The sequence below is a fragment of the Papilio polytes genome, unplaced genomic scaffold (genome assembly GCF_000836215.1).
Source record: "Papilio polytes unplaced genomic scaffold, Ppol_1.0 DF824102.1, whole genome shotgun sequence".
Lineage (NCBI taxonomy): Eukaryota > Metazoa > Arthropoda > Insecta > Lepidoptera > Papilionidae > Papilio > Papilio polytes.
In genome coordinates, this window is record NW_013525102.1 from 3,715,562 (window position 1) to 3,787,650 (window position 72,089).

The 72,089-nt window shown below is 32.3% G+C and overlaps 1 protein-coding gene and 1 long non-coding RNA gene across 2 annotated transcripts; both read right to left on the reverse strand.

Annotated features, from left to right (window-relative positions):
* Positions 1–25,450: 25,450 nt before the first annotated feature.
* LOC106099459 (neuroligin-1) lies at positions 25,451–35,074 on the reverse strand. Its single transcript, XM_013278018.1, is given in 14 exon segments — positions 25,451–27,373; positions 27,452–27,604; positions 27,694–27,821; positions 28,192–28,334; positions 28,456–28,578; positions 29,175–29,371; positions 29,698–29,818; positions 30,013–30,180; positions 30,567–30,652; positions 31,498–31,581; positions 31,584–31,673; positions 32,917–33,075; positions 34,338–34,555; positions 34,884–35,074. Coding segments are annotated over 14 exon segments (2,766 nt in total). The 3' UTR covers positions 25,451–26,468.
* Positions 35,075–35,135: 61 nt separating this feature from the next.
* LOC106099572 lies at positions 35,136–53,083 on the reverse strand. Its single transcript, XR_001225390.1, has 3 exons — positions 52,636–53,083; positions 35,375–35,431; positions 35,136–35,269 (listed from the first exon to the last, which is right to left on the reverse strand). It is a non-coding gene; the product is annotated as an uncharacterized LOC106099572 (long non-coding RNA).
* Between the last annotated feature and the right edge of the window lie 19,006 nt (positions 53,084–72,089).

Consider the following 72,089-nt stretch of genomic DNA (forward strand, 5'->3'; position numbering starts at 1 on the left):
TTCTATTCAGCCGGTGGTAAACGTGGGGTAGGAAATATTGTAATATAGGTATCTTGTCTATTTCATCCTTTTGTATTGGTGTAATCGAATCGAAATAGAATTCGTACATTAAAATGTGAATGAATTAAAATCAGTTTCCTCTTGTTTTATAATAAACTGAAGAAAACGAAATATTAAGAGCATAATCAAGTAGATTTGCATTTTGTTTAGCCCCACCTGGCGCCAGCGGCGTGCCCCAAAACGATAAACATAAACGTTATGTTTTATGCAAACACTTATTTGATTAAAATCCGAAGCCTCATTTACATTTAATAAGAAAAATACATAAATGACCGAAAACACTTTATTTTACTATACTATTATAGACAACAATTTAGACGATCCTTTATTAAAAAAGGGTAAATGGCATTGTAACGGTTATTGGATAATATTCGGATATTATTTTTATGAGTACAGGGCAAACGAGCAACCCCGTGAGAACACTAAGTTGCTGGATGACGCCCATTGACAAAGGCAATTCTAGACGATCTGCAGATGCGTTGCTGGTCTTTGGAGACAAATATTTTCTGTTTATTGACCCATATAGACAAACGTGAAATGATAAAAACGATTTTAAAAAATTTAATTCTTTATGAACGACATGATGGTCCAATAAATTCTAATTTATAAATTGAAGTTAAATTTTTAATGAATACATAATTTTACGCTCCAGAAATTATTATTAAGTGTTTTCATTGAAGTGATAATTCATACTCGTAATAGGCGTAATTTTAATAAAACGAGGCCAGCGTGTTTTGTACCAATATATTCAGATTCACGGCTTTAAATATCATTTATTTACATCTTTTAAATAAAAACAAAAAATGTGTATACCCCTATAATCAGGGCTACAGAATGTAACGAATGTCTAATGTTCAAGCTCGACTTTTTAGCTTTCAAAAGGCAAGCAAATGTCTTTTTCAAAGACCACGAAACGTCACGGCAACGCTTCTGCAGTTCCTCTGTTGTTCCAGATGTCTAAAGGCGTTGGTGAACTTATAACACGAATTTCTACTATCGCTAAATCTTTTTTTTTAGTTATATGAATTAATATCGCAGTGCAATTAAGGTTATTTCCATTATCGTTAGTCTTTAAATTCAATGTTAAAGTGTCAAGGTGTGAAAAGACGTTATTAAAGATTTCAATGCTTTCACTGCACTCGGCTCCTGAATAGGGAATCCACTTCAGGCTCACATCCGTATGTATCGGAATTTGCTGTTCACGTGCATTTTATTACGTAGCTTTGAAAGAAATTGTTCCATTCAATTGGAATACTGGAAATATACAAATTTTAATGTCTGCTCCGACACTTGTCAGTTCTCGTTTGTTCCATTTTAAAAACAGTTAAAATACAACTGGCGCGGACATATCGCTTTGTAACTATTTTTAGATATTCATGAATTGAAATCTGGTTTTATTCAATGCGATTTTATGTTAAAATAAATGAAATTTGTTGTTAAGATTTTCAGAAAACTTCTTCGCCTGCATCAAGAAAGTGCAACACGAGTCTACTAGTAGATATCAGCAAATAAATCAGATGGTACACATCCGAGTTGTGCCCGCAGTCGAGATTCTCTGTAAGATATTGTACATATTGGGCTTATAGCCAGGGACAATATGGTATCGTAAAAGCAACCAAATACGTAAATTTATAAATTCACTTAAATAAAACTGTCGCGTAGGAAAAAACCATTACATTTGCAATAACGTTTCTATAAAGTAGCTAAGTTAAGAATACATGAGTTATAAGAGGATTTTGAAAGAAGATTTTTATACTATTTAGAAATATTTGCGGGCAAATGAGATCTCAAGATAAAAGAAGTAGAATTGCATAATAGGAATTTATAATCAATGGCAGTTTAATTAATTTGCATTCATTCGGCCTCATTCTTTCTTAATAAATTCTTTGCTGCTTAAGAATTTTAATTTACTTTTAATCAATTCTGTTCTACTGGATGATTACGAGCCGGGAGGCGTTAATTATTCTGTTTCAGACCGCCGAGTACATTTTAATTTCATTATTGCGATTCTAATCATTTCTTATGTCATACTCTTTAAAGTTCCATTTTATAATTTTAGACAGCATTTCTCTTTTCATACGGAAATTTTCATGTTATAAGATGAAAATTAATATTTGATTAGAAAAATTAGCTTTGCATGTCAGTTAAATATTATCATTTTAGTCTATAAAGTAACAAAACTAAAAATACAAAGAAAAACATTATTCAGTTTTCTATAGTCATGTTAATTTAAAGAATTGTATTGTGACAATTAGTGTTGTAATTGAAACTTATGTTAAAATGTTTTAAAACCATATTTGGTTTATTTAATTTTAGTTAATACAATTTCTGCAGTTAACGACTTTTAAATGAAAATTTATTTAACCCTGCGAAAATTATACCCATTTAAATCACATTTTAGGCGAAATGAAAATGAAACGAGTGTTGATTTCAATCTACTTTAACGGGCCTGAGATTATACTTTTACATATAAATGGATCGTTTCGTTTTGGTATGCTTAGAATAAATACTTCTTGGAGTATTTAATTTCATAAAATCTATTGATAAATAAATACGTAATATAAACAACTCCATCTTGAATAAAAAGAATCTTTGAAAATTATAAAAAACGAAATGCAAAGGCTAATTTAATTATAACAATTTAAAGATATTTGTTATTGTTGGTAAAATATGCTTTTCAAATATTGTGATGAAATTATAACAGAAAACTAAATTTAAATATATTGTAGAATATTTTAAATGAAAAGGAGAAATAAATTTTAAACAAAAATACCGTGAAAATCCACGTCCGATTCACAGAAGTTTAATCGCATTAAGCAATGTGCTGAACGTAAATGCATGTTTTTCACTTATTTACATAAACCCTATTAACATTTTATGTTGTAGTGGAAGCCGACTTCGGCTGTATTATTTACACGTGGATATCTCCAAATATATTTACTGCTATAAATTATTTGTGTGTACCGTGATCAATATTATTTAGCAATATGTGTAAAACTGTGAATTGAAATGTGGTTATAATATATTTTACGTGCTTACGTTTTCTGTACTAAAGTTTTTAGAGTTTAAAAAAAAGACATTAGTTTCGTGTATCACTCGTCGTAGGAATAACTAGTTAATGCTTTTGTTGATACTGATATCACCAGCCCACTGTAAGTCCCCACTGAAGAGCTCGAAACCTACCCTAAGTTAGCGTGACTAGGCCATAGTCGACCACCCTGGCCCACTGCGGGTTGGTTGACTTCACACACATCTTTGAATTTCTTCGCAGATGTATGCAGGTTTCATCACGTTGTTACCGTAAGAAACTTGGGTATATTATGTACTTATGAAATTCGAAAACCGAAAATCACTTTGATACATGGCGGGGTTTGAACCCGGGACATGTAGATTACATATCAAGTGCTCAAACCCTTGAGCCGCCGACGCTCTCGATACTGATATAATACTTTTATTCTGGGCTACATTGATCGGAGAGTAATATTTTGCTGTGTGTGCATATGCATGTTATAGCAAACACGAGAGATTACATTACATGTTATGTAATGTTTATTATATTTATGTATTGGTAATCTTTCAATATACATTGAGACTGCAATAAATCCTATTCAAGAATGTAATTCTTGGATTTTTCGTGGAAGATATTATAAAAGTACGGCTATTACTAAGAATTCGGTATTCTAAAACCCTTCTACCTTTCTAAATAAATGTTTACAAAAAGTTAGTCGCCCATGTAAAATTTACTAATATGTCTTAAAATAAAATTTATTCCTACTACATTTTTTACTAAAATGTAAAGAACTTTTTACAATACGCGTTAAGTTTTTTTTAAATTAAACATTTTGAATATTCCGCTAGTTTCATCATCACCATCAACCTGCCTTTGATCCTACGGTGTGCACTGCTCTTCCCTAATTCGCGAGTATCATTGCTAAATAAACAGAACAAGATTGTACCTGTTTGTTTTGAATTTTGCATTACTTATAAGTAGTCTGGACAAAATACTGAAATAAAATTCATCAGCATGCATAAAGGTCCTTCCAGCATGCCAGTTTTTATATCCGTAAATTTACGATGGGTCAGAGCAACAACGGTCTGCAACGGTTGCGTGACTTTAGTGAAATACATTTTTTATGTGGGGCCAGCTTTTATGCCGGGGATTTATAGTGCCCATATGTTGCGAAATTCAAGTATTATAACTGTGAAAAGGCTACATTCAAAAGACTGAAATTTCAAGAAGTTAACATCATGTGACATAGAAGGAGAAACATAATTGATATTCAGAAGAACATGATTTTTCTGGCAATTAATTTAATAGAATACTTCCTTAATACCGTATCTGATTAAAATTAATTAAAGATACGCTTTGACCAAAGCTACAAGTTATCTTCGCCAGACATTGTTACTGTAGTTTTAGTTTCAAGAAAGCTACACAACGCTATCGTGTGACTAAAGAGACAGGCGTATCGTATTATTAGGTGCAGACGCTACACTAAAATGATAGCTTAAAGGTTATAGAAATCCAAAGTGAATAAACATGAATTATAGTTAGATTTCTTGTTAGGCTTCTAAAATCTGTTTTAATAATTTACGTCTATTAATTAGGAATTATTTCGAGGAATATGTAATAAATGAAATCTGTCAAAATGTCAATCATCATATCGTTATAATTACGACATTACTGTTTTTTCCTTTTATGATTAAAACAACATTAACTATTAAGATTCATAAAACCGTGACAAGTATCAACTTATTATTACTAGTATAACTAGTATAACTTAGTAGAACTAACAGACAGTAATTCAAACACGTTTGCCAAACAGCGCAACAATAACAACGAATGTCCATCATGTGTCGTAGATTATGCTGAGAGTAAAGCACTTGAAAATATGATGGATGTTTCGAACGACTTCTGTCCTACTTAAACAGCATTCATGTGTTTAAATTTATTGAACTAAAAGGCTTTAAAACAAGTTACCTCGGCAGCTATTATGAAAACAATTATTGTTACTATAGCCTTACATTGACTTCAGTGTAGCCGCGAGAAATATTTAATACCTGATGGATCACTAACATGTACTTCATGTACTTCATGTACTCTCTTATTCATTTCGCTATTACTTCTTCTATAAAATGCTTAGTCAAGTATTATTTATTCATACTTTCGAAATTAATAAATCCCTATCTCAATCATGTTCCTATTAAACAATTAACCATAAAGGTGAAATGTAAAAGAAAATCGTATAACCCACCGGAGGTTAGATAATCTTCCTGAGCGGCTATTGTGTAATTTCATGAGGCTCGTATGAATGAGGGGAGTTATTAAATCGAGTGGAGCGTGTAACAAGTAATGCGGGCAGTTGATTGTATCGGTTATTGCGGATACTTTGATGGCATCCCCGATCCCCGCCTACCGGTGTTGTCGGGCCGGGGTCAATGGTTTGGCAAACTTAATGACCTGCTATAAGTATTACATATTGAACAATAATTTCTTAACTTTACAGGGTGCTAAAATATTTTAAAATCATACACTGAGACAGTCCGTTAGTGTAAATTTAATGTAAATTCCATACGAAATGCCGCTTTTTAAGTGCTTATATGGTTACTAACATAATTTGGGTTTAGTATGATATTCCTATATAAGGGGATGCTAAAGTAACTACAAAACTATAGAGGCCTATTCTTGGTACAACTTCAAGTGAAAGATATAAATTTTTGCTTAATTTATTACTATTATTCTAAATCTAAACATTTTTCTCTAAATATATGAAAGGAAATAGAATATTTCTTGAGTTAGTACACATTTGATATGTAGAATATTTATTACGTTATATAAAAATAAAATTACCGATTTCGTTCCCCTGAGTTAACGGCAGTAGGTTTTTGCAGATCGTGAATACGCGATGGTCACGTATTATCTTTGGCACGGTGCCTAAGTATTATATTATGTGTTGAAAACCTAACTCACATCCGTGTGTATGCTAAAATTGTTTTAAATTAGGTACATGGCAAAACATAATACGTAAAATGTTATGCTTCATAAATCATTCACGTTCAAACACTTAAATATGTAAGCTAAGTAAACACTTTTAACTTAAACATTAATGAATAAGAGTATTCTGACATATTTGTTTTTTCATCAGTTAGGCAGGACCATTACTATTCAAATTTCTCTTAGAAATCCTTGAAAACCTTTAGCAATAGTTGAAAAACCTTTTCAAATTAGATGACAAGTGTTTTCAATCCATCGAACAAAGAGTATATTTATTTTCAAATCATTGCGACGCTGATAAATTGATTCAGAAACAGAATTTCTCCCCTTCCTCAAAGTCAAATTTGAATATCGCATCGACAGCGGACTACGGGAAAATCTATCCAACTTTTATAATATTCTTTAGTTACAAAAAGGATTAAAACGTTTATTGGTAAATTACTTAACAATAATATTTTATGTTTCATTATTATACGAAAACAAAATTAATTAGAAAACTTTAAGTTCATGCAAATTTAAACTTTATCTTTTTTAGCATAGTATTGTAAATTAAACTTAATTTTGAATCTGTCAGATGTCTTGTAATAAGACAGGTGAAAATAGTACTTGAAACTATATACTAAGAAATATACAAATACGAAATCACAAAGGTTTTTCAAAGTCTCAATGACATTCTTTGTACAATCTCTCGACACTACGAAATATCCTCAAGATCAAGTGGGGTTTTTCGATATTTTACAGTAGTACAATAAGCATAGTGTTAGTTATGTTTAGCGTTCATTTGAGGAGCTTTACTTTCCTATTGAAATGTCTCCGACACAATACCTACTAAATGCAGGCTGCACAACTGCACCGCCTGTGCTGGCCCCCATTCTAGCTTTCGTACTTTATCTGGAGCATGACACATATTCTTCTCAATCACTTCTTTTGATACTCGCTTCTTATGTTTTCATGAATTTTTGAATTCTTGAACCAAAAGAAATCACCATAACTATGCCTTATTTGCAAAAAATCATTTGAACATAAAAAATGTAAATTCATAAATAACTTCTTTCGCAAGACTATCTTTTCCACATCTTGAATGAAAAAGAATTTCAATAACCTCCAGAATTCTGCTGGTTATGTTTTACGGTTAAATCTAAAACCGAAAATCTGTTAAACGTAGCATATTCCTGAACTTCAATTATCGTTTTTCAAATAGATTCGTCTCTATCATAGAATCAATTGTTTTTTTTTACATAAAATGTGTAACGTGAGATACGTTGAAATAAAATTTGTTTTCAGTGGGCACAGAATAGAGGCCACTTACAAGTCTACGAGCGAACTTCATCAGGTGTGTTGCATTCTCTGCACGTACTGTTTTGATTGGGCGAAATATTTTAAATTTTATCTCTGATTTTATGTTGCCTTAAATAAAATCGTAGAATTAAATCAGGCTTAATTTAATCATAGCATAATTAATACAATATGTTTCAAAATATTTAATTAATTTAACTAGGGCAAAACGTAGAAAAACTATATGGTGCGATAAATTAATGATACAAGTGGATGACTTTATTTATGACTTCAGTCCTAGATAAAGTCATCTTTAATTCTCTTTTAGAATTCTAATCTAATATATCTAATCTTCTAGATTGTAGATATATTACATTATTTAAACAATGTATATTATAAGAAAAGAAAACATACAAAATTACATCCATAGTTCGTGTCATTGCATACAAGTCGCCCACCTTGCTGTATGGTCGTACATATCTTAGCAGCGTCTCTTAGCGACACTCCACACGGCTACGTGACCGCGCAGACAACTGCGGTAATCCCATTCTCTTTGATATCATATACGTATGAAGAAACGACGTCACTTGCTTTATTTACTCTGTTTGATTATTTAAATTAACAAACATATTTACTATAAATATAATTCACAAATATATGGCTATCTGTTCAATATCATAAAGTTATCAATTATAAATCAATTTAAGAAGTTACTTCGACATAAAAAAGTTCTTTAATCGACGAATAATTTTCTTTATTTATTTTAATTTGTCTTAAGATAAAAAATTGTCTTCACTTATTCTTAAAATAGAAGAGTGAGTGTTAAGATCATGAACATCAATACATCCCACCACAATAATTGCACTCTCAAGTAATCAACAGGTTTCTGAACAATTTTACTTTATAGCGCTCCGTAGGCGTAAGTTTAAGTCAACGAACCATTTTGTAATACAGTCAACTTTATAAAACGTACTATAAATAAACTTATAAAGGCAGGAATATTTTTTCTCAAACATTTTCGTGTAGGCTTCACGTGGGCTGAAAACCCATTTGGTCGTATGAAAACAATCACTCAACATCAAGTTATTTATCCGTCATTGCCACGATAGGGCACGCGTTGTGTCTAAATTGCGGTATAGGCCAATTTCTCATAAAATTTTAGAGGTATTGCGGAACAGCATATATTCATAAATTTTAATATTAATCTTGCGAGCCACCAAAGCCGCTATCGTACTGGTTAATTGCTTTTATTTATAGCACAATTTCAATATTGCAAAATCTTCAAAGGTAAATAGGTAAAGTCAGATTTGACGTTATATAATCAGAAAAGTGGATTATGGAACTAGTGCTAATATTAAAAAAAACGAGTACAATTTCAGAAGTTTCCTATCTTGTTAAATTTTAGATGAAAATTTAGAAGAACCCAAATTTATGTTATAAAAGTTAAAATAGTTATGTTTATGTCATGTTCCGTCACAGTTTAAATAGTTTCAGTGCAAATAACGCAAAGTGTATAACATGATCTCACTGCTCTATACACAAACACTGCCCGTAAACGGAATCGTGTCAGCTGTAAATGTGGGCCACAAGTATGAAGCCGTTTATTTTTATTACATTTGAAGATTCCGTTTGCTTTAGTAGCAATCATAAAATTGCTATTATTTGACGTTAATAGCCTCCAAGTATCTAGAAAAATGAACTTAAACTTGTTCGTTTTAGCTGCAAACAGGACGCCAATTTGATACATACGTACCTGTCATCCCAGAAAATGTTTATAAAACAGGATATAAGACAGAAGGAGGACAACGGATACATCCTCAAAATAAATTATATAGTTTTTATAAATCAATTATGTTATAATGAAGCTTAATTCGCTATGTGTGTACTTAACTTTAGATTTGGATTAGTGCCAACTACTCGGCTTTTATAATTGATAAGTTAAATTCGATTTCTACAAGTTTGCATAATAGAAAATATAATAAAGCAAAAAGAAAAAGTTTATTTACGCATAGCCCGTCTGATTAAAAGTCACAAAATACTCGGTTTGAAATAATTTATGTTAGAATGTAATCAATGTCAACTCAAATCGAATAAGCAGTACAAAGTTCGAATCATTTTGAACACAAAGTTACGCCTCGCATTATTGTTTCAAAGAAATTTAATCTCCTTCAAGAGTCGGCTGACAAGTAGCAGGCACATTGACTTCAATGTCATCTTCACTCGGGGTGAGCCGCTGTACTTTTAGCGAAATTTAAATAAAATAAAACTTTGTTCGATCCTATTTGGGACAATTTCATTGATTTTAAATTACACTTTTGGAGATACCGTTTGTTCACCATAAAATAAATATTTTCAAACATCTTGGAGCTCTATTCAAGCAATAAAATGGTGCAATTAAGAGCTCCTAAGAGAAAACAGTCGATTCATTATTTTTTAAATTGAAAGTTATCCAAAAATTTAAATTCATATTAACTGTGTGCAATTTATTTAGTTAGTAATTTAAGGTGAACTGCAGGACACGCTTCTCCGGCGCTGGCTGACGCCCAGCTGATACGTATATCTCGTGCACAAAATCTACGCTGCGGGTAACTACCGGGTACATACACTACCTGATTTATTTGCTGATACACACTCGCACTCACTCGTGTTGTAAAGAGATTTATAACAACTATCTTCAAGCGAGCAACGAAACTATGAAGTTCATCTGTCAGTACATTCTTCTGTTATTCATTGATTTTTATTCAAACATTTTCCAAATGATCATATTATATGGCTTATACTGTAGTATGTAGCTGTAGCTACCATACCTTTAATATCACTAAAAAGCATGCGTATCGTAGAGAAAAAAAGTCACATTAAGAGAATAAGAGAAATAAAGGAATAGATATCTACATTTAAAATCAGTCTACATGTACAGTTGTAATCTAGATCATTTACTGCCATGATGCTATAGATTATTGGCATCGACGCTTACAAACTATGTCATCCGTCAAATTGTAATACAGACAACGTTTTGAACTATACGTGAATGAAGATTTGACGATACAGTATCGAGCCTCGTGCTCATTTGCAACGATTAAATCGATGTTCGTGCGCCGCGGTGACAGGTAGACGATTACATTTGACTATTTCGAATTTCTATACAATCGCTTTGCTGGAAATTCCTGCGAAATGTAACATCGAGGCACGTATGTCATCTAAATTTGATTAAGCCAGAAATATCTATACGGTTGTGGTTGGTTTATCCAGGCATAGTAATATTTGCTTAGAATTTCCATTAATTAAGGGATGCGGGTAACAAATGTAATGCTTCGTGGATTTTAATTATTGAGAACCCTTTATTTTATTACAATTAAGAACTAAACAGAATTAGTATTACTACATTATAATCCCTAATATTTTCTACAGTAAGCGGTCTCCCCCTTTCGCTTGTAGAGATTTTATATAATTTTCACGAGTCCATATTGTATGAACCTCTAGAAACAAATTCATTCCATAACTGTTTTCACAATTATATTTCAATATTATCTTAACTTATCAAAAGCAAAACAAATCAACAATTTAATAAATTAAAATAAACATGCTTATAAAAATGAAGTAATATTTCCACGAAAACAAATCCTTTCATTTCATAATGTCGAGAGGAAGCGAACATGTTTTGTGATTTGTAATGTAATTTCGTAAAAAAATTTCACATGTCTCAAAATTAGATTAGAGAGATGTCTTCAAAATACTGAGAGAAGTACTCTCACAGTACACATAAAGTAAAAACATAAAATGAGTAGTTTAATTTTGAATTTTTCGATTATTCGAAGTACCGGAAATTATTAATATCATTAATAAATATCACATCGTTAAAATAAAGCTAGATTTCATGAATATTTAATGGTCTAAAGTATGTTTGGACAATCCCTTCAATGTGAATAAATTATAACTATATGAAAGTGTCCTCTAACTTGTTGAGTCTTTACATCTATAGGCCTGGTATTAATCGTAGAGTAAGTATCTAAATAATGTTACAATTTTCACAAAAAAAAAATGTAAAAAAGAAAACCAACTTACCAAAGAATGTTTAGATATTTTATCTAATAAATGTTTTCTAATTATGCAATAAATATGCCATAGCTAAAAAAAATAAACCTACATGCTAAATAACTACGTTTTATGTCAACAAAGTTTAATTAAACAATAGATAATTGTATAATTGTAACACTGCAGAAGCATTCGTTTTTGTTTCTGTAGCACACTTTTGTGTAGAAACAAAAAGTTAAAAGAGATACCTAAACATTTATTCTTCATTCATAACACATTTTCGTTTATAGGTTTGAGGGTTATGTAGTTCCTAGTGTCAAAAAATAGTATCAACTCTCGTGTATGAACATTCACACATAAGAATAAATCTTACTAATCTTTTAAAAGCTAGAAGGTCATTTCAAAACCGCTCAATGGATCTCGAAGAAATTTGCCACAGATATAGTCTGGAAGAACACATGGGCAACTTACTAAGTATTTCTTTAATCCTCATGAACAATGTCGTAGGTAAAAGACACTCTTAACGATAAAAGTAATTTCTAGTTTCTGAAATAAAAAAAATATCTCTAGTTTTGTTAACGTGCTTTAATAAAATGATTTCGCCGATTAATTTAAAAGATCGGAACTTTTCTAACTAGTTACTTTATATTTACGTGTGATACAAGTAGGATGTATAATTTCCCTACATTTCTTCTGTTTGTGTGCAATCTAAATGTTTGTGCAAGTTCATTTAACTTAAGGAGCAATTATACATCTCGGTGCTCGTTGCAATGTACATTTTTATATAAAAAAATCTTTGAACATTTGAACGCAAGGACACTGTAGTGTTCACAAAATGTGTACATATATTTACTATATATGTACAAATGTTATTTTCTCTATATACTCTACGAATGCATTACAATCCAAGGATAGACGGTTAGGTTAAATGCATTGAACCAAACTTCCCAGATGAAAACGGCAGTTGTTTTCGACAGAAATTCAAACTAAATCGTATCGGATTTAGGTTACGAGTTGAGTCCAAGCATTAATTTTCCAAACATTGAACTAATGCAATATGGGTATAAAGTGTTCCCTAAGATGTTGCTATTTAATTTCAAACTAATTAATATTTATTTCTATATATTTTTAATTTAAAAGCATACAATTATACAGTTCGATTGAAGCTTCATACTAATCTCATTTGAAAGTCGTGAATCTATAATGTTATTTTACATTGAATGTAATTTTGAGACTGGAGAGCTGGGAATATGAACTCGTGCATGTTATTTAGGCTCTGCAATTATTGATATAATTTCATAAGCTAGTTTCTGTGCACTCCGGACTAATTATCAAAGTTTGGTAAATTAGTTAAGCATGAATCGAGTTTAACTTGGTTTTATTGTATTACAAAGTTAAATGCGGCATGTATTTGGAGAGAATTTCTACTTAAATATCTTATTTAGATCTTAAGTTGTAGTAGTTAATAAACATAGTAATGTTTCATTTATTTTTATGACATTTGATTATAACAAAGGCAGACATAATTATCACACATAAAAACATTTATTTTTTAGTAAATAAAAGTTTACATAGTATACTTAGCAATATTGCGACTACGTACTATGGATTTGTGTGGAATGTTTTAAAAATATTTTCTAAACCAACAGGCTTTCTAAGTGCCGACGCAAATTCAAATAAAAATTAATGAGGTAAGCCCAAGACGGCGAAATAATAAAAGATTTAAAAATAACAACCCTTCCGCCCGGGAACACGGAAGTGAAAATTGAAATTCCCCTATGAGCGAATTTTCTCGTGTCAAAAAATTTTAAAACCCTTTCATGGTTAAATTACGAGGTTGTTAGTGTCAACACGTCGTGTTACTCTTTTACGATTTTTGTGATAAATAAATATGCATTAATTCACAATTTACTTACTTAAACTTATTAAAATGTTAAATTCATATATATATAATTCATTTTTCAAATTCTTTTCAAATTCTTTTTTTAACAAAAAGCCCTACACTTTCGTCACGCTTTAGGCTATATATTTTCACGCCATTAAACTTAGGGGTAAATATTTTGGATAAAATCCCCTAATGTGGGAAAGAGACCATAAGTTGCTGCCAACAAGCAAGCAAGGTTGCCATGGTTTGTCATCATCTCAATATCTTTTGTGTACAAATAAATTCACTAACTTCCACAGATCACCAGAACAAAATTTTATCACATTAATTTTGTTAAACATCATTGATTAAGGAATGCATATTATGAGGACAAACAACTTCATTTAAATATTCTACTTATCTATACTATTATAATAAAGCGTAAACACACACTTCTTTGTTGCCTAAGATGTCCGCAATTACTGCATATTTTTGAATAATTCTTTTTTTAACAAAAAGCCCTACACTTTGGTCACGCTTTAGGCTATATATTTTCACGCCATTAAACTTAGGGGTAAATATTTTGGATAAAATCCCCTAATGTGGGAAAGAGACCATAAGTTGCTGCCAACAAGCAAGCAAGGTTGCCATGGTTTGTCATCATGTCATGTTATTTTGACATTTGCAAGTGATGATTTGACACATGTAAACAATGAAATAAAATTTTCATAATTTTATGCGGATGAAGTCGCAAGGGAACAGATAGTCTACATTAAAACATGATTGTGAATAAATTAATATTTCTGTAACATAATATGTTATAGGAGACTGAACACACCTGAGCTAGTTGAACAGATAACCGAATTATTCTGAGTGCTTTTCAAAGCACTACACAACATAAAAAGGTTAGGAGATAGTGCTTAGCTTTAAAAGCTGATTTAAGATGCATTTGCTTAAAATGTTGGCGTTGGGAAATAATTTATTTTCCATAAACAGGCTACACATATTTACTAAGGAAACTAGCCATTAATAGTATGAATATATTCCCAACTACGTTTAATCATTCGTTAATATTTTTGGTTCGATTACTTCATGAAACGCGTTTTCGAAGTACGTAACTTAAGTTTTACTCCGATTAAACTTAGGTCAAGTTAGCATTAATGAATCACTGGTTAACAACAATGTAAATGGAATCTTCAGAAACCCAGCAGAAGAATGTTTAGACCCCATTACATAGTATACAAAGTAACTGTATTATCTTTATTCATTTTGGAACAAGTAAACCATTCGTAGTGCCGTCACATTCAAGGCTTGTTCCGCAGGCTTATCTAATATGTTACCATGATACGGTGAAAGGGGTTGTAAGCGTACATCAAACCATTAACTGCGATAAGCGTATTCAGACAATATTACAATATCTGGTCGACCTGTGTGCGGATTTACTGAAGTCGAACGATATTTGTCGATGCTTTCCATAATTTACATGTAATTTATTTGGTGCACTGCATGTAAAATCACGAACCTTGTTATGTCGTATTCCGTTAATTCCAATATGCTATTAATTAAATATCCAATGACAAAGTAATCAATTTAATACATAAAATAATGTGAAAATATGATAGTAAGGTTTTTATTGCATTATTATATCTTTTGTATTGCCTAAGTTTTCTCTAATTTAGTTTAACTTAATTTAATATTATGTAATGGAAGTAGAAATAAAGGGTAGCGGTAGAAATTTCACAAATTGAACGTTGGTTCAACAAAGTAACAAAACAAAAAACAGTTTTGCAACTGACAGTTTAGGGTTATTGAAAATTGAGCACCACATCGAAGAACAATGCGTTTTTATTGTAGCAAAATATTACAAAAATAGTAAAATTCTATCGTCCATATTTGTTTTGCAGCGTGTTGGTGAAATCCCTATCAAAAATCCAAAAGTATCATAGATCGCTTTTACCCGAAATTTAAAAAATACGTTTAAATGTGTACTGGTGATATCTACCTAGACATTTGTATAACAATTTCAATTTAATCGTAGATCAATAAACAAAAAAAAACACTAAACAATGCGTTTAGAGTTTATCAAAATACATTTTAATTTCTTTCAACTTATGTACAACCCAAACAATTTTCTCTTTAGAAAATCTGCTAGTCCACAAGTTCCGCTTATCGGACATTTCTATAATGACGGTACAACTAAAGTGTTTCTCCGATACTCATTATTAAGCCATTTTAAGAAATAATTGGCATATTATAAAAATGTATTTTTCGCTGTAGTAAATATAACTAAGATGATAGCTTTAAATGTAGATGTGTTTTTCAAATTGATAAGTGTCTACATTCATAGTTACTAGGTTTATAATTTTACTAGCAGTTTCTCGCGTCTTCGTCTGCTAGAAATTAAAAAAATGTTGTTCGCTGATAACGTAGATTTTAATGGTAATAAAATTTGTGAAATTGGGACATACAAAAATACTAATCTTTCTTTTTTATAAGTGCAGATGAAATAAAATGTTATGTTGTAAATAGATTACATTTTAAAGAATAAAATTGCTCTCAACGAAATGTGCAGTGAATCTTTCATCCTTGCTTCCTATCTTTAAAATGGACGTTATTCAGAAGTGCTGCAAACATATTTTATACTGGCTTAGCGGTCATAAGCTGATTCTATTTCAGCGTATTATATTTAAATTTCATTTTATTGCTTTATTTTTAAAGATAGCGCCTGCTAGTATTTATGTACGTGGTTTAATATAATAATTTTGTATTTAACATTTTTACATCGTTGCTCTAATACACAAACTACTCTTTGAACGTTTATAACAAAAAGTAAACGATACGAAACTAGAAGTTTTATTTGTAAAAATGATTCGGAACAAAGCTTTGTGAAAGTTGCACTTTGGAGCGCGGAACGTTTTCGTGGATAATTATATTTTCAACCTTCACAAGTAAACATATGCTTTTTATTCAAAAATAGATACTATCGACGAATCTAATTGGTAACCATCTATTTATCTATGAGTCTACGTATATAGTCTGAGTTACCGCACCTGTACTTTAGAGCCATGAATGTGCATTGATGCGGGTATTATCTGAGCAAATACAGACTGATCCTACTCGTGTATAGCCTTGTGTTTGGTTTATCTTCTGAGACATAATAAAATTACAGGTTATAAATATACTTTACACAATAGCGACAATAAATGTTGCGTATACTTTATTGACTTCGACAATATATATTTAAGAACAATTTTCTGACTAAATATGAAAGTCCAGTGATGACAAGCTAGATTTGCTATTCAAATTCGAAGCGTAGTGGAGGTCTGAACGATGTGTCGTTTATTTAAATCAGAATGCCTCTCAAAGACTCAACCGACAATTTGTCTAGCTACTTTCAATCTCTTTTAAATAAACATGTATTTTCTACTACGTATTTTGCTATAGAGTATTCGTATCCTTTACGACACTACTGAGAAGCTTTGACTCTTAAATAAACACACACCATTAGTGACTGGTTCGTTTTATTTCAAGCGAGACCCAAAGGAGTATTAATGTTAAGTTTTAAAATAAAATTCTCCTATTAAATGTATTAGTTTTATCCTAAATGTATGCTATTGTTATTTGTATAACGCTCTTGCAACTTAGATTAACTTTTCGTTTGCAAGTAACCGGCTCTCGTAAACTAATCTTAGTCTAGATTCAGTGAGGTTTACCTTGTTGCGCTACTTTGTTGTTTTTAGAACTTTATCCATTATCAAGACCACATACTAAATTGAAGTAGACATTCACTATTTAAACGGATATATTTGTTTTTACGTTTACTTTGCCATCTAAATGGTACCACGGATTAATGTGGGTACATTAATCCTTAAAATAGTAGTTTCAAGTATCTCCTACACTACAAAACTGTTATTTTAATTATTTGAAATAAATATGATATTACATTGAATAACAATGTTAGTCGTTTTGTAGTTTATTTAATAGGAAAATTGTGAGAAAGACGGGAATTAAATAATGCTACACACAACATCATCCGACTTTGTTCCTATCGCACTACTGGACATTGGGTATATTGTCCATTAATGCAATTTTTCATGTTTTGACTTAATTATCTTGGGCATATTTATGTACCGAATATAATAAGATTCAATCTAAGACCAAAGCAATATATGCTGGTTAGGATTCGAAACAGACCTTAAGTAGGAGTTGGATTAAGCACCTCAGAGTCATTACCACTTAAATTATGTCTTTATCAATGTTTAATATAAGGGTTAATGATCTCCTTAAATGCAGTTAAACCTTCGTATATTGTAATTGTTGTCAGTAATTTCCATTATAGTAGGGTATAACAGGAAACTAGGGTTACGCTTGTGTAAAATGTTTAACAAGAGGTACATACTTACGTACAAGTTTCCTACAACCAGGGTACACTACATTGTTGCTTGTAAATATTACACCAAGCTTGTCTTTTAAAATTTGGATATTTGATAACATTTCGCCAATACAAGTTACTTAGTCTCAATCATATACAAAAGAGTATCTATATACTTGAATGTGTTGCATTTTAAGAACGTCCAGCACGTATATTTATTTTACACGAAGACTAGTTTTCGCTCGCGACTCCGACAATTTGGAATGAATAAATACAAAAATAGTTACCCTATACCCTATAGCTACAAACTCTAACAAACATTTATTCATCCATCCAAACTTTCGCATTTATAATATTAGTAAGAAGTAATATTTATAAGTTGGTTTTAAAAAAATAACGTTATATCAAAGTTTATTGAATATGCTCGAATACTCTGACTTTCGGAAACTTTGTAAGAAAAACGGTTTGGCAATACGTTAAGGAAATTCGACCAGATTGTTAGTTTGGTGTTGGTTTTGTTGGGATGCTTGAGATGGTATTCTGTACATGGCTGCCTCTTAAACTATAACTCTACCAACTATTAATTCGGATACCAACGTACCTTACCTTTTTTTAGGGCAACATCGGTATCTTAATCCTGCTTTGTTTAGCTGTTTTAAAACATGTTCACATGATTTTAAATGTAATTGAAGACAAAGTTCATTTACCACTACCATTTTAAGTGAATTACATGAAGGTACCTTAATCAAATTACCAACCGTCAATTTGTATCGGCTGCTTATAACTACGTAAGTAACAAAGTTAGAACAAGCACTTTGGGTCTGAAGTGCCTTTAGACCGCTGTCCCTTGCTATCGATTCTTATCGACCTTGAGATTTATTTGATAAAACAAAGAGCTGTCAGAATTTGAGGTACTTCGAGTGACCTTAATCAAATTTCAAAATGGATAATTCTAGAACAGTTTATTCATCAAATTAAAATGTATTCTACATATATCATTAAAACAAAAGGAAACATTATATTCTATAGAATATTATATTTGCTGAATTGAAACGATGCTTAACGAGTCTGCTAAAATGGATACAAAATATTATTGACTTTTCTATCCAACAATATTTAACATTACACAATATCAATAATTTAAACTGTTACTGGTAAGTAATTAATGTTTATTTAACTGCCAGTGTAATATTTAAATCTGGTCTTTCATATATCAACCCGACACCATACCACTGCGATTTCTACGAGTAACCCAAGCTTTTCATATAAAATTAAAACTCATTAAAGTACACTTTGAAGAACATAAAATTTGACAATCAAGAACAAACATCATGTTTCCGATGCCTATTACCTTAAGTCCTTCAACTGACAGTTATAAGCTTTGTTATCAAAACTTTCCAAAATTAATATCTTACGAAAGTTTTAAGCGTAACCAATTTTGCGACGGTTTTAAGTAGACGTTTAAAAGAAGGCGGATTTATTTGAACATTCGGAAATGACAACCGGAAGTACTCTTTAAAAAGCATAGTTGGAAAATAAATGCTTTGTTCATCAGATGAAAAGTCTAAATTTCGTTATTTTTTGTAGAGTACCTATGGCACATTTTACATACTAATTATCCTACATTAGTTATATTATCATATAAACTAAACTAAGTAAGAATACTCTTAGACCGTCTGGTGTATATGTTCTCGTAATTTTCAAGTGTTGCATTCGCTTTACTTTCGTCACTTAATGAACAAGAAAAATAAAGCAACATTGCGAAAAAAACAGTATTCATGTATGAAAACCATAAAAACGTTTTAGCACCTCGGGACGTGTCATCGTTATATCCGCAATGGGTCATCCTTATGACGCTATAAAGTAAAGAAGATTGTATCAGATACTTTGATCGCTCGAATCTATTTCTTTTGTACGTATAAAAAGAAAAATAAAAGTATCCCTTTACACTTTATTACAAGCTAAAAGAGTGATAAAGAGAACACAAAAAATAAAAACGACATAATATCGGTCATCAATTTGTGAGTGAAATAATTGAGGCGCTTCTGAGCTCGTGTCTGGGTCCTAATTATTTGAAAACCTTTCTTTTAAAAATGAAATTCTATTTTTCACCAGGATTGAATTACATTTAAACTAAAGCCTCCTGCAAAATAAAAGTATGGTTTACTGGATATTTCACTTGTAACATTTGGTGAGGAATAGTAACGGAATGTTTATTACACCTTAGAAAATTATTGTGCATTCTGGTTACCAACGGCGAGAGATATTGCACAGGTGGAGCGCATATATCTGTAAATCTAGACGCCCAAGTCGATTTAATTTGTAACGGAGACAGTGCAGCGGTTTCATTTGTTACAATTGAACAAACGGTATCTAGCTACGTTTGGATTTCTTGTATTTATGTCTTTAGACTGGATACTCTGGTCCAGGTAACAAAGAATCTATTTTACAAGCGTACTATTTATATGTACTATATTGTTACATATATATTATTATATTAAATCCTTACATCCTTATATCCTGACTGATTAATTTCAGTAAAACTATGCCGTCATGTTGTAATTCTCTCCACTCCCTTTATATTATGTTGACTCGGACTCTTTTCCTTTATATAGAAAATGGTATTAAATAACAATAGAAGTACGATTAAATTCCAATATTTTTGTCTAAACACTTTCATGGCTTCTTTTACTATATTTTAAATATACTTAACTGTAATTTGCTTTTGTGGATAATATTTTTATCACGATCAGAAATTTTATAAAGAAAACGTTGATAATCTTTTACGCGATTTGTCTTCGTTTAGAAGAAGCATTGATCAAGTCCGTTACGCCAAACTCCTGCTTCATCCATTTAACAACAGACAATGCCTATTGTAATAGAGTCAAAATTTATTGAATTGAAAATCTGATTTTTTAATGAGGTTTAATAAGAGAAAATTTGTATTTCCTGTGTTATTTAAAACATTCCAGCGAGACATTTTGGTTTAAAAAACGACGTGAGTTTCACTGGGTAGGGATGATAGGGGGGTTTCATAATTATTACTTTTATTGTGAGCATCGAAAACTTTTTTTAGTTCTCTACCTTAAAAAAGTACATATGTCTTGGAACATATAATAGATGTCCTAAGTTACATAGTTTTTTAAATAAATATTTGAAAAACTGTCATATTTAAATTTTCGAACCTTCAAGATTATCGATTTTCAGTTTTACTTAGATTTAAATTGTAGTTGTTAACATCAATTTCTTTATACAAGCTTATCCCTCGTCAAGCATGTTTATTTTTTGTCGTGTTACTCAGTATGGTAAAAAATAAAGATTACATTGAAAAGATTGAAAAATAAAATTTAGACATTAATGAAGTAGTTTCCGAAAAGAACCTTCGACATTACTCGATATTTAAAAAAACATTTTCATTACTCGAATTTACAAGCAATAGATAATAAAAAAGACAATACTTCATAATCCACAACTAAAAAAAATGAAAATTGAATCTATTTCTATCTTTACATTGTCGTTCCACGATATTGTCGTAGCTACATACGTAGGCAGACGTCTACAACTGCACTGCACCGTAGACAGCGTTAAGCGCTACGCAATTTCAAACTCGTGTGTTGTTTTTTAACAACTTTAAGGTTGTTCTTATTATTTTATTGATTAGAGAATAAAATGCATGAGAAACTTTTTAGTTGGAACATAAAACAGTTTTTGCTCTGAATTTGAAAAATATTCATAGATCAACATAAAAACGTAGTCAAAAGACAATTTCAGAAATAGTAAATCGATGAAACTGATATCTTTAGGAGAGTCGTAAAATGCGAGTATTCACGGAAACCTTTGAAATTCCTTCTATCATTTTGAGAAACCCTTGTCACTCCCATTACGTCCCCCGACACGGTCGCTCGTTTTGACGGCTGGCCCTTCATTTACGAGAGTTACGGTCTCTAGTACTCCCTAAGTAGCATGTAGTCTCAACGATTTTAAAGGGAACATTTTGGCATAAATTTTTCACGTTTTTATTTTTGCCTTTTCAAATCTCAAAAAAAATTGTAACTGCATAGACTACATGGCTTTAATTTACAGTCCTATGATATGAAAATACTTCCTGACCCTGTATATTAAGATTAAATCTTTAAAAGTAATGCTTTTACACGCTTGAGTTTTGATGTAGAAAATATAACAGAAAAAGTATATCAAAACATAATCCACATTTATCAAGATGACAATTTTCCAACAATAGCTACGCAATCCATTCACGATGGTAATTGACATAAAATCGATGTATACGATACGATATCTCGTGTAATAATTGATAATTCCTGCTGATGCGGAATCGTATCGTTATATGAAACTTGACATATCAATATTTCGAACTGAAAATATTTTAACATTATTTTTTTCCGTAATATTTTTAATACTGCATCCTATGCTCATGAGTTTTACCAAATTGAAAAAATGTACCCATTTTTTGTATAATTAATGTATTAATAAACTCAATGTAGAAGAGAGTAAAACGGCCGAGTTAACAAAATAAGAACAACCTCTTTTTTATTCATCTTTATAACTGTTAGACAAATACACACATGATTACTATCAATATAATATGGAAAAAAGTTGATAAATGGAAGTCCATTAACTAACTTTAGTATGTTTTAATTTACCATGTTTATTTTAAAATAGCAAGCAAAACACGTGAAGTTCAATTTTGGGTAAAAATATAATAACAGGTAAAAGCCACGCCGCGAACGCGTATGTCCACGGCGAATAAAAAGTACAGCTGTAGCAAAAAAATACTCTGTCATTTTGTGAGCTTACATTTTCAATCCTTTCAGGAAAATACCGAACATTCGATATTCCGAGAATAAAAGTTTTTAATTTTAGAGAACGTAGGAATTTCCTATTATAAAATTTGCAACAAAGTTCTTCATACGATTAACGTTGAGATTACATGTTTGTATTTCTGAATCAAACAAAATACTAGTCCTGTGACCTGCACGCTAAGCTAAGATTTTGATCAAAATATACAGTTTTGTATATATTTGTCTAAAGGATTTAATTTAAAATCAAAATTAATGTTTATAACAAGATTAACAAGCAAAAGCTCGTCCCAACAAGCAATCTTAGTAAAATCTAGGCAACTCCTGCCTATTTTAAATTTTCCAAAAATTTGCAACATGTATTGTCGGTTAATACAGTACAAAAGAATTTTCCAAACCGCACGCGCGCTATGTTTGTTGCTAGACTAGGGTTCAATTTTCAAACTAAACAGTGATTACCGTCGACATTATCGTACAATATCGTGCGCTGTGCGACACTGTGAACACGCTTTCGCTGTACGCAGTGCCGCGAGGCACAGTGCACAAAGCACATACTCATTTCGACCTCAATATAAGCAATACGGTTGGCACGCGGATACAAATGCAAGTAACAACAATAACGAAAAATCGTAAACTTTCCAATTGGCTGTATTTAAAAAAGTTCTTAGACAGTTAGTATGAATACTGAAGAAAATTTTGATAAAAATAGATCTTGGGACGAGGCATTTTTAACTTTTTGTTATTCTCACAAAAGAAAGGAAAACTTCACTGCAAAAAGTCTTTGTTTGCGGTATAAAATCCACAAGCAAATTGCTTCCGCCACGTTCATTTTCAATTAAAATTGATACTTTACGGCCTCAGCTTGTCTGCTGTCATTAAATACCTTACATTCTTTGAACTTGGGCTTAATGCACTTATCAAGTTTATTTTTTAAATGCTTAAATTGTCTTCCTACTATAATAAGGCCGTTGTTATTTCCGTAGTATATTACACTAAAGTTTTTCACGGAAAATAACTAAAACATTTAACACCATCCTGCAGTTTGCAGATAAAACGGAGTTTTTAAAACACTGAGATTAATTTATAGCGGACATAATTTATTCCGACAAACCAGAACGCGGGTCGACGAGACCATGAGGCAATTTACAAACTCGAAAATCGCGGAAGTTCGTTAATTATTCGGTGGGAGCAAGGCCCGCGCCGCCGGGGACTAATGTTCATTGACAATTAAGACGAGCGCCGGCCACTCCAAGTGCCCTAGTGCTGCTCCCGCGGTAACCTAACACATCTGCTGCCACTTTATTGAAATTTAAATTCCGCAAATGAATTGTCAAGGAAATTAGACAACAAATCTTACACTACAACGCTAACAGTGTAACGAGTCTTAGATTTTGCTATATTTGCGTTAAACATAATATAGTCGTACCTAATCGTAATATACACCTTTGTTTATTAACTTAAAAAGGAAAGTAAAACTATCTTTTAAATAAATATTTATGGAACTAAATTAAAAGTTGCGTCAACAAAATAAAATTTTAATCATCGCGACAAAAATAGGTGTATCGCGAAACGGCACATGCAGGAGTATAAATAATTCATAAAAATCCCGCCTGACCCCGACATATGGGCTGGCAAAAATCGCTTTACGAGTGTGGGAACAATCGGTGTGGGCTACGCCTGCGTTGATGTAACCCGGCACAGGCGGCACCGCGCAAACAAATTGGATGCTTAAAATTCAATTTGAAGGTTTCGCGGTTCGCTTCATTCGGCCGGCTCGTTCGTTACAAGCCTCGAACCCTCTCACATGTTCCAGTGGAAATGCAATTATTTTGCACTAAGTGGAATGTGTAAATGTTTTCGTTGACAAACAGGAAACTTGTTTGTTATATGAGACCCGCTCTGCTGGAAAAACATTTTTTCCGTGTTTAACAGAAAATTGTTTTATAGTTCTGAATTCGTTAACAATTTGTATCTGGGACATGGTACTAAAATATTCGATAAAGTAATCGTCCCATTGTCGACAAAACATGTATGAGATTTGTCACTGTAGTTTGCGCCTGACAAATCTAATAAAAGTGTAGTCGATGACGCAACGAATACCTTCTCGCAAATTTTTACGTTAGTTTATTGCAGAATAATTTTTTGACACTGTAGTTTGCTACAGAATTAAGAAACAGATTTACTATTTATTTCATGTACTAATTTTGTTTTTTTTTTGTCACCTTTACAGTAACAAGAACAATGAAACACATAACTAAATTTCACAAAAATTTATTTGACACCATATTTTATGTACTTTTCAAATACACCAAATTGTAACAAAATGTTGATTCTGTTTTTTATGCTAATCACCTCTTTAATTTAAGCAAAATAAGCTTTTTCGTTTAATTCATACATCTAGTTTGATGTTGAGTGTAGGTACTATTGTTGACTTAAAAACAACTTTGAAATTAAGTTTTAATAACACTTAAGGAATTATACAAAGACTGATATTTTTACAATTAGTCCCTACACCGTTTAATTCATTGGGGGCATAAATTTCTATAATGAGTTTATGTATCACAAATGCGGTACTCGATAAAATATCAATAGACCTAACATTGATGCTATTTATCTAATAACATTACATAAAATAATTAGATGTTGTAATAATTTACTGGATTACATTTTTTGAAGTAAAAATAAAGCTACGCTACGAAATCTTTGGTAAACCATAAAATTTTCAATTCCATCCAAGACTTAAAAATTGTTGTATATTTATAACTTTTGCAATTAATTATTATGAATAAATTAAACATTTAATAAATAAAGATTTCATTTAACATTACACAATATGATACGAATTGAATTCCTTATTATATCAATTCCACATTAACTATATATTTTCAAATAGTTACATATTTATTCTTTTAGAATGAGTCACATTTTGTCACAATTTTGTCACAATTTTGTCACAATTTTGTCACAATTTTGTCACAACTTATATTAAAATGAAATAGTTTATCAACATAATGTGATAATAAATTATCAATTCCTGTTAATTTTGGACGAGTACGCGGCAAGCAGTTTAATATAGTGATACATAATATTAGATACTTATATTTCAAACATATGTATAACATATACGGATGGGTAGACAAAAGTTGTACATGGTATGTGAGGGTTTAGATAACAAAACATAACAGTATTTACTATAACGTTACACTTTATTTGGTAACAAAACAAATGATAGTAAAAACGTGTTACGAGATGAGTTCGGATGCAGTCGACATAGTTGAACAATTCCTTAAACTGTTTCTTTTGTGGTCTATTACCCTGTATACCATATAATATTAGAAATTAAAGCAACTTGTTTCATTAAAATAATAAAATAATATAGTCCATATTATATGTACTCGTCCAAATTTCAATTTGTTGCTTGTTTTAATATGAGTTTACTTATCAAAAACTACGCCAACTTAACACATCTCACTTAAATTAACTTTACAAAATCACAACATATTAAATGCAATTTACACTGTTCACTTGAAACACTTCTTTTTGATAAAATTATATACACAATTTGTATGTTTCAATAAGTCTTTGGTTACTTATTTATTGTAATAAGCACATTCATAATACTGAGATGAACGTTCATAAATATCTATTTTACAATATTCTCCATTTATCGAAGATAGGAATCGATTAACAAATAGAAAACATGTGTGATTAACTTATGTAGATATATGTAACTAACGTTCACACAAGTAATATGGCAGAATAACTTTGGAACAACGAAAATCTGTCTTTAACTTGTCATATATCATTACCTTCAATTCTACCTCATATACGATTGAAATGTTTTAAATCTCCACAACTTACATGTATATTTACAACTCGTTCACTGGCATCATTGAATACGTGTCCCTCATTCGCACTATAAATAATTTGTTTACAATATTTACACATAACTTTACACATCGTAACATTAAACTTGGTATATACAGTTTTAATTAGGCTGATAAATCACAACTTTGTCCTTTTGTTAATAACCACCTCAGGGGTAGTTAGAAAATCTCATACGGATATTTCTTGTATCTGTACTCTTTTCTTCATAATTCCAGGAGGCATTGGGGCCGTGTTTGTTGGCGGAGCCCTCAAGATTCCCGAACCTCCGGCCGTTCCATTTTCAGAGTCTCCATTAGAATCTGATGGAACCTCGGAATCTGGCACAGGCCCGAATTTAACTTGTGTTGAACTATCTACAACTCGTGGTTCAAATGTACTCGTTCTGCCTATTGGATCCGTCTGCATACGCCCTTCCACTTTTTGTATATCCGGCTTTTGTGTATCGATGCACACAACACTTCCCGCTTCTATCGCACTGCCCACACTGACATCCGGTAAAGAATTACAAGCGGCTCGATGTTTCTCGTCGTAACAACTGTACTCCCCAAACGTGGGCTCTCCACAATCCGATAACGTCCGTAAATCATATTTCGAACTTGAACTTCGTGACACGTGTGCCGACTTACAATCGAAACCGAACCCTTTTCCGTCGTAAGCACGAATTTCATAATCTAATTTAGCATCATAATTGTCCGAGGAAGACGAACTGCCCGCCTCGCCAAGGTCATCTTTCGAACGTCTCGGTCGTGATCCTCGTTGGTGATATATGCCGGCAAATATCAGCACATTTAGTAACAGAAGAAAACATCCGACTGCGATGGTTACAGTGAGCGCGGCCGTGTAGGACTGATAATGAGAAGACGCCAAACGGCGGAGTAACGCATCGTCCGGGTGTACTGGTGCGACCGTTGCGTTCGGCGGGCACTCAGTAGATATGACCGGCGGAACGGGGGAAGGTTTCGGCTGAGCTGATCGAGAAGAAGGCGTACTACGTCCTTCTCCGCGCCCCGGGTTGTCAACATTCACAACAAGTGGAATGTGCGCCCTCGATATTGATTGTGGTCTTACAGCACCTAAAATAAATGAACAGACGACTTGTATGCTGTACTCAAATATTTATCCAAAAACAGTTATTGAATTTAGTCCGTTACCTTCGTAGTAATTAGCATTGTCGTCTTGGAAGTGATGGTGGCGCATAGCGGCATCGGGCAAGTCATTGCCAGGCCGATGAAGTTGCGGGATGAGTGACAGCCACAGCGACATCTTGTGACCTCGATAATGGTTCCGCATCTCTGGCTTATTACCTAGGTAAAGTATTTTTCTGTTTTTATGAACTTTATTACTGCGTAGATTTTAAACTTACATTTTGTTTTAATAGGCATTTAATACTTACTAATTTCCATATAGAGCTGATTGATTGTGTCATACGTGTCCCAATATAGCATTTGATCGGGCCCGAGGCGCGGTGTCTCCCCTAATAATGTACTAGGTGGAGGAGTAGCCGATGGGTCGTTGGGATTACTGGCGTAGCAGAATAATTTTATTAATTTCCACCTTAAGTCTTAAAATCCTATTGACAATTTCAATGCAAAGTCAGAGATTGAAGTGGATACGACGCAAACAACAACCGTCCCATATTAGTAACAAGAGACGATTTGTTGCTGCTCCAAAGCAAAGATGGAATGCATGTTTACAAACAATCAGCATCGAATGTCCGGCTGGCTTCACTAACGATACAAATATAGCAACTCTCTCTAAAAAGGATCAAAATGAAATTACAAAAATATAAAAGATGTTATGAATAGCTTCACATATCTGAAACTAAGAACATGAATTAGAAGGAAATGATTGAATTAAAGCTTTTTATATATGTACGTATTTAGTTTCTTACCCGTATCTTACGAAATTGGATATGTAATGCATGCAAATCTTCGAGACGCGCTGTTCTTGCTGCGAAAAGTTCTGATGATGATTCTGAGAGAACGGCACACCCAAGTAATATGGTAATTCTTCTCCGTGCACGGAACCCGGTCGCTACGAATTTTAATAAGACTAAATAGAAGTACTCATATCTACAGAGTTTTGTCTGTTTATCATAAAAGAATATTAGTACAAAGTATATGATTTTTCCAATAATTGAGGGAAGTTAATTTACCTGTGGATAATCTTTATCTTGAGAAAGATGATGGAAATGTGTAAAGTAAGTTGTACCACCTCTTAGGGCATGTAAATACCCCAGTCGTATCAAAGGTGCTGCGGTACGCCCATCACTCAGAATCTAAAATAATTCAACGGGTTAAATCGAGAAATTAATCCGATCTTAAGATTTTTCTCAAATGACAATGGCGTAATGTTTTTTGGGAATAGAATGTAAGAATGATATAATTTTTTTTTTGTTTATGGCGCATTAATTGATTTGTATTCTGCCCAGAAGACAAATTTATCCTAATAATCCAAAATAACTAATATGTGAACAATTGCACTAATTTTAAAGTTAAAATGTAATGAATAAACTATACAAATGAGTTTATACCTGAATAAAGCGATAGCAGTTTATGAGCTTTTATGTTTAAATTGAAACCATAAAGAATCATATGCTTGCCAGTCATCTTCAGTCAAAGAGCGTCTATTTTGTATTCAGCGCGCGCGAGTGTCATTAACTTCCTTTGTGCGTTACGAAGTCATTGAATGACTTGCAAAAACCGATTGAGACTTAAATTATGACCAAATGAGATATCGATGTGCCTCGGATGAAAAATAATTGGAACTGCCTTCTTAATGAGCTTGTGGTTAGAGGGCGAAAAGAAAATGAAAAGATATCCTTAAATTAAAATAAAATAATGCTAGTACAGAGCTTTATAAAGCTTTACTCACCTCGAGGGTCGCGTCGCGTACACTCAAAGGGTTCTGTACTGGTTTATCCCAATCTGTGTACTCATTTTTCAAAGTAGAATAAATCTCATTAAGATGATAATAGTAGGCGTTACGTACAAATGTACGCAGAATACGGTCCCGTCGACTTTCGTTAAAACCGAACTCCAAGTCTTGAGCATTGAATTCCAAGTAAGATTCTGCAAGTTGGAGAATTTCAGTTATTTGCATAAATTTTAGGAAACACTTCACCAACAAATTTAAATGAGACAAATTTAATGAAAGCCGTATCTTGAAGAATTCACTTCTCTACGAATTAGAACGATAATAAATATACTAGACAATGTTAGTCAAATGTTAAAAATAATAAAGTAAAAGCTTTTATACGTCGTAAGCAAGGTTTCCTTATTAAAACAGTGCTTTAGAAACTGGCACTCATTTATGTACGTGTAAGAGTGATATGTTGTGTACATGTAAAAGTAAAAAAAAAACAATCCCAAATTATTATTATAAGTTATAAGCTTGCCTGTTGTTGTGAGCCCGAATAGCAGTTCTCTATGAGAAAAGTCCGCTAGTTCATGTCCCGCAGCATTCGCCACCGCCGCCGCGCCCGCGCCAAGTCTTGAGTTGTCCGTAGGAGGTGGGGCCTACGTAAACAAATTAAAAACCTCTAATATATTTTCTGTTCATGTTAAGTATAATTAACTTATGGAAATTGAAGTAAACAGATATTAAAACAAAAGAGAGGTCGCGATTTACTTACAAAGACTCTCTCGAGATTGAAAAAAATCGTTAAAGTTCCTTGATAAGATTATCATTATAGAACATTGTGTTAACTTACCGATGATGGATTTACAATTACAGTTCCGTCCACGAAGGGCGCAAAACCTGGCAGAAACCTTGGGGGATCGAGTCGCACGGCCAGCAGCGCGGACAGGGGTAGCTTTCGAAGGCAGGGCGCTAAGTCATCCTCCAACAAGTCGCCATGACAGCCTGTTTGCTCCGCTACCTACACAAATCAATAAAGACAATATGTACACATCTTATTATGTGTCAGGTCAAAGGTCAAAATCCTGGAGATATGCGTCTGTATTATTCACCTTGAAGCTAGGATAAGACGTCTAGTGTGTCATTAGAATTGAGTGTATAAAAGTCACATTCTTATGATACTCTTTGGCAAGTTACCAATAATAAAAAGATCGCCAAAGAAAAACAAAAATAAATTTGTTTCAGTTACATAAAACTTTATAAGCTTGTATGAATCTAAGCATAATTTATTTTCATAAACTGAGCTGAAAACTATGAAAAGGTTGAGAAACTTTAATTTATTTGAACAAGTTGTGCTAAGAGTTGAGAGCTTACACTAAATATGCTTTTAAACGGCACGTTATTTACCTTTCTTTTTATCGTGAGCGGTTCTCTCTGCAGCGCCCAAGAGCTCAAACCCGACCCGCTTAACAAGATGACGCGCTTCAGTAGCTCTGAAACAGAAACCTAATTTAATTCCATCATTTCCAGATTTACTGAAGTAATATTATCTGCACTAATGAATGTATTGAGCCCCTCTTTATTATTGTCATTCAGTTGCCTTTTATTACTAACGCTCTTTATTCGCACCGTATTTTGAAATGTGATTCTTTTATTGTTTCACAAACGTTTACTCGTGCTTTAGAAAACATACACTACAACTGTCTCTTGTATTGATTGTAAAATTTGTTTTTAATAATTCGATGTTTACCGAGTATTTACAATTAATATTATAAGACGAATAAATAAGGTAGAATAACATTAATTAAAGGTGATTTATGGTATCTAGTAAACATAAATGTTATTTGCTTGTTTATCGTCGTACTAACAGTTAACGTCGGGACCCTAGTTTGTTTAGTATAATGATTATTGTCATTGCTTCTGCGGAAATTTAGCGTCAATATACTTAAAATTTAAGGTGCTCAATTTTAGTTTACAAACTGGTATAAAATAATCCATTCTTGTTTACTAACTAATGATTTAATTTTGCAGAATGTACTGTACGACAGGAAAACTGGAGTATTTCTTCTCTTTGTTTGTTTAATTTATAATCTGTCCAGTTATAAAGAATAACAAACCGTTTTATAACATAAATGGCTATAAATGTAGAGGAAGGCCGAAAAAAGTATAGATGAATTGTGGTGTGATGAGGATACGCATAAGAAATGAATGAATTCAATCATGACGACTAATAGAGATGTATGGAGTACCCTGAGTAGAGAAAAGGCCAGGTTCATGATGAAAAAAGTCGCTACTTTGTTATATCTTATAGCAAAGATTGTAACAAGTGATAACTAACCACTTCCAACAGGCGATACAGCTAGAAAGTTAGCGAGCGCGGCTCCCGTGCCGTGTCCCATGAGCGTTACGCGCTGGGGGTGGGCAGGTTCTCCCGTAGCCAGTGTAGCCCTGCCACTAGGTCCATCAGCCCGAAGTTACCCTGCGCCGACCCTCTGGCACCCGTTTTTAAAAAACCTACAAAATCAAATCACTCGTATAGAAATTTCTTACAATTTTGATGCTGGAGGTTACAAACGATACTCACGTATTTAAATTTAAGGCCACGCGCACACATTTAACTAAACTATCGCACAATCGTTGTGCGATTGTCGATTGTTTCGCAACCAATTTAACTTTTTAGTTGCGCATCTAAAAATTGAGTAGTGTGCCATCTCCATCCAAGTCTCATAGGAATCAAAGCGCGACTAAACAGTCGTATGATAGTTTGGTCAAAGATGTGCACGCGCTCTAGATATAAACATAAGACATGGTACATAATTGACAACAAGCGTTTAAAATCTAAGAAAGAATACACATTTATATTACTTATTTTGTATAACACTGTATTATAGTGCAAAAAGTATTATTAGAGTATACTACGATATTAATATTATAAATCCGAAATTTAGATGGATGGATGGATAGATGGATGGATGTTAGTTTGTAACCTAAACGACTGAACGGATCTCGATGAAATTTAGCACAGACGTAGATGATATTCTGTAAGAACACATAGGCTACTCACTTTTTTTTTCAATTCCACGCGAACTGAGTCGAGGGCGAAATCTAGTATTATATATTAGCGAACTCATAATAGAACCATAAATATAACAACAGATGAAATAATATGTTACGATTCCTAAATACTCAAAGTCCACATTTAATAAATTGTAAAATATATACTAAATCAACACTTAAAGTACAATTAACAAATTTATTGGTCGACACCGACGCTCGAACTTGGTTAGGCGTGTATAAACTTTGAGCCGGGGCCGGAATCAAACTTATGGCTGCTGTTAAATAAATTACAAGTTTTAAAGTTAAACGTGCCAGGCAACGGCAAAAGGCAAAGCTTGCAACTATTACATTACATTATATTGCACCAATTAAATAACAACAAAAACAAAGTAAATATTAACTTTGCAAAGGCATATTTGTATGTAATACCATTCTCATTTTCATTCTGTGAGTAAGTTTCAATTACATTGTAACAATATGCTGATTATAACGAACACTGGCTACTATCACTTATCATCAAGTAGGATTATGATCAAACGCTTCCTTATTAATTATTAAAAAAATAGTATGGTCGGAACTTTAGTAGTAAACCTTGTCATTGAGGGACACTGCTAATGTTTGGATCGAAAGTTTGGTATGATTAATCTGAATCTAAGAAGACGCATCTACGCATATATTTAAATGAATCATTTGTATTTACCCAATACACCTAGTCTAAAGTTGATAGTTGCAACAATGATGTTGCCGTGTGCGGCAAGCGCGGTGCCGTCGTACGCGTTGCCGGCGCCCCACTCGTACGACTCGCCGTGCACGACCACCACGCACGGCACACCCTCGCCCTCAACGCCCTCCTCTGCCCCTGTTGTAATCAAAATACCCTTATATGGTTTGTTATACTTAAAATACATTATGAACATTACATACAGAAAAGTAGAAGTAATCTAAATTTACATGAAAATTTTCACTTCATTAAATTTTCGTAACAACTTTAGTAAATTAATATTAGATTTTCTATGCATGACCACATAGTTATCAATGTTATTTCCATTAAAAACAAAAAAAATCTACGGTTAATACGTAAACTTAAAATGAATAAAAGCGATGTAGAACACGAAGCAAATACAGATAAATACATAAATTAAAAGCAATAACAAAATAGCAATATGCAGAATAACGGGCGAAGTACTATTCATAGACAATTGCAGCACGGAGTCTTCGGTTGTAGACGCGTAGCTATAGACTGTCTCAGCCTCACTTCCGCACTGCTTGCAGGGGGCATGATGCACTGCAATGCACTACGGAATTGAGGCCTCAACACCCTTCACACCCGCTGTTTTCTGTTTTCATTCCCGCTGTCACAAATGTGCCTCCGAATTTCCGCCTCGAGCGCCCTTTTGTCTTACACACCACCGCCACCGCACAGCGCAAAGTGACGATGCTAAATTACAAAGCAAATAAAATAATAAGCTTCACCACAATATAGCACATCAAACTATTGCGTTAATAAAATATATTTCTCTAAAACTATACGAAAAGTACGCGTAAAATGTCAATCTATCAACTTAAATGCAAACAAGCTTAATGCTGGAACGAAATCTCTCTGGTTTGGTATCAGTAACAATAAAAAAAGAGCTCGTCGCGTGAGATGTGAGCGTGATAGGAATGAAACCAAAAGAAAAAAGTAAACTATGCAATAACTCTTTGTCGTTTTGCAAATAAAATGGTGCACACAAATTCTACCTTTTCGATCAAAACACTTTTAAAAAAATGCATGAACGACAACAGTGGGGATCGGTTTCGTTTTATATTTAGATTTTTTATACATACTAGGATTCAGAGTTTTCGCTGTCATTTCTAGTTTTTATACCTTATTCACGATTTAAGATTTAGGAACTTCACAGAGATTAGAAATTACAATTAAAATAATCTAAACGTACTTTATACCCAAGATTGCGTACAATACAAATAAATCATTGCAGTTACTTATGTTAGGTTGCTGTTGATAAAATTTAAAAGCTTAATAATGCATTTGGCGAAGCAATAGCATAAACATTACATATTTTGAATAGGAGCATGTTGAAGCATTATAATGCAAAGAATAAATTTTTGAATAGAACTTACCATTAGTAGGAACATAAAGATTAACATAGAGGCAGTCTTCGCTTTGGTTAGTGAGCAGGGGCAGTAGCGCCTCGAGGTGTCGGATGCGCGCGCGCGGGTGTAGCAGCAGGGCGTCTTCGTGCGGTGCGGCGGCGGGCGGCGCCTGCGGGCACGCCGGCCCCGGCGCGTCCCCCAGCCGCGTCGTGCGCCACTGAGACGGCGTCACCGGCGGCATGTATCTGTTGTACATTACACACTTTATAGCTCCGCGCAACGCCGCACTATAAAAACGCCGTAAACTCATTTAATATTGTGCTCAGAGTCGCCATTGTAAAAATTTATCTTTTGTACGTTTTAACACAAAGATTTCTACGGTCTTTGTTCTAGTTTTATTCAAATGAAGTTAAGGTAAAAAAATGTTGTTAACGTGGTCATCTATCTACCGATCATTACTCCTACTGTACTGATTATATTTTTGATCTAAACAATACCACTAAACAGCGACACGAAATAAAAGTACCATTCACCTAAATGAATCTGTTACTTTCTTTAATCTTGACGTTGTACCTGAGGCTTCCGAGAGGCGGTGTGGCGTAGGGCACGCCGAGGTAAGCCTCGACCTGGGGGTGCGAGTGCACGACGATGCCGCGCAGCGGGCCGTACTTGGTGCGCACGAGGCGCGTGCTGTACTTGTGCGAGGGCAGGGCGGCGGCGCAGCACACGAGCCACGCGAGCAGCGCGGCGTGGTCCGCGCGCATCACGCGCGCCCGGCGCTCGGGGCGCGGGCGGGCGCGGGGCCGAGCGCGTGGCCGGGCGCGGGCGCGGGCGCGGCCGGCGCCCCCCAGCCGCAGCGCATCACGCTCTCCGCGGCGCACTCGCGCTCGCGCACCGCCCCACGCTCTGCCCCACACGCTGCCCGCTCATCCTGAGATATGCTTCCCTCGTGCTCGCCACTGTCATAACGTTATATGCTTTCCCAAACAACTCACATGTAAATTCTGTATTCAAGTTGTCTGTGTAATTTAAAAGCGTGTTTCTTCATAAAAATAAATACTTACCCGGATCATTTTCTTATTGTGGTAATAACTGTTTCCGGAGCCGTAGTCACCATAACTCTGAAACAAAACAAAAAAGATTAATACTTGTTTTGGAAAAAGCAATCTTAAACAAGAGAATTATTTATAGAAAAAAATTTAAAACAGAGTTTTAAATTAATTGCTAATCCAATATTCAACGAGAAGAGTGTGTTACCTCGGCTTCGGACAATGGGCCGGCAGAAAATGTTTACCTAAACAATCCCAGCCTTCGTATAATTTAATAGAACACAAATACAATAACGCCGTCCCAATTTTAGCAAAGCCTTGTTAATTTTTAGATAAACCACAAAGGTCACTTTGACTGAAGTAAAGTAAAGGCCGTTTATGTAATCACGTTAACTCAAAATAGTATAGGATGGATAAACTGTAACGAAAAATATTTTGAAATTTTAGCTTATCCGTAGTTTTAAAACAGTTACGCTTCATTTTACTAACGTGCAATATTATAGAATGTAGATCGAATTTATTTACAATTTTTCATATTATTATCTGTATAAGTTAAAAAGGTGTACTATGTCATCATATCAGCCAATGTAATATTATAACAAATCCGTTTTAATAAATAAATGAAAACCTTCTCGTGTAAAAGACTAATCAACTCGCTTAATTCAGCGAAAATCCACTGTATTTTCTCAAGAAATTTGTTTAAGTCTTCAACTTGAAGATACTTCCTTCTTCATTTTATATTCAATACCGTAAAACGTGTCGTGTTAAGCGCAGCTTAATACGTACTTTGCATTATTAAACTTTTTAAGTCATTGTAATTTTAAATTAAAAAACAAATAACTTAGCAAGTTAATATAACACTGCAAGTATAATTTTCTCACATTTACCTACCAATTTTTTTAATTCCACGATCTGATCTTGGTTGTCTAGGACAAATATACAAACATTTATTTTTGTTATATAGTTTTTTGTATGGGAACATGATGTATGAAAGTATTATAGTGATTTATTATAGCTTAAACGGTCGGAATATATCTAGCACAACATAAATTAATCTGGATATTTGATAGCAATTGGAACCATAAATAAAAAAATATAGGAAACGTTAACCTCTGTTGAATAAATATTTATTTTTCTCAATAATCGCGAAGCAACGACTGGTATGACAATATCAAGGACCAGAAAAATGAGAGACTTATAAAACTCCCACAATTCATGCTCGTGATTGATAGCGGAGCTCCGGCCTCTCTTTGAATTCGCTGTACGCTGTCGAAAACGTCTATAAATATCAACGGAGCCATCGACATCAATTATAAAATACTAACAGGAAAATAATAAAGAGGCTGTGACCTCCGATATTTGGAGGAGGTTGAGATTACTTATTATATTTTTCACGTTCCAACCAATTTTGAATCTTTCTATAATGTTTTATATTACAAATACACTTGTTGATCATAAGATAAGCCTTGAAGTAAACCCGCTTATTAAGATGTTAATATAAATTTACCGGTACCTTAAGCGACGGCAATTTGCTAGCACCGTGTCAACAGCAATTTACCGGTTATCTTTTTAAAGCTGCCAAGTTCTCCGCAATGTTCCGCTCTTGCAGTAACCCACCGATTAAGTAAATCTCCACCGTGCACAGCTCGCCACTTTGATCGATCGCCTGTCTGATCAATTATACCATTTACTGCTTTATATCTTGAAAATGTATGCACAGTTTTACATTTTACAAAACGTCTTGCTTTTACTGACTGAAATTATTCCGGTTTTAATATTTAAACTATCAAAAGACACTCTAAAGTCAATTGATGACATTGACTAATTTAAATTTTGGAATATTCGTTATAACGTGTTGTAAACATTTATAAAACTACAGGAACACCAAAGTATCAACAGAAGACAACTACCCACATTATTTCACTACGTAAATATACTTTCATTGCTAACATTAACGCTTTTAGTTTCATTCAATTATCGCGACCAACTCTCTAGACGAATATAGTTCTAATTGCATTAGACACTCAACTGCTATTTGCGGGTTTCTAACACATTGTCTATGGACAAGATACATTTAAATTTAGTTTGTGTTAAGTAAATCTACGTAGATTTGAAATCGTTAATACAATCAGTTAATACATATAATTATTTAAATTGAACTTCTTAAAAACTAAATAAAAATCTTGAAATCCGAAAACATTTTCATAAAAATTACATAATGTAAAGAGCACCAAAACAGCAATGACCGTAAGGCTATATGTATAACGTTTTTATTTATATGTGAGTTAAGAATTAAAATAAAAATAAATACTGCTTCTAACATTTACAAGTCTTCCATATTGCTCTTTTAAATGATTTAAAAATGTTAATTTTAAATCTCGATTCCATGTTCCTTAACGAGTAAAGGGCCAGCTTGTACGTCGGGCAGCGCGCGGTGGTTACGGACAAGCGTTGAATTGGTTCCATCAATCACGACAGGGCCGTCCGCAGCAGGGCTTTAATGGGCAAGCGTTAATCTTCCATTTTCATTGTGCTTTCGCCTCACAGTATTCTATAGACGGATGATTTCCTAGAAATCGATATTATATTTCAACGTCTTTGAACTGCATTTGATGCTTCTAGAGAAGATTTACTTTGAGATTTTGAAATAGGATATTACAATTTATTCTGCAAAGAAAAGTCTAAAGAATGAGATAAGCAAACAACAAAGAGGCAACATGGGAAAGATAAGTAACATATTTTGAATAACACTTAAAAGTTTTTAAAGAAATATTAGACCTTAAAATTAAAAATAAGAGTAATCCGGATTTCTTATATTTTAACTCTATATAAACAAAACAAAGAAATGACGCTGAGAAACAAGAATAATTAAGCGAAGGCTATGATTTCGGGTGGGTCGCATTTGCATAGCAGTAAATTTCGTTAAAATTCAGAGCCCATCCCGGTTTCAGTTTAACTGTCGTTGTTGTCTTAATGGCCACCGCCGCGCTAAATCTCAGCGGCTTTAGCGGCCCCGCAACATCCAAATTGGTTACTCCTTGTCGTTAGCTTATCTCCTTACCTAATGTGCACACTTTACTTGAACATAGTTTGATTGTTTTCGGAACGAATTTTGATTAGAGTTATTGGGATCACGGAGCTGTATAAGCGGCGATTAGTACTAAGGATTCTAATCTATTTCCGCAGAAACGAAAGCTTTATGTCAAGCGCACTAAATCATATTTGATTACGATAAACATAAAGAATAGTATACATTTTAGACTATTTTTTAAGAGTAAAAAATGATTTATTTGCATAGTGAGAAAGACAACTAGAATGTAAGAAGTAATCATGCAACTTCTTTAGTTTATTAGCTTAAAAATATAAATTCAGACGATAAAATAAATGTTTAAAAATAAGCGCTCGCATATTTTGTGAATTTCGTGGCCCTACAAATGGTTCAACTGAGTGGCGACTCAAGTTTACTCGTCCAAAGTAATGAGTCCACTTCCTGAATTATATTCATTTTATTACCAAATAAATTTTTTGTCATCCGAATTAGCTTACCAAGAATAAAACATAATGGAAATAGCGAGAAATTCAACTAAAACATTGGATTGTTAAAGTGTTTTTAATCACTACAAACATTTATATGTAATCACTATTGAAGGATATGATACCTGGCTTTTTAATAAATACCTTCAAAAGCTGTAATTTTCTAATGAAATCTTTATAAGAAGCAGAGTAATTTAAGAGTATCCCCAAACTTCGGTGATCTGTAATACTTAACGTTGTAAACAAGTTTGCACATGTGATAAACTTTACAAATACGCCTGTCGAACCTCCATGTGACATAAACTGACAAAACATGGGTTAAACAAATTAAACACAGTTTATGTTTACTCAGCATTGAAAAAATTTGAATTAACCAAAACATAACTAGGATTTTTGTAATGAATAATTTTTGTTTGAAATTTCCTACTTGTGTTTGCATCTAACGTAGCCCTTAAAATTATATTTCCTATAAAATACGAAAAAATACAATTGAGATAACGATCATGTTAAAATTTATTACTACCCTTTTACACAGGTATCCACACAGATATCTTATTAAGGCAAGTAAAAGAAACAAACGTGAGAATAGCCGATTACGATATATTATTTAATCAAACATTTTAGAACGAAACAAGATAAAACCCCGAGAGGCGCAACGCAATAAAATAGGAGATGAAAGAGTAAGCTCACAATACACATAAAACTAATTTGGTAAAGCCACTTTGAGCCCTACTGACCCTTGGAAGTTTACGCGTGAACACACAAACTAATATAACCTTGATTCTATGATATTCGTATGTATAACATCCTTATTTTAATACTGTTTCTTTCCAGCAGCTTTCTAAGAAACATAATAAACAACTAAACACTTGATATATTTTTGGTTAGATTTCTTTTGTTACACATATATTTTGTAGGTTTTTTTTGCAGTATAACCATGTGCCAGACGTAGCTTTAATACGAAAGCAAATGAAAGAAATCGAGTTATGAAAACTTAGGGAGGGCAAAAACCCGATATCAGTTTTTTCCCAACGAAAAACAATTCAAACCAAAATTTTACAGTGTTATTGTTATTTGTTATCATAAGTCTGATATTTCAATAATGTAAGGGAACAATTTTGGTGAAAGTTGTAATTCGTGTATTGAAATTTATGTTCTCTTAGAATTTCTAATTTCGTTTAATACATAATTAATTGCCTCTTTATACGGAGTGGAAGCTTGTTTCAGAACGGCAAATAAAAATGTTTAACAAAATAAGAAATAGATGGAGTTTTCGCAAGCGGAAATAAGCTTAATTTTGTTGTTAAAAGTAGGTATTATGGATTTTTTTTAATAAAAATCAAATGCCAATAAGATATGAACCTTTTATTGGAAAATCATGTAAATGCTTTTAGACTACGAGTATTACATTTCTTATGAAACATTTTTTAAAATGAAAGATATTTGATCTTATTATGGAATTATCTAATTATTTGCTACATCAGCAGTGATTCCCGAAAGAAGAACTTTTCATATAAAATCTCAAGTTATGTAAACAACTTAGTCGGAGAAACTTAATCGAAACAATTAAAATTTTCCGCTGAACTTTTCTGAATTTTTTAATAACGTTAATAAAGCTTCAAAATAGACGTGTAGGCAAATTCTTTAGAAACGCAAATCCGTTTAGCTACATTGATTTCTCAATAAAATATTGTATTTCATCTAATTTTTTCACATATTTATTTTACAGTCTAATCTTTTACCACGTAATTTACATGCTTTATAACGTAACTTAGATAAGTTGGAGTAGACTCATAAGTTATAAAAAATCCGAGCTGTAATATACGGATCATTCCATCCCAGATACATTTAAATAAATACAGAAAAATCTATTTATCTTATTCTCCCAAGGAACAGGTGTTGACCGGCCTCGGTGTGTCGTTTCTCAGTGTCGCTTTTTTCTTAATCATTAGGAGAAACTTTCCCACCTATCACTATACAGGGAAATACATTATAACAGTGAAATTTTACGGCGTGTGGCACATCTCTCGAAAATAATTTGTGTATTTTAGTTAGCGAAAAGTAATTAGGCCGATTAATTATTTTAATTTGAAATTAGGCAATTATCAAAGACTAATTAAACGCCCATAAACTTTCTATCGGAGTAAGCAGAGATTACAGACTATATTTTTGCATAGTCCTTTGACTTGTTTCACCTCGCAAGCTATAATCGCATGTAATTAATGATTTAATTGCAAGGTAGAAGATAATAAAATAAGAAAAAAGAATTAATAGAAGATATTATCATCCTTACTACGCTAATAATCACGTTATTATAATATTGCGGTTCATTTGAATCATGGTTTCATAAAAACAAATACATAGATTGTTCAATAGAGACTCCAAGATCATGAAGATCAAAAAGACAAAGAAAAAATTTCAGTATCATTTATCGTTCCGTATAAAAAAAAACTAAAAAAGCAATATATAAATTGTTACTGGCCACGTATAACAGTACTTTCAAACGGTAAAAATTGTGTGTGAATAATAAAATCCCTGCGCCTAATTAACCGAGACCATTACCCACATCGGAATGATCACGCGTGATGGCGAACGAGCCAGAATCGTACGAAATCGAACGAGCAAGGACTGCGCTGAACGAGCACAATTTATCATTGTAGCATCGAAAAAAGTCTATTGATTCGTACATGAAATGAAATTTTATTTTTAAAACACCAATCGTGCGAAAATAACGATACAATCAAGAACAGACAAGCGCGTGCGGGAGTTGTTCCGCAAATAAGCGGGTTTGGTATTACAATATTTATTGTAACTATAAATCTGACTATTCTCGGGGTGTTTAAACTCAAAAGAAATTAATGCCCATTCCCAAGTAGCAATACTTCAAGTAGTAACTACATATTTCGTCAATCACCAACAGTGGATTTATAAATATAAAACTAGTAAGGTAGTTTAAGACATGCCTTATTTTAGAATACGGTTTTAATTCATATTATATTGCAGCTTTATAAATGAAATTTATGTAATTCTTAACTTTAAAAATAACATAAACGCTTTGCTGTGATCTCGTGGGATGTTTATTTTGCTCTTGTAGAGTTGAATTGAGGTTGAACGACGATCTGAATAGATATCGATTAGTCCTTTTTGAATTCTCGCCGCGTTTCTTGCGACACAACACACAGAAGATACTAACATTTATTTATAAGGATTTTCATATTTTTTATTATAAAACAAGGTATATTTTATCTACTATTATATTGTTACATGTCGTATGCCATCTATAATATCTTATCATATTACAAGAGACGTTTATGTACCTGATATATTCTTCAATAGTTTTAGGTATGTGTATGTATATAGTTATCTATACTTTAATACTATATTAAAAAAAAGGAAAGATTTGTATTTTTATATGTATTTGATTTACGCAAAAACACTGGGCCGATTTTAACAATTCTTTCACCATTAGAAAGGAATTTATCTTTGAGTATCATAGGCTATATCTTATTATATTACTTTTTTCACTTATTATCACAACGGATAAAGAATCGTTATAGTCTAATGAACTAAGCAAACAAATTTTCGTAAGTAAGAATCAAAACACTACTTTGAAGTTTGCGATTTATGACACTCCTTTGTCTTTTTAGATTAGAAAACTTATAAGTTACGTCCACAAATAGAAAGAATATGGTAATGAAAATCGAAAATCTTACAATTAACATTATTGTTTATTATAAAATTAAACACACAAATAGAAATAAAAATAAACTTTTACAACGTTGATCTAAATCTCTTACTGCAGAAGTGTGTATTATTAAAACTATCAGGAGGCAATAAACGGCTTACTACAATAAAAAGTTATAAAAATTGCGACTTTATCTTGCAGATTTCATTCAGTGAGCTCTTAATGCTGAATCGAAACTGAGCTAAGCTTTCATTTTGCAAAACATGAAAAGCGAAGTTTTAACATTTTTGGGATAAATCATCCTAATAAATCATTTATCAGTTCATCATCCTGTACAACTATATTAAATATTTCTCAAAGATACATAATGAATTTTGGAATTTTGAATGTACGTAATGAACTGGCATTACAGTTATGAAAATTACTAAAATAAAACTTTAAAATCGTCTCTGACATCTCCAACAAAGTTTATGTAAAGTTGCAAATCACTTTTGTAATTTTCATCAAAGTTGGGTAAATAAATTTCGCTAGTTGTAAAAACTACATGTATTTTCCATTTAAAGTTTCGGTGAATTAGGTAATATTAAAATGAACAGTCCTCATTTTGCAGATAATCTTTCTACGAGTTCTCGCAATGGCGCGTTACAAATTTTTGAAGTTATTTAATGTACTAATTTAAAAGAAATTTATGTTTTAAACATACTTATATTGTCAAAATAACTACGTGGATTTGATGATAAAGATTGTTTTAAGCTATGTTATTAACATTATTCATAAACGGATCAAAATCACGAACTTATATACAAGTTTCTAACCAACAACTCACCATCACATTTAGATTCTTATCATTCTATTGCATTTTACCCTACTTCGGCATGTTGCCCTTACACACTCTCTCTTATCTCAATTTGTTCGATCGAGATTTTGACTACGAGGTAAAAGAATCTTTGTTTCCCAAGAACATAACATAAATATCCCTCAAGAGGAAATGAATAGTAAAACTAAGGTAAACCACGCATAATATAATGCTCTCTACAATTCAAAGGTAACAAGATAAATCTTACTTTCCTTCACAATATTACGAAGCTCGAAATATAAACACTTACAAAGTACGAACAGATTAAATTTCCCGTTAATGTTTCATGATTCCAAATTAAAATGTATATTTTTAGAAATTCTCCGTTTGCACTGAAATATATCATACTTAATAACTTCGAGGTTAGCTTTCAACAACTTGGATTCTGGCGTTTTAATAACATACATAAGAGAAAATGAATAAGCGCTAGTAAAATAAAAAGTTAGTATGCTTTTGGTATATGAATGTTCTCAAATATTGTTTTTGAAAACATATTAAACGCGAGATATCCTTCGCGTCAAGATCGTCTCGTTGGAATTTTCCGATTTATCGACGTCTTTGTGAATACAAGAACGCTATTCAGAACGCCGCAGTGGAATCTACTTTTAATGATCGGTCGATATGTCGCAAGCGTTATCCTCGGATACCAGACGATGAGCAAAGCAGATTTTTGTTTTATAACCCTGCTTTATTTCATTTACTAGCAGACTTAAAACATACCTTTAGTAGTAGGAACAAAATGGTTCTTACAACGTTAAAGTGGCAACACTGTAAATATAACTAGATAATGTCAAATTATTCTTAATACACAGTTTATAAACGCAGTATTTGTCTTCAATTAATTTATTTAATTTTGAGTAAGTAAGAGAATGAAATAGAACATTAAAGTAATACGATTTACACATTACGCTTAAAGTAATTAAGATCGAATGACGACTTTCATTAATACTGCCATATTCCTTCCTTTCAACACTGTAAAATAATACTAAACATAAAATGTTATAATTTAGAGCGTCGGTGGCTCAGTGGTTAAGGCACTAGACTTGTAATCTACTGGTATTGGGTTCGAATCCCGCCGTGTACCAATGTGGTCTTTGATTTTTACCAATTTTCATATGTACATAATTTACCCGACGTTCTTACGGTGAAGGAAAACATCGTGATGCAACCTGCACATATCGGCGAAGAAGTTTAAAGATATGTGTGAAGTCAACCAACCCGCACTTGGTTGACTATGGCCTAGTCACCCTAACTTTAGGGTAGGCTCCGAGCCCCTCGGAGGGGACGTATAGTGAGCTGGTGATGATGATGATGATGATAAAATATTATGAAACATGTTATTAAATAGAAAGGGAGTAATTGTAAATTTTTGTTGATGATAAAAATCTTTACACTTCGAAGTCTTAAAAATTGATTCTGGGAACTCCTACTTTTTTGGTAGCATAATTTTGTGTGGCAACTCCGTTGAAAATGATGATACTACTATCAATATTCCTATAAAGAGCGTGCACACTTCTGACTAAACTATCGCACAAGTGTTTAGTTGCACTTCGATTGTTATGAGCTCATACTACTCGATTTTGTGTCGTGTAATTAAGCAGTTGAAGATCAATCGCGCAACTGTTGTGCGATAATTTAGTCATAGGTGTGCGCCCGCTCTTAAAATAAGACTTGTTTTTTGTTTCATATAATGGAGCAACTAGATTAAAGAGAATCTTCTTTACCTGCGATGAAAGCCGATTATAGAGGTCTATCTAGTCTTGTATCGATTATTCACGAGTCCGCATCGAGAAGTCCGTTTGAGAGTTTCTGTTCAAACCATTCAATTAGAAATACACGCCATTCAATACCGATTCGCCTCTAGTTAGCAAAGACATTTGACTTCAATTACAATTGAATTTTGTTTTCTCATTTAACGACTATAAACGACTTTTGGCTCAATATTTTGTTGAATTTCAATTTCACTTGTTTTTTGTCAGTCAGCCCTATTAGGTTTAAATGTTTTAGTGAAAATTAAGTAAAAAAAAAAACTTTTTATTTGAAGTAAAAATACCATTTGCTAGAAATATGTTAGTGATTGTTGCAATTATACAACTAAAACTGGAAAGGAAAATTTCATTTTATTTAGTAAAAAAAATTGTTCAGTCGTATTTTTAGCGTGTTATGGTTTTAATATAAAACGGCAAGTCATTATTTTATTAGGGCCATAAGTTGTACAAAATTGTCCGTAGTGACCCTCATAAATTTTTATGTTAGAGATTTCCGATAAATCAATGTCATCATGTCTTGATGTAACCACATTCCTACAAACTTCAGCATGTTTAGAGCGGGCGCACACCTTTCACTAAACTATCGCACATCGTCAATTGTATTTTAGTCTTCTTTACATATACATTTTTCTTTAGAAACTTATTATCAATATGATGAAAAAGATTCGCTTTAAATTAAAAAATCGAACGCGGCATGCGCTGCCATAACAAGGACAAAAACACGTCAAAAACGTAATAAAAAAAGACAAAGTCATAAAACACATTTGACCCTAAGCTTCCTCTTAGAATATCGTATTAAAGTTTTATCATTTTTTTTCGCAACGTTTAAAAGGCATACATGAAAATATACAGACGAATTAAGTACCTTTTTATTTTAGGAAGTCGGTCAAAAAAAGGAACATTGCATATAACAGTAACATAATAACGATGTCATCTAAGATATCCCTACGCGGCAATGCGCTCGTGCCTTAGTTCATTACATGGTACGTTTGTTGGCTGTAATTAACTAACGACGCTCATCATTAATGCCTGAACTGTCCAAGTTGCATTTCTTTCGAAAAAACCCATTTTACCGTTTTGCAAATACTTTTTATTACAAGGTACGTTAGTTATGAGTGTAGAAGGGTACACCGGTAGTGGACCTAGAACAAAATGGATGGATTGTGTGAAAGGTGATATTGATAGAGATGACGTGTGATAGAGTTATGTGGAGGACAAAAACCTATCGCACTGTCCCTACAGGAGTAGTATACGGAGGAAGATGAAGATGATAAACATAATAAATAAAGTTTTTAAAATTCATGCGTAACGTAGTAAGTAAAGTAAGCCAAATGTAAGGGCGAATAACTCAACAAAGCTATTATTTGTAGTATTCATAATAGCAGTCAAAAGTAATCAAATCCATAATTTATTTTAAAAGATAAATGAGTTGTACATTTTTAATAAGATCCTAATTGTATTGAAATGAATCCATTAAAAGCGGTGACTTTGTGTTAGAGTTGAATTTGCATGACAAAATATTTAAAGTAGTTAAAGGCTTCTGTGAAGGTAAATTTGTAAAGTACTTTGAATAGACCTTTTACGGTTGATAAAGTTGATTACATTTGTCACTAATGGTGTTCGGGAAACAAAGAATGAGTACATTGTTACATTTTTTTTGTTACTAAAGTTTTATTATATGTAAATATGATTGTTTTTTTAATACTCACTATCAATATTTTGTACTTTATGTAATTACTAGCTTTCGCTCACGACTCAGTCCGCGTGGAATTAAAAAAGAAACAAAAGTTATAAGCCTATGCATTCTTCCAAACTATCATCTACATCTATACCAAATTTCATCGAAATCCGTTAAGCCGTGGCCACAAACTCTAACAAACATCCATTCATCTAAACATTCGCATTAATAATATTGATAAGATTGTAAGATATATCCATTTCTACTAAAACGAAAGCTTTACCACTCATTTTTTTCATTTAAATTAGAAACATAATGCGCAAACTATAACATGAAAGGTTTTATTACTTCTCGCAACGAGACTTCACGTTCATTCCAGCAATAAGAATCCTATTACAAGGCGAAGGTATGTAATATTCAGCGTATATAGATCCATTAGGATGTTCAAACCCTTAATGAGCACTAAGCGGTGGATACCGCAGACCAACGGTTAATTAATTATCTGCTCGCATATCTCAAGATGGCTGCACAACGTGTTACGCGAAACATAATCTCACTAATATTATAAATGCGAAACTTTAGATGGATGGATGGATATATGTTTGTTAGAGTGTATTGCCCAAACGGCTGGACGGGTACCGATGAAATTCGGCATAGACGTAGAGGATAGTCTAGAAGAACACATGGGCTTTTGTTTTTTATTTACTTTCACGCAGACAGAGTTGCGGGCTTAGGCTAGTAAAGAATGTAGGCATCAGTAACATCTACAAACATTTAAAAAAAATATGATATTGTTTAAGAGAAACAAAGCATGAAAGCGGCAAAATTATATATTTACGCTACTTACTTATTCTTTTAAAGATATATTACATTGAAAAAAATATATCGTTTTATTTTTAAAAATTAATATGTAGCTAACGTAGTGATAAATATGAAACCGATCAGCCGTTACAACTGAAATAAATATCGTACGTGGTAATAGCTTGAAGCGAACTAATGTTTTAAAGATGACAATTTATGGTTATTTGTTAGCAATAAACTGCCTCTTATCAAAACAGCTCAAAATTCTAAATTCTTTTATTTTAAGTTATAAATAAATGTTTCTACACTACAATATACATCATTACAGATAAATTCCGACTAATCAAGAAAGATCAAAGTGAAACCAACAAACCGTAGCTAATCGATGTAACCGGCGCATGAAGTGAACAGGTCAGGTGTAAAGTTCAAGAAACAATCACCAAATACCTGTCGGCGTGCATAATTCATGCGATTCCATTAGGCACCTGTTGCTACTCTAGCTGTCAAAGCACGTCGTTGCTGTCTACACATGCATTTAATAGACGTTTAGATAATACTCCTGACGTAAATAAGCCATGTAAAGTGCTATGCTTCTACTTTGGACTTCTATTAAATTAAATGTCAATGAATTACTTTAAAACTTCTGAAAAGAAAATAACTGTGTTATAGGCCTATAATTTCAAATCTTGTTTTGTTTGTAATTCAAAACTTCATAGCTAACATACGATATATTTTTATTTTATTGTTTTGTGAATTGTAAAACCCAATACTCTATTACATAATTGTCTTTGTCAAAGAATTTTCAGGTGAATAGTTAAAAAGACATTAGGGATTAGGTACATTCTCTTATCTACCTAAATAGATCAAAGCAATTTGTATTCGTCCCTTTTTACTGGACCCTTAATGAAACCGCAGCCGTGGGTAAGGTCCACTATCATAATTTGTAAAGAGCCAAAAACCATTTTAAACTATTCATTACTGAAATTAAATTAAAATAATACACATTAATTTCGCCTGTACAAAAATTAACGTATATAATAATAATTTTAATTAGTAAACATTTCTACTAATGTTTTGTTTAATATTATACATATATTTCAAAGCTTATGGTTATAACTTTCACGAAGCGTATTCAACTTTTATAAAGTTAAGTTTCCAATAAATGTATCCGACATGTTAATTTTAAGGGTGATTTTTTCTTAAAACATTCTTAAAACATGACCGAGATGTCGAAAGATAGTTATTTGGAGGACGAAAACCCTTTGCGCCAACCCTACGGGAGTAGAATAAGGGGAGATGATGACGATGATGATGATACACATTCACAAATAAAATGTAGCTATGATAATATTTGTGTTTTTTAATTGTTTTAGCGACCACTAGTAACAAAAGTGTGTAACATACTCTAGAGTAAAATCAGCGGCCAACAAGTTTATTTTACCAATATAAAGTCAACAAATAGTTTACAAAAGGTTACAATATTATGCGAATGCTCTTAAGTGAAGTAATATTTAATACGAACGAACGGGACTGTAAGGACAAGGTGCGTGCGATTATGGTTCTCCACAATTTCCTACGTACATTTGTACTACTGAATATTAACTATGCAAAATGTCGCTATGGGAATTTAAGCTGACACTACTTGCCTAATTCAGAGTTTCATAGAATAATAACACAGGTATAATTGTTGTAGCGAAAACGTCAAGACGCTATTTCACGGGAAATAACTGTTTCTAAATAGTAATATAATGTTTATTAACATATGGCGTAAAAGTATAATTGGTTCGAGATCATTAATACTAAAACAACACACAGATACTTTCAGCAACTAAAAGTAAATGTACTACAGAATTACCTAGTACTTTTCGTATAATTTAAAAAGTTTGCCAATTATTTGCGTGCGGCGCAACGAATGTGAACAAACAGACTGGATACGTGATCAGAATATTTAGGACGAATAACTTTTAGGTTCGGAAAAAGAAACGTCCAAACCTATTTCCTTTATAATATAAAAGTAATGGTTTTTATTTGATATTGTTTTATCCCAAACAAAAAGTTTTGAACGCAAATATTACTTTGATCGATAAAACCTATACTTAGTCATTTTTTACATTTAGTTAGCAACATTAAGTAATTAACGAAACTGTTTAATGTCTATACGCTGCAGAAGGTAAAATAAATAGGATTAGGTGTCTACATTTATTCAAAATTCAATATACATTTTACACATTCTGGGTTCAAAGATATCCAACCCTCATTCATGATTTATCTACAAACGGCGACCGAATGGTTGCAGTACACTGATGTATTCGTGAATTCTTTTCATCCATTTATTTTGGCAATTCACTCTTTAACACCTTCTTACAGTCCGCTACACGGCCTGAATAAAATAACAGAACGAAAACCCATGAGCGAAGATTCAATGCTAAAACAAGTGGCCTGAATACTGATAAAGCTTTATTACCAATAACGAGCTTATCCGAATCCCATTTAGCCTTCACATTTTATAAATTGCCAAAGCATTCAAAGGAAATGGATTCGTTAAATGTTGGCATATTTACTTAAAACATACACAGTGATTTATAAAACATTTTTTTTTTACTTTTATTTTTGTAACGATGGTTTATTTATCAAATAATTTATTCATTCTTTAAAATACTAACTGAATTTATTAAAGCATCATTTTCGTAAAACAAACATATCAGATTACACGAGGCCAGTAAAATCTCAAGATACGGCATGCGATATACGACTAACTTTCACACGAAATTAAATTTACCGCCTCATGAGTCGATTTATTTGGGGGTAATGTTCTGGGTTTCGTTTGCAGATAAGAGCCTCGATGCGTATACCTACATCGACGCTTCTACTGATGAAAACTTCAAGCTCCCTCGGGCGTTCTCTCTTTTATTTCTCAAAGTTGTAAAAAGTAATGAGATATTTTATCTCTGAGGCTGGTTTTTCCATTGTACGAAGTTTGCTTAAGAAATCGTAGGTCTCCCTCCGAAATCGTAAGATTTCAATCTACGATTACATTAGAATATTGTACGGTGGAATTTTATTGCCATCATCAAAGTCCGGGCCATTTGTTGAACACGAAAAGAAATTGGAGATGATTTTTAACCTCTTAAGCGGAATTAACGTTTTTTATATTAACATGGTAGATTATGTCAACTAATCGCATTCGTTAATGTTTTCTAAATAAAAAGTATTATAAATCTATAGCCATACATTTAAGAATACAAGTAGAGAAAAGAATAATATGCTGTTATATTATCTTCTGTCTTCGCCTTTTCCCAGTTAATTGGGGTCGGCCTTCCTTGTCCATAGTGTCCAGACAGCACGAATCTTAGAGGCTTGTTAGAATGCCTATATATAATATAAGGCATTATTTATATGAGGGTTATACATACTGCACGTTAGTAATATCAACGATGGATTGTAAAATTAAGATAAATTGGAAAATGCTTCGTCGTTCTAAATATATACAGTAAAATATACAAATCTTACTTTAAATTTTTGTATCGCCTATGCTTTGCAACATATTTTCAGCTCTGAATTTAAATAGTAATTTTAAGTACAAATAAAAATCCAACTTTACTTTTATACTTCTTCTATAAATGTAGAGCATTTAAATAAATTATAATCTACATTTTCACATTAAATTGAATTTTATTTTTTTAAATGCCATTTTTATTAAAAATAAGTGTTTAAATTATGCATTTGTGTTAAACTTGTAGAACAAAAAATCTAAGTATTTATTTTGTATAGAAAAATGTAACTTTTCATTTTTCTAGCTAGTGAAATACGAAAAAAACCAAAAGACATATCAAAGGAAAACTTTATGCTGAAGAAGTTTTAGAACTTTAAAGTACAATTTTTTGAGTCCTACTTACAACGTCAAAGAGCTAAAGACCAAGTTAGTACCTATATTTTTATGAATTATTTATTCAAAACAGTAAAATCAACAGAACCTAACAACTATTTTATATAAGTATAGTAACACGTAATATATACAAACTTGAAGTGTAACTTTGTGATAAAAATTCGAAAAGTCATAAAATAAATTATCGTACGAAATCCATAAATAAAAGTGAAAAATGTGCAACCCCTGAGGCTTTGCAATTCGACGCCCGCCACAGGCTATCATTTCATTCCGACATAGGACACGAACATAAATTTTATATATATCCTCATATATGTTTTTTTCACCCACGCAGCCATAGTTACATACATAAATAGTAAATATGTACGTATTATATAATAATATTTGTGAGGTTTTTTTGATTGTAAAACATTTTTTTTTTCATCTTTCCCTTCGATTCCTCTTCCTTTCGATTTTAAGCAAACAAAATTGAAAATTACTGTTGATTATTTACACGACAGTAAATTTTCTTACTTAATAAATAATTTTGTACCCAAATATACGTGATTTTGAAATGAATAATAACATTCCTTCCAAAACCAAATAGCTGTTTCCGTCTGTTTACCAACTTACACATCCATTCCAAAATAAGAAAGTATCATGCATTTGATAATAGAAGTTATAAACTAAATGAAAATTAAATGTCACTAATGAAAATGAATAATTTCGTAACAAGTCGTAGCTCGCAATTTTGTAGCCCGTAGCATCGTAGCATCGTAGTTCTTAAACCCGTAGCAATTTACAGAACAGCTCTCCTCGCTTTAGTTGTTTTCGATATGTTTATTATTACATTTTGTAACCAAATATTTAATTCCAATGACATTTAACAACAACTTATTTTAGTGATGTTTTTTAATTTGAATACAATTTGTATAAAAGACACATACATAAGAAAGAAACCGGTTCAAGTTATAGGTAATTGATGAAGAATTCGAATGTTCAACAAGAGATAAAGACATCCATCGCTGCCACACTCGCTACCTCTAATATAACGCATCCATCCACATCCGCCTCCACATGACCCTTACCGTACGTCATAAATTTTATCACTTCGATGAGCGGACGCTGCAAAGATCTCTTTTCGGTTTCACTATCTGCAGAATTAACGAGCCGTAAACTCGTGAGCAACTTTCCAAAGGTTCGTTTTTAAGTCACAGCTCTTATCACTATCAATATTTTAACACATAATAATTTATTCCCAAAAACAACGCCACATACCACATCTTTTATACATAATTATTTAAAAATCCTCTGATTCTTATTCAAACTTTAATAACTTTTTTTAATTATCTGTAAATCTATATAATTTTAACGTCTTTAAATTCATTCAGATTCAATAAGGGAAAGTTTATAGCACTGGAGCAATTCCGGTAGTTACTTTAGTTTGTCGTGGTGTTGACGCGCGATGCGTCTGAAATGTCAAACGATGCGGTGATCGGGAAGCGTGTGTAGGTCGCGCGGCGAGCAGGCGCTCGGCTGGCGGCCAGCTGCGGACTGCGCGGGCCGCGTCCGCTGCGCTCGCGAGGCCGCTGCCGCCCCCGCCCCGCGCCGCGCCGCCCGCGCACGCGCCCGCCCGAGATCGATACACCCCGCCCCAACCACCGGCGCGCCCGAAGGGGGCGACCGACCCACACACGCATTCGTCGCGACTCCAACTCTTAAGGCACGCCAGCTCGTCTTCAGCTTTTTTAATACCATAGGTCACCTTGTCGCTGAAAATCACATAAGCAAATGTTGATTTAAAAAAAAAACAGTGCAATGGCCACCAATATACTAAGTTCTATGTAATATAAGTATTATACACATGCGTATACTTATTCACTTTTAACTACCATAAACCATAACATTGTCAATATTTCTGTAAAATTAACAGTAAAAAAAAATTATAGCGTTTGTAACTCTGTCAACCTTCTTTTTTTACGTTTCATTGGCACCAATAAACTTGCTTTGTCACGGGGTCATACACTTTAATAGGTCGTAGGAAAATAAATTCTGGACGTAGTCACATCTGTAAAATTCCTTTTACATTTGGTGTAAGTGTTTCCCATAGACTTTGGAGCGACACCAACTTCAGATGCCCATAGGCTATTATCTCGTCAGCTTCTTACGCCTTTACTATTTTGGAGAATCTCTCGTGTGAATATATTTCCTTCGCTTTAGATTTTTACTCCTTCAAAATATGCACAAGCAGATATTTCTGAAACCATAATGACATTTTTTTCTAAACATATCGAACATTTCGATATACCTATTTGTTTATCTTATAAACTTCGCAATAAAGAGCTATATTTTGTTCTTTATTACATTATCCAGATGAGTACCTTAACTAATTAATACATTGTAGTAAACACTGAAACTAGTCGCTGCAAAATTAAATAAGGTTACCATTTTGCCTCACATCTTCCGCTCCGTACCCACGTGGATACGGACAAAAACCAACAAAGTCGATTATAACGGCTGCTTTATTAAATCCGTTTATTACATGCATTTACTAAATTTAATATGATTTTAAAAACATAAAGGATATTTTTTGCACTGTTGCTTTACATTTATGTCAATTTAAACAAACATTGTAAAAGAAATATGGTTAAAAGTCACGAATCAACATTTAATTTGCCACTACGATTTTTAGGGACGATAATAATCTATTTTCCTCTTTAGATTGTATTAAGATGTAAAATTTGTGTTGTGAAAAAGACTTAATTCGTCAATCAGAATCATAGACTTAATAGAAACTGTAAAATTTCAGATAATTAATTACGTTTTGTTATGTTTTTCAACATTTAAGAAACTATTAAGCGAGAAATGTCCACTGAGTATAATAATAATTCAATTGTACTGAGGTTGTTCAAAGATGAATTAATTAAGCTGAAAAGGACAATTTTCACAGCTCGTTGAGAACAACAACGCTCAATTGAAACTTAATTTAATATGCTCTCTGATGTAGCTTGAATAGCTATCGACATTTAAACAATTACAATTTAGATTTCATTTGCATTTAACATTTCAGTTGTGTGATCAATTTCGTAACAAGAATGTTTGTTATGTTATTTCATAAAACCAATTTGTTACGAATTTACTTTGAATATAAGAAGTATAACCTAATTTCTTATCTTCAAAGTAAGTTCTTAACTTCAGTGAAGTGTTTTTTCTAATATGCTAACCTATAAAATTACTGAAAACGTTTTCAATTAATTTATATCACAACAAATATGTACTTATTCTCTGTAAGACTTTGAGAATGTTTTGATAACATTAGTAAGTTAAAAACAAGTATGATGACTATAAAATAAACAAAACAACAACTTTACAAAAATATGAAAGAGTATAAAAGGCGTTGGTGTCCTATAAAAGTGGAAATCACAAAATATTCATCGCGGGATGGAGGCCGACTGGCAGCGCTACACGTCCCTTCTCATCTTTTCCGCAAAACCTCTGGCGAATCAGCAAAAACTTTCATTCATCTGTCTAAAGAGTACATAAAACGAGATGAAACGGCTCTCTAAAGCTAACACCGTTCTTTTTCATGGACAAGAAAATATTGCTTTTTACTATATTGTATTCGCAATAATGCACAGACTTTTATAAATTATTTATACAGAAGAACTTTTATAAGTACGATAACTCTATTCCAATTACGGGTGAACATGAACATAAATACCGTAAATTAATAATGTCTGTAACATGTATTAAAATTTTAAAAGTGCTGTAATAACTTACTGTGTTAACTATTTTTTTTCTATTGAACATGTATAATCAAAAATAATGAACATTAAAAAGTATTAAATTTTGAGAGCGATTAAAATATGTGTTCTTTTATATAATGTAGGTTTTATCAGGAAATATGATGAGAGTCGTCAAACCTTTTGGATCTTAGCCTACTATAGACAGGAGTTATCGATAACTTTAAATTCGTATCTAATACCTTGTCTTACACTGTACGTTGTCTCACAGCCTTACAAATAAACGCTGTATAAAGTTAACCTTAGGAATAAACTGAGTATAAGCAAATATTAGTATCAATATTAGTACAAATTTTGCTCAGTTTATTCCTAATTTTAACTTTATACCGCGTTTATTTGTAAAGCTATTACACTTTTTTTATAACAATACACTAATTGCACATTACAATCAATCACTTGTTTAAAAAGTTACATTAGCAAAAGAACGGTATTTTCGTTGGACATTACTGAGCATATGTTTCCCGAATGAAGATGAATTGGTTTCTATAATTGATTGTATCTCCACATTTGGCGGCCGAGCGCACAATCGATGTATCAGATTGCGAACTGTTTCGACGTTCGTTCATTCTCGGATCCCTGTATTTTTGACCTATTTCAAATCAACGACTAAGCGAATGAATCAATCGTTTGTATAAAACTTTCGTCTTTCATTTATCTTTATGTTACGAAAGTTTTGAGCTAATCTATTATCAAACTGACAATCGATTTTTTTAAATATGATAACGTGGTCAACGAGCGAGCGGCTACCTGATTCCGCCAAAATGGCGAAGCGACCGCTACCTTTAGACAGATGAGGATGCACATAAAGAGGAAATGACCCCTTCCTATGCGTCTCCTCTACCGTCAAATCCACTTTTCCTTCCTATTCCTTCCTCTTAAGAAAACGGTGAAAAGGATAAGGGACTTAAATGAGGCCTATGTGACAATACTTTTAAGTACTCGTAATACAATTGCTGGACTCCAAGCCTAAATTACTTTAATTATATATTTTAGTTAAAATTATAAATATACTGCAATAAATTAAAAATAAATGTAAAAGTAATTTAGTACTGAAAACATTTACAACGGGATAGGCGAGTGTGTATGCAATAGTATCCAGGCAAGTACTACTCAAGTGATATTTGCCGCGTCCTCGAACACAGCGCTCTGTTTGCTAGACACACACGTCACCAGGCTCTACGTTACGTCTATAGGCATCCTACGATCTTTCGCGCCCTACGCTCTTTAGTCACACCATCATAGTAAGAATTTATTATTATTATTTATTTTACTAAAAAAACGCGTCGACAATTGTTTTTTTTAAATCGCAGTACAGAAAGTTAAAATATGTTAAACCCAGTTTAAAACAGATAATATGATTTATGTACTATTTGACCTTAAAGGAGGAAAAGTTAGTGAAATGATTAAACGACTTAAACGCCAGTTACCGTAGCAAAATCTGTGACAATGAAAAGTTTGCAAGAAATTCTTTCAGCACTTCTGCTTAGTTGCTCTCGTACATTGTCTTAAGACGCGACGTAACGTCAAAATAAACAATTTCAAATAATAAACCTGGCCGCGAACAAAGAAATACGTTCCAGCGATGTTTGTAAGCAATATGTAGAAAAATGCAAAAGAGTGGAACACAAAGGGGGCCCGCGGAATGCCCGCCGAGCTCACTCATCTGCCGCACTCACGAACACCGCGTCTATCTCGCGAATATTTTGGAAGCGACGTGTGTACGCAAATCTATTTGAAATAAATTCACCATAAAAGTATTACAGGGCGAATGTTATGCATGTTTGTTATTCATAAAAGCAACGTCCCTAGCATTTATTTACTTGACTTAGATATCTTATTCAATATATGATAGTAGTTAATATGTGCGAAGGACGACCTTAAAGTAACGCCGCCAACACGGAATGATTTGCATTTCCTTCCTTCAAGACTTGGCGACAGTTGCTACCGCGGAAAAAGTTTCAAAAATGTATACACTTGTGGAATGCCAACCATTGATATTGCGGAGACGGTATTTAGAGTTTCGTCGCTATGGACGATATCAAAATTCAGCAGTTGGCATTGTTCCAATCGTTATTTCAAAATTCCTCAGTTTCGTTGGTATACTTGATGGTTTGAAGTAAAATTGTGTTCTCTTATCAATATGATATACATTATGTTAACTAAATTAAGATTGTCCACCACAGGGGATACAAATATCTAGGCTACTTTGTAGTGTTTTCTCCACAAATCTATTGAATTGCTCTATGCACCGCAATCTTATCTAGATTGCGCTGTATGGAGTCGGGTTAAGTCCGTATATGGTTTTAATTTTTATTTAAAGGATTATTTTTCTTACTAAGACGCTTTTAAATAAAAACAAACATAGTGGCAGCAATTAGTCTGTCAAATATTCAGTATAGTTTCTTGTTATATAGTTTACTATCAAAAATTTAGTTACTTATTTCATTTTATGTATAGTTAAGTTAATTTTAAATATCTTCCTGTTTAGAAATTTCAAAGCAACACAGGTTCCGAACAATGCGTAATATTTCTTCGCCAAAGCCCAACAAAGTTTGCGTAGAGCTCATCAGTACGCTTTTGAATTGTACTCTGATACAACAAAACACGCAAATTGTCGGTATTTTAATATATCCGCGTTTATTTTCCTTTTTGGATCTCAATTCATTTATCCGAAAGACAATGAAAGGAATAATTTATCCATGAATATTAATGAACTGGGATTCGCACTCATCCCTCTATTCAGGCTCTTACTGCGTAATAATAAAATGGCTTCTGAATACCTAGAAGTATATCGATAAATCCATATCATTTACATCGTTAATGATTTATCTTCGTTTTTATAACATGAATAATTCTGTTATTGTTATCACAACATAAAAGAATCTTTAACATTAAGAGATACTCGCGGCCTTGACTAGCACTTTGTGTAATTTAGATTTAAAACTCTTCGTAGCGAGTGAATATTTTACAAATTACACATCATTCGGTGGCGGTACCGACCAGTTCCAGACTCTGCAGGGGTCCTTCTTCAGGGCCAGTGTTATTGGGATTACGCCACCGAAAAAATAGAAGTGCGTAATAGCAATAAAATAATTAATAAAAAAAATATCTCACGAAAGTTTAAATAATTTAAAGTTCTTTACCTTTATATAAAGCTACCCATAACTTTTGCATAGAATAAGCCTATTGCAATGGTGTTTGGTCCTAAATAAAACAATATATAAATATATACTTGCATCTGAGAGGATAAAACCCTAAAATAAATCCAATAATGCTAACGGCATTGGATTTACTTATGAAAGTCACAAAAAATTATGTAAGGTGGTAATATTAACAGGGATTCGAAACCTACACAATTCAAAGGATAGGAAATATGAAAATTAATTTAATTTAAATATAACTTGTTAGCAATGGAAGGTCAAATAAATATGGAGTAGAATGTTTAAGCGTGAAGTAATTATCTCTTCGGCGCCTTTGTTTTTTTATTCGGGTTTGGTTAAGCCGGAAGCTGTAAGCTGCAAACGTTGCGGGCTTTTATTGCTAGCTGAAAAGTGAACGGCGGCCGGATTAGAACCGGAGGCTCGACTCGTCGGCTATTAAATATTTGCAGCATCATGTATGTTCCGATGCCACTGCCCACCAGAATTAAACCTCTGCCGGACAATGTTGCCAACTTTATATGAGACTAATAAGGTTAAAGAAGTAAATCTTACGCATTATTTCTACATGCTCGTTGTGGAAGTTTAAATTCCTGAGTTCTGAGAGCAATAAATAATCGAATGTACACGTTAACAACAAATGTAACGTAAGTAAGCATTTCCAAATTGTAAAACAATATTGTTACAGCTAAGCGGTAGAAACGCTAAGTTTAATACCCTCAGTTGATTGCTGTAACAAATAAAAAACAAGTAACCTAACCTACTATGCTTGCTTAAACTTCCCGCTTAATGTTTTCACCGTAATGTGGTCACATTTCGGATATTCGGTTGGCTAGCTGCTACTCAAAAGGGAAAAAAGGTCAAGTGGAGAGTTTATATTCAAAGCAGTCCCTACTTTATATAAATGTTCCTTTAATTGCTCCAAATAACTGTGAAAGAGCCTATTCGAGGTTCGATATTGTGATATGGTGTTCACTTTAACAATGATTCCAAGAATAATAAATTGTAACTTTAATCCAATCCAACATTTGAAATTAAGATTCTATTCTAGTTGTTCCTATTCCGAATACACCGTAAGAAATCAATTTATATTTTGATAGCTGTATGTAAAAGAATATTGTGTAGACATTGAACATTTAAAACCAATCTAAGATAGTTACTCGTTTAAGGCACGACTATGGTGCTTTAAATATGGCTGCAAAAATCAAAGACTGATCTAATTAAAATTACATTCAAATGTGCCCTTCAAGTTTTCCTGAAGCATTTTCCTCAGTGTAAAGAAAATCTTTTTAAAACAGTGTTAAGAAATTTTATTTCCTGCTTATTTTCCTCGTAATCATTGCAGACCTTCTACTAAATGACCGACGATCTTTTTTCCAATCATGCTGATAATAAATAAAGTCTTGATTCGTTTTGTCTTCGTTTTTAACTCAACGGATATTAAATTGTAAACCGACAAGCAAGCAGGTGCAAGAGAAAAAGTTTACAAGACAAAGAAGCTTCCAAAATAAATCTTCCCGAATGACACAATTCCCTAAATCTTCCTTTAATTTATTACATTGTTTTATTCTTTACATTTCACTTTTATTTTTAGTATCAAATGTTTACTGGCTGAAAATAGTATAATTTGCAAATTAAAAAATATGTAACACTAATAATTAATCTTTAATACGTAATTTTAAAACTGAAGCATTTACACAACGTTTCTGAAGTCTTCCTCGTTTTTAACGATAGAAATAGTAAAAGCAGGAACGATTATTGTGAAAATTGCAAAGTGAGTAACGCCTGACTTAGAAGTGACAGGGGCTCTGTTGCCGGGGCGATGTTTGCTGTGTAAACGTCCACTACTGTCCACGTTCTGTAGTCTACTTTGATTGCAAGGCGATGTTGATACACTCCCGGTACATGCTAGCAAGATTTTTTTTTATTTTCATATAATACGCTTTACATTTTTCTTTACAAAAAGATGTACTGCGTAAGTCATATTAAATTAATTATCTCAATTTATATTTCATGTTAACGTAATGTCTTATTAAGTTCAAAATTAAATCTTTTAAGACAACTCGGATTAAATTCGAGAAACTTTATCGTGTAAAAAATCAAATTAATAATGAAGAAGCAATTTTTAACAGTGACAAGTTATCATTAAAGCAACCCTCCCCGTCCAATTAACAGAAAACGAGAAGTCTCAAATAACGCAGTGAATTTGTCTCGCTTTGTTTCTTTATGTACAAGATTTAAATTAAACCTCAGTTCGTTGGAATCGCAGTAGGTACTAACCTAGACACCCTTTTAATATTTTTCATTTAATTATAGGACATTACCATAAAATGTATACACAAACATAGTTTTAATAGTAACAAAACTATTTTTTTTTTTAAATGAAACTGTAACTGAATAAGTTTATTATTTTTTGAGCCAACTTTTAATAATAATAGGTAATATTGAATTATTAGTAAGTATAACTTATTTTACTGTTGTTTATTTTCGTTTTAAGCAGAGAGAAAAGAAACGACAAAGATTTGTGAACGTATACTTACTATATACTTTTGTTATCATAGAAATTATACACCCATAAGGAAAAATCCGTCTATTCTACTTAACTATCTCGTTTAATGCTCTTGACTTAACGTGCTGGCATTGAGTTTATACGGATGGATAGCTCGTAGGCACAGATGGAAAAAAGGTCAAGTGGAGTTTTCAAATACACAGTAGAGCCAATTCTATTTAAAGTGATCTTAGTATATAATAGAGAGGAATAGAATTTCAATACTTATCGCACATTTATAATATAAATTATAACATTGAAATATAATGTCTAACAAAACTTTACGCTACACAAATGAGTTTTAAATGATTTCGGAATAATAGTATATTCATGTGAACATTTGCGGTCAGTTACTGACGAATGTTATTGCTGCAATGAAATTGCACTGCTGAACTGAATTGAATGTTCTAACAGCTGAATTATTACAGAAAGTATTGTAAAGCAAAATGAAAGTGAAATAAAATATATTGTAAATTGATTCAATAAAGTAACATATAGTACATACAGATATATTCATAAACTAATTATATTATAAGAAACTCAACAATATACAAAAATTAAAGTTACAATTTAAAATTATCCGGCGTTTCAAAGTACATCTAAAGACTTCAAATTTCCTTCTAGTTGTGTCTGTATTTGATTACATCGCTTCGGAGACGTTGGGAGAAAATGCTTTAGTTTATATTTGTCGGCAGGTTTTACGCGGTAGATTTGCTCCCAATTCAATTCTCTCTTGACGGCACTGAATAAGCTATTGGATAGAATTTGTAATACCAGGGATAGAACCTACTTTTAAATCGGATCGGAAGTACAAATCAAAGTTGATGTAATTTAATGGGTATTTAATAGTTGTTTTAAACTTGCGAAAAACGATGAATTAATATTTATTATATGACGTAACGATTCTAAATGGTAACTATAAAAATAAAGAATGATGTTAACTCTGTCTCAGTAAACAATGAGGACAGAGGACAGGATTCTGGTTCGATGTATTTTGCATACCACGCAAATACATCAAACTAGAATCTTGCACTTGGAATTTAAACGTAAAGTATTATCTAAAGTGCATTAACTAGCAGCAAAAAACAATATCAGTTATTATTGAAAACCCGTGTTGTTAAATATATTAAAGTGTTGTGTTGAAAATAGGAAACAGAAAATAGTCAGCGCTATTACCTAAACTAAAACATGAGATTAGAACTCTAAAAAGTGTTAAAACATTTTTTTTATTAATTTTCTTTACATTGATATACCTTAACTTTCCTTGAGGTCGAGTAGAAACTTAAAAATCAATGTTTTATGTCAAAAAATTTAAAAAGACATATCCACCCTCCATCTGACGCACATATCAATCTATAACCACGAAATAAATAAAAAACATCGTAAAAATGCGGAGATTTGAACATTTCCTCGATGGCTTCCCTTTCTTGCTCATCTAAAGTTAGGTGGAGTGTAAACAAATGACAACAACAGGCGAAGATAAAGATACATTGAAAATAAATTTATTTATTCAACTGTTTCCTATATTTTCTTAATATTATTTGTGTACAGGTAATGGTAAACCTACGTTGAATGAAGACTTTCCCAGAATCCCTCTCACAACACACAGAGCACTGAAACAGATTAAATTCTGTACTATAATAGATAGTAATGCAATCCTTACGATCCTGATTTGTTGATGAATTTTATATACAAAAAAATCACAGATAATATTAATTTTTTTTAGTAATTTCACTTGTCCTGATGCTAATAATATAAGATTAATTACATAAAACTGTCCTTCCTACCTCTGTTTTGCTTAAACGTAAATCAATAATTTAACAATTCTCCGACATGGTCGCTCCATTTTCATTTGCGGCGAAACCATATTAACATTGTTAATTAATGTCATTATCACCATCAAGCGTCATTACGAACCGATACCGATGGAAAACGTTAAACAATGTTTTATTTACATGTTTGCTTACACACAAGTGAATTACAAATTCAAACACATAGTACATAGAACAACAATTATTTTGCTTTGTTACCAATCTATACTTCTATACTAATATTATAAAGCGTAATCACACACTACTTCGTAGCGTAGGATATCAGCAGTCACAGTATATTTTTGAATAATTCTTTCTTTAATTAAAAAGCCCTACAGTTACAGCACGCTTTAGGCTATATATTTTCACTCTATTAAACTTAGGGGTAAATAAATTGGTGAAAACCTTCATATCGAAAAGGGAAGATAAATTACAAGCTGCTAACATTAAGGAAGCAATGTTATTACATTAACAGTAATTGTGACATTTGCAATTGAAAATTTGACAAATGTAAACAACAAAATTTAGTTTATATAATTTCACGCGGATTAAGCCGCACGGGAACAACTAGTTGGTATTATAAAGTTGTTATGAAAATTAATTATGATATTCAACATAATGTTAAAAGTCTGAACAAAATACATAAATGTTTACGACATTTTAATATTCAGTGATATCAGGTATTAAATTTTCCCTATTTAACTAAATGAAATTAGTAAAATGCCTCCATATTTTTAAATTATGATAATGACAAGGACAAAATAGGGTTGTTCGTATCTTTTTTACGATGAACATTAAAGTTTATAGACGGCTTTTACGCCTTCCTCTTTGTTACAAAAATGTATTATTACATACATCCAAATACGTATAACTTTATTTATTACGATTTATTTTTTTAAAGGATTCTTGATTTTACTAGTTTTAATAAATATACATACTGTTTACAAATTAAACTAGAGTTCGCGTTTCAGAAAGTCAACTTTAAATGTATGAAAACACATATATTCGTTAATTTCATGATGATGAAATTGCAGACAGTCAAAAGTGAATTCTGTTTGTTGGCGCTGCTTATGTTAGCACTAATTCCAGCTATTTCGCTTTGACGACCTACTCTTAGCTGTTTTGCAGTCCATATTATACTTTGAACCACATAACTATTCTCCACTTCACAGAAACGTTTCGGTTGCAATGGTAATGAAACATTAATAAAGGAATCTGCTTGAATTATACTATTAAAATAAACAACAACTTCTATTGTTTGTAACGAAACTATGTAGTTAATAATAATCTTCTGTGACATTTTAAAAATCAGAATCTAAACTCTACCTCATTTGGAAATAAGTATCGATTTTTCGCTATGGTGGTGCTTATTTTATAAAAACTAGGTAAAAATAATAGTAAATTTGGCTCTCTGCCTGCTCTCCATCGTATTTCACATTCACGAACGTGCACAACTGTAATTGAAATAACTTATAGGATTTTTCCGCCGCATTTTAAGAGACACAAATCAACCCCGCTTTATTAAAAGTTACTTCGTTAAAAAAATTCAAAGAGTTTTCTCAAAAACATTACCTTTTTAACTCTGGCCTAATTTTTATTTGGTTAAACAATTAATTTTGTATTAATAATTTTCAAAGTATGTTACCAAATAGTAATTATTGTCTTGATTACTTTGTAATTATATGAAAATGTTTCTATTTGTTATTTACACAATATAGTACATTGAGATTAGTCTCAAACATCACTTTATTTTACTTCTTTTCAGTTGGAATAAGTGTGCTAAAGTTTGCTTACCTCCAAATAGTACATATGTTAAGGTGTTACATAAACATCACTACTTTTAAGGGACATCGCTTTATTTTCTTACGATTGAATCAGCCACGATTCTCCTAAAATCTAATGAGTACATTGTTAAATGTAAAACTGAATAAAGTGTGGATCAAAAAAACATTAAAACAAGCTCGAATGAAAACGAGACCACTTCCCAACATGTCGAGTGTTAACATTACATTCACCTTGCTCGCAAAAAGAAAATTCCACGAATCAACCCTCCACCCAATCTGACAACGGCATTCAATAACGTGAACATGAAATATTTATAGAAGTTCTATGTATCCGAGAAAGGACAAGTCGGTATAAGCTAAGTAGGTTTTCAAATTTAAATCCGGAAATATTAAAGCATGTTTTATTGCGCACTAAATATGAAATATTGTACATACGTTATATTATACATGGTACTTTAAGGAAGAGTAAAAATAAAACCCTTAAGTAGATAAGAAAAAATACAATGTATAAAATAAAACGTTTTTATCATTATTTAATTTTGCATGTAATATCACCGTTAGGATGTAACGTAACAATTTCATATGAATCAAATTGAAACCTTTTAGCTAATGTAAAAATCTCATTTACGTCTGAAAAGGTTTATTCAAAGAAATTGCAAATAAGTTTAATTTACTTTCCTTCCCTTTTTATTTTAAAGCTATTACTGTTGTACCCAATGTTTTTTTATTTATTCTACAGACAAAGTAATGTTAATTCTTTCAACAATTCATTTTAAGATCCTATATTAAAAATATAGGTTTATTTTAATCTTTTACCATCAATGTAGGGTAAGGATGTACAAGTCCTTATGTGCCTACTGGCTTATCTGGAAACTATAACATTTTACCTTTCATATCGATGTACTTTTCAGAACAAAAACCTGGATAATTGTGCCCAAACACGACAAAGATATTTCTTGCTTGTTAACTAGAATAAGCTATTAACTAATAGCCTTTTATGTTAGATAATAAAACAAGAAACTGAACTTATGTAAATCTATATTTATGTTATAAGATGGAAGAATTTTGATTTTTCTTTGTATTCAATTCACGTAAAAACTACTGAGCCGATTTGAAAAACTCTTTCACCCTTAAAAAGGTAATTAATCTGTGAGTAACATAGGCATATTTTATTATTATTTTTTAATTTCAACGGTCGAAGTCGCAAGTAACAGCTAGTAATGTATATACTTATTTTCGAAAATAATTACTTAAAACATTTTATAATGTAAATCAAATACTGTAATACTAAGTTTACCCTCGTAAAAGTTATTACAGTGCTATTTTTACAAACGACAGTGATGATGGTGTAGTTAATGGGACATAAAATTCAGGTAATCGACGGCCCGCGTTAACATAAGAAACCGTTGATAGCCACTCGAATAGGCCTCGGCCAACTCAGCTCCGTATCTTGCGAGATTAATCTTGTACGGGTGCAATAAAATGTTACCTTATACATAAACTAGCTGTTGCTCACGACTTCACCCGGGTGAAATAAAAAAAGGTAAAAATATAGCCTATGGTATCTTTGATAACATAGCTTCTTAATGGTGCAAGAATTTTCGAAATTGGTCCAGTAGTTTTTGGGTTATTTCAATATATCCAAAAATCCAAAAGTGCAAATCTTTCCTCTTTATAATAGTATATATGTCAGCTCACGCGTACAGTAATTTTGAGGTTTGATTTAATCACATAAACTGAGTAACTAATTTAGAAAGCACTAAAAATTTATTTAGGACAATCACCAAACTACCTCCACTTGCTTCTTTTAATGTCAAATAAAAATTATTAAATTGAAATATATCTATCAAATATCAAATATATCTGAACACTTGCATTTATTTTTGTACGTTACTTTTTTAACTATTTTAGCACTGCCCTAAATCGGTAGTACTTCCCTCTAGAGAGAAAATACATTGCTAATTCTCATCACGTCTGGAACAAGATATCAATAGCATGACCACAAATAGAAAAGTTTCAAGACGTGTCTTGATATACCAACATTTATTTAACAGCGGGACTGTTAGTATTGGAAATATGGTTACAAACAATTCTATTACGAGTATGCTATATTCAATACTAGCCATTGCATGCGACTTTGTTCGCGTGAAATAAAAAAACGATAAAAATAAAGTCTTTGTTACTCACTGATGACGTAGCTTTTATAATCATGAAATGATTTTATAAATCGGTTCAGTAGTTTTTTAGTTATTTCAATACATGCAAGAATTACAAACTTTTCCTACAAATAATATTAGTATTGATCAAATCTAGTACATCAATTTTAGTTTTGTAAACCTGATTATGTGTAAAATTGAAATCTATAGGTAATAATTTCATACTTCTATGTGTTACCGAAGAGCTATTATCATCTCCTTGTTGATTAATCTCATTGGTCTGTCCGAGGAGATCAATTGCAAGCGTTATTCATGAGAACCCATCCATCTTGTCTGCATAAATTACGCAACGCTATTTGCCAGATTATACGATCTACATACGAACACGGTAAGACTTTACACTTTACTGACAGAAAAAACTAGGAAATATAACTAAGTAGAAGTAGGACCTTTAGTTAAACCATTAAAAAATTACTTTCTCGGAAAGAATTGTACCATTTCGAAACGATATTGTAAATCATACTAATATTATAAATGCAAAAGTTTATATAGATGGTTTGTTAGAGTTTGTAGCCAAAACAGCTGCAAGGATTTCGCTGAAATTTGGTACAAAAGTAGAGAATATTCTGGAAGAACACATAGGGTACTTGCTTTTGTTTTTTTTTAATTCCACAGGGACGGAGTCCAATGTGACAATTTAGGAGGAACAAGTAAAATAATATTAAGAATTGCTGGATTACGATACTAAATAAAACATTTTCAACAAGAAGTTCGAGTGCAAAGCTTCAAAAAGCTCGCGATAAGCCACTCGTAAAAATTGTTGAAACTTACTTCCGCTTTTACAACTTTCTCCGGGTTAAGTAAATATGAAAAATACAATAGACTACGGACATTTGTTTATTCTTTAGTACAAGTCATCCATAGTACAATTTAAATTTGAAAATAACTAAAAAGATAACATGGCGTAGGAGCACTTTAATTAAAATGCGGATAATTTTATTGATTCAAGAGCTTTTAAACTTTTAGCGATCTGAATCCATTTTTATAAATGAAGTATAGAGGGTATGTAATTTTAAATGTTTTGATTTTAAAGATTTTCAATGTGCTAAAGTTTATTTTTTTGCTTAAACTGATGAATAGATTATAAACATTTACGTAATACTTCAAACAAATGTTCTCATAAGCCTTTAATATATTACGGCTAGATCCCAGTGTACACAAACGTAAGGACGAAACGAATGATAAAATAATGACTGGGTACAAATGTTCCTTAAACATACGTCTTCCTGTCACACTGTCTCGCTTAATAACCAGTTATTTTGCTTTGCAACGAACGTAATGTCTGACGGGAATATCACATTGATATTAGTTTTATCTCGTCTCATTGACTTTGTTATTTTTTATATTTATGTTCCGTAACTCCTACGATTACATATTTAAATCAAGTAACTAATCTTTTGGACTTCCACAAACACAATTTATGTTTTTTTTATTTCATGATAATTCTATTTATACTTGCCTTATTCAGTCCTTAGCATTTTACGAGTATACATAGTTATTAATTGTCAAATCTCAGTAAATACAGTTTTACTAAACTTTTATTTCGTTTTAGGAACAAACAAGATAATGTGATAAAAGCTTTAGCATCTTCAGCATCGTCAATACTAAGCTCTTAGTTCAGTTAACAAACCAGTTCAAATAAACGTGCACTTCATCGAGAAATGGAGCTTTATGTTATAAATCAAAGAGAACATGCAATAACAATTTATTAAAGTAATAAACAGTTTTATGATTAATTTGAGATAATCTAAAAAATGACAAATCATCATCCCCTGTTAAAAATTCCTCTATTACTATGTAATTTCGCCTTGTTTTCAATGATGAGGCATACTAAATGTTAATCATGTAAAATAAACATTATGTATACAAATGCGTATTTACTTTTTTGTACCAGACGTACTCTACATGCGAGTAATAGGTATTGAATGACGGAGGACAAATTGTATATTTAGTAAATACAATTATCCTTCGTCATCCTTTTCTTATTACAAAACTTCAATTTGCTTCCATGTCAATAATGTTAATTACATTAAATGTTCTTTATAAAAAAAGATTTAACCTATTTTTAAATAACATGTTTGCTACATGCTACTACAACCTATTTAACAACTGCTTTACTGAATAAGGACAATTAATTAATATTAAATCAAATTTAAGTCATTGCTTGTAATTACAAGTTTTTAGAGAAACTGACCTAACTAAATTTGATTTAATATTCTGTAACTAAACACTTGTCATTATTTCATTAACACGATTCAATGTCTCATAAAATGAAACTTCAGAAGTATTTACTTAAGCGCCCATACCCCAAAGGTTTGGGGTACGGACTTCCGATCTTGCGGTCGAGGGTTCGAATCCCGCCATTCGACTATTGTCATGAACCATATCCTAACACAAGCCTAGAGCTTAGTTGGATCGGTTAAAGGAAATATTAGTAAATTAACAAAAATCTACCAATATCTTAACTAAAAAAAATATGTTTTACAATATAACTTTGTAATAATTTAGGTTCATGTAATAAAATTGTAACAAAAATAATGTTCAGATTTGGTATAACATAAGGAATAGCTTGGAATAGCCTTGTACAGTTTGTCTTTGTCGGTTTTATACTCATGCTACATTTATTTCAAAATTAATTTCTTCTTCCTTTATTTGCACTAAAGTGAGCACGTTATTGTAAATTTATATTGTCTCTTAAATAAAATACTACTGGAAATGAACTTAAAATTTGCTCTTATTTGTATTTTGTGTACGGGTTCTTATGATTGTAGAATACATTGAAAACTCATTTAATTTTAATTTTGGCTAATTGTTAGTTATATTCTTCAGCCTTGCCATCTTATACTATACTAGCTATTGCTCACGACTTCGCCTTCATGAAATAAAGAAATCTAGCCTGTATTACTCACTGATAACGTACCTTTTTAATGGTGAAAGAATTTTTGAAATTGACCCAGTAGTTTTGGTTTCTCCAATAGATACAAAAGTACAAGTCTTTCCGCTTTAAAATATTAGTATAGAAAAGAATGCAACTTACGTGAACTTTAATAGTACATATTTTGTTTATAGTTCGCAAAAGTTAGAAATGGATATAAATAGCCCTATAAGCTATAAAATAAAAATACAGTAATAAATATTCGTATACATAACGTATAGTTCGTATGCGAATGGGAAAATGATGACGCGGGACAACTGTTACTCGGTCATACGTCTCGCTGTCACATTGACTCGATTAATAACAGCTGACGTCATGTTGCTACAAAAACACACACCTACAAAATAGTACTATTACCGTAATACTATATCTTTGACTAAACTATCGCACAACTGTTTAGTCGCGCTTTGATTCCTATTAGTTTACATGAAGATGCACACATTACTCGATTTTTAGTTGTACAACTAAACAGTTTAATGCTTGCGAAACAATCGACAATCGCACAACTATTGTGGAATAGTCTAGTCAAAGCTTGCACCCGCACTTACATGGTCGGTTAAAAAACTCGTTAAATAAATCAATTACAACTGCTATTACTATAGAGTTGTATATCATTAATCATTATAAAAGGTTACTCCGAAACGGTTGATTAACGTCCTTTTATCCTTTTATATACGTGGGACGGTTGTGGACATATTAAAGGTAACATGTCCTTCTTTGTGACCGATTTGTTCGACGTGCGTCTGTACATGTCCCAATCAATGAACCATATATTTTATCAATATCGAATGTATAAGTAATATTTATTTTTATAAAGCATATATTTGAACTATAATATCTGTTTTGATAAAATATATCAAAACAGGTATTTAGACTTGAACGAATTTGTGCCTTCAGAGTACTATAATACTCTTTTAAACTTTTATTTGCATAACCTTATTAAATTTACATTTACACAGGTAAAAGAAAAAGCGTGATATAAAGTAGCGCCTTTAGATGGCTAAAGAGAACGCTTTGATGAACAAGAGTGTCTTGTGAAATGTGACGATCTCATTTCTACACCATAAAGAAAGAAAAAAGCAATCTTTTTAATAATTATGAGTAAATATTTTCGTAGGTAAATAGCTAAATACTGTAATAATGTTACTTATGTTACAAATTCTAAGGTTTATATGGATGGATGGATGTTTGTTGGAGTTTGTAGCCTAAACGGCTGTAATAATCTCGATGAAATGTGGCATAGCTATAGAGCATGGTCTGAAAGTACACAGATGATACTTGCTTCTTTTTTTTTTAATTCCACGCGAACGAAGTAGAGGGCGAAAGCTAGTATATTATATTTACAACATTAATGATAAAAGAAACACAACCGTATTAAAAAAACAACAGTTTTGTAGCGGTATTTTGTAACAAAATTGAAAAACTTAAAGTACATCTTTTTTATACAGATTCTTTCGTTAAATTTTATTTTACAAATGCCTACGTGTCACGGGAAGATTGATCACAGCCTCTTCTATAGCTCACTTAATTACCCTAAAGCCAGTAATGCGATAATTCATCACAACCACGGATTTAGTCTGGTCACTTAAAAATTAACTTGTTTGGTTACAAACTTAACCTTTGAACATTAAACGATGTTAGACAAGCGACAGCAAAATGAATTTTATTCTAATTAAAACTTGTAAATTTAACATTTGTTTTAGATAATTAACATGAAATTAAATAGAAAAATCAGTATTTTCAGCCAGTCGTTTGTCTGCAGAAGTGACTTTCATAGTTAAAGTGATGAGGAAAGTGAATAGAAAACAAAAGTAGAAACATGTATATAGATTACAACTGGATGTAATGTTTATTTAGATATGTTTATAAACCAAACAAGAGGCGAGCATAAATCGGTTGAGAGAGCACATGAAATCATTGTCAATCGGTAGAGGGAGGCGAGGACAATAGATCAATCGAGAAAAAGTAGAAAACTGTCATTCTGTCTGCGCAGCTTTCCGATGTTCCATGTACCATCATGATATACTGCCGCTCTCGCTTTTGTAACCTAAATAATTTATGTGCTCTATTTCGTTAGCGTTTAACGTATACCTAAATTATTTGTGTACTTAAAATGTTAATATAAAAATAGTTATATTTTATTTGTATGAAATAGTACATTTCGCTCGTGACTCCGTGCGTGTAGATTTCAAAAAAACCTACATTCATGCCAAATTTCATCGAGATCCGTTTAGCGGTTTAGGCTACAAACTCTAACAAACATCCATCCATCTAAACTATCTCATTT